The sequence below is a fragment of the Aythya fuligula genome, chromosome 4 (genome assembly GCF_009819795.1).
Source record: "Aythya fuligula isolate bAytFul2 chromosome 4, bAytFul2.pri, whole genome shotgun sequence".
Taxonomy (NCBI): domain Eukaryota; kingdom Metazoa; phylum Chordata; class Aves; order Anseriformes; family Anatidae; genus Aythya; species Aythya fuligula.
The window spans coordinates 57,592,000-57,664,088 of NC_045562.1; the positions used below are offsets into that span (position 1 = coordinate 57,592,000).

The 72,089-nt window shown below is 36.2% G+C and overlaps 2 protein-coding genes across 2 annotated transcripts in view; one reads left to right on the top strand and one right to left on the bottom strand.

Moving 5' to 3' along the window:
• Window positions 1-222: 222 nt before the first annotated feature.
• Window positions 223-46,832, bottom strand: TBC1D19 (TBC1 domain family member 19). The gene is given in 24 exon segments (XM_032186984.1): window positions 223-604; window positions 1,636-1,706; window positions 2,779-2,794; window positions 2,796-2,824; window positions 2,827-2,874; window positions 2,877-2,893; window positions 3,583-3,674; window positions 4,857-4,966; window positions 7,381-7,413; window positions 8,720-8,764; window positions 10,173-10,257; window positions 14,295-14,357; window positions 14,844-14,918; window positions 21,560-21,672; window positions 23,567-23,605; window positions 24,352-24,424; window positions 25,238-25,348; window positions 27,604-27,650; window positions 28,565-28,628; window positions 29,541-29,615; window positions 35,849-35,924; window positions 36,573-36,618; window positions 37,747-37,819; window positions 46,690-46,832. Coding segments are annotated over 24 exon segments (1,575 nt in total). The 5' UTR covers window positions 46,789-46,832; the 3' UTR covers window positions 223-529.
• Window positions 46,833-67,844: 21,012 nt separating this feature from the next.
• The window catches only part of CCKAR (cholecystokinin A receptor), a 6,172-nt gene continuing 1,927 nt past the window's right edge, over window positions 67,845-72,089 (top strand). The window contains exons 1-3 of the mRNA XM_032187355.1: window positions 67,845-67,965; window positions 68,744-68,995; window positions 70,956-71,217. Of these exons, the coding sequence (XP_032043246.1) occupies window positions 67,845-67,965; window positions 68,744-68,995; window positions 70,956-71,217 (635 nt within the window). The remainder of the gene's footprint in view (window positions 67,966-68,743; window positions 68,996-70,955; window positions 71,218-72,089) is intronic.

Sequence of the window (72,089 nt, forward strand, 5' to 3'; positions counted from 1 at the left end):
ATATGAGAAGACAGAGAAAACTTCTGTGGGAAGAATACGTAAAACAGAGATGTGTTGTCCATCTGCATTCTTAGAAAATCAGAAAAAAATACTGTAAGCTAAAGTATCTTTATTTTCTCCACTTACAGTATTCGAGTTGATATCCTCTGAGCTGTGAGTTTGAAAAAGTTATTTAATATGAAAAGTGTTCATAATTCTGAAACATTAACGTCACAACTCAGATGAAGAATCACATTACATTTATTTAATATTACATGCATTTTAGACACCGATTCATGCTTTGTTTTTGCACAAGTAGTCATTCTTAATGTACACGTACTAACCATTGTTACAGGGAAATTCAGTAGCATGCATTACACACATCTGTGCGCAAAGTTCCTGTTTTCAGTTACAAAATTCAATTAAGGTCATGATTTCTAAATGAATATTATACATACAGTTTAATTTTGGTTTTATGCAGACGTTGCATAGTTAATTATTAGCTTCTCATGAAAGACTGGAAGTGTGGTATCAGCATTGTTGAAGCAAATCAAGTGACAGTAGCAAACAAGAAGATTTGAAGAAGAGGCATAACCTTCAGGGTTGAAAGGTCAGCAAGTACAGCCTAGGATAAAAACCCAAAAAGCTTGTTAAACTTGACATTTGAATCAAATTTCTTTAAAGCAGCTAAAGAAGTCAGAAAAAGATTTGGTATTGACTAGTAACAATAGTTAGGTTCAGACCTGAATAGAAACAAATCACTGTTTTATGTTGTTGTGCAAAAGCGTCTCGCCTTTTTTTTTTTTTTTCATTCTAACACTTCAAAGAAAAAGCATATGTTTACATATAGAAAACCAATATATATATAAAATATATAGAAGTAACTTTATTTTAGCCTTTAGACTTACTTCAAATATACATGGCATCATGAGGGTATAAGAGGTCTAACATTTCAACTTGCTTCTAAAAATAATTGGGAATTAAGAATCCTTATCCTGTGGCTTGGCTAGTACTTGTGAAGTGAGTTCAATGTAATGACCGAAACAGTCAATGTCTTCTGATGAAGTATGTTTAAAAAAAAAAAAAGCCATCACAAGGTTTCAGTGTTTGAAAAAAATATGTCACCAGAGCTTTGAAAAAAAAATATACATTTTACACAGTAGTAGAGATAAACAATAATAATCTTCATCGTAAAGATTTTTCTTCATTTCCTACCTGTAAAATGACAATACTTGCAGCAAAATTTCAGATTCAAAAAATGACAAAAGTAACTTTGTAAAATCTTTGTGATATCAAAAAGCACAAAAGCAGCAACATTAAAACATACTGAGAAAAAGGATAAACATCCATAATATTTTAAAAAAACTATATATCCTACAAACGTAATTACATATTAAAATAGGAAAAAAATCTAATTATACAGCATAGTTTGATAACTCTTCATTTTTGTAACGAATATACTCTTTTACATAGTTATACTCCAGAAAAGCAGTATTATCTACTGCATGTTCACAATTAGTCTAGTTTTTATCTAAGGTAAGAATTTGGGCAGAAAGATTTGCACTATGTACCACGTGCCATGTGAAGCTTAAGTTACTGTTGTTGGCAAAGGATCAGAAACTATTTCAATCTCCCCTAACTGAAACATATCCTTACTTCAGCTGCAGCCAGTGATGTCACCTCCATCAGGTTGACTGCTCGGAAAGCAAACACAGCAGCTGCCAGCACTGGAAAGAAAAAAAAAAAAGAAGAAGAAGAAGCCCAGTATTTAAGTTGCTGACTTGTTAATTAGTGATTAGAATTAATCTTGATTTAAAATAGCAATTTTCACTCCCCAGAGTAATTACTTTGATTCTGAATAATAATATACAGTGGATGTCAGTATTTGAATTTCTTGGGCTATTCATTGAACTGATAGGACAAAGGCAACTTTATTTTAGAAAAGTTTGAGTGAAAATGCTTGCATTTAATGTGGCAAGCTTTTAATTACAAGACAAGGTAATTTACAAATAGTTAATTTCTACGCCAAAAATTTGGATTTATTTAAATGGCAACATTTCAATTGTGAGCATTATGTAACATGAAAAAATAATTCGTAGTTATCTCTTATACAGTTATATATATATCTACCTAGCTGTCTTACATGTACAAATAGAACTAAAACCTTTCCTCTTCTGTTCATCTACTTTGCATTTAAAATGTGTTCCAACTGAAGATACTTATCTTCTTTAGAACACCCATCTTGAACCTTGCATAAATCTTTGGACAGAATTTCCTCTGTAAGTACAAAACTTTCAACATCTATTAAACGATGGGGCTTTGAGTAAAGATATACAGCAAACACAGGGTAATTCTCAGTTGTGCTAAGTGTTGAAGAAATACTTCCCATACGTGAATAAGACAAATCTTGTATTTTGTGAAAGGTGATGAACTCAAATCTTAATCATTACCAAATCAAATGGTACCACTGAAGCTGGGAGGACATCCTACGCTCTTTTTCAGAGAGTGCTTATTATCTCTGGAGCACTATCACAGCAAACAATGATAAAGAAGAAATATTGTTAAAAAAAAAAAAAAAAAGTTACTTCACATTTGTGATAGAAATGCAGTGTTTATGCAATTCTATTTTTCTAAAAGTTATTCTCTTTGACTTGTACGCAATCTACTTTCAGCATTCAAATAGCAACTAAGTTATTTAAGTTTTCTAAGTTTCTTCTTGTCACAAATAGACTTGAGCTAACAGGTATTTGCCTTACTACCACATGGACTGAACACAATTTGTAAAAATAATTCAATTACCAGCAAGAATTTCTAGAGGAGTTGTATCCTAGGATTCTGTCCCACGAAGCAAGAGCTGATCTGTAGCTAAATAACCAGAAAATGCTCGGACCATCATTTAAATGAAATTCGTAGCCTGCCAAACAAGCAATAAACAGTAGTAGTTACATTTTTCCTCTCTCCCGTAATGATTACTGCTGATGGTCTATAAATTCTTCTGCATTTCTCCTCCAGGAAGAATGGTCTTTTTCTCTTGCTGCATTAATAATCAATATTTTCCTTTGTAACAGCCATCAGAAAAATATTAAGCATCTTATTTGATAAACCACTAATATCATTACAATAGTCTGAGACCAAACAATTACATTACAGGGATCCTCAGCTTTTATCACCCCAAATGTTTCATCCATTTCTGCTACTATTATGAGTATCAGTTATAATACAGTAAGACTTTCAAGTTCTATTGCACTTGGTGCCATGAATACATTATTGAGAATGACAGTCTCCTGCTCTTTCCCCTTCCTCCAATGGCTCCTGCTGTAATGAACATACCACAGTGAAAAAAAGTCTTCTGTCCCCTAGGAAATAAATCATTTAGTTTCATCAGATCTAACCTGCTGCATTATTCAGCTAAATTTCAGTAATTCTTTTTCTCATATGAACACAAAGAGCAATTCAAAATGAATTTCAAGGAAAACTGGCACATTGGTGGCTGCACTTTGGAATAATTTCTCATAGCTTTTTAATTTAAATACTACAGAATGGCCAGCATTTTCAGAGCAATTAATCCACAATATTTGTAGCAAGTCAGAAAGAAGTACTTACGGCTGCGCCCCAATTTCTCGAAGGTGATAAAAAAGCTGTGGCAGATGAGTTTGTAGAAGAGTCTCAAATAGCAAACACAATGACACAATGCCCTAATGAAACAAGATCATGTCCTGAATACTAACACTCATACTGTCAAATCTGAGAAAACAGCATCGGCATGTAAGTATTCATGAATTTTTAATTCAAGAAATAAAACACCATTAATGATGTAATATACAGCTCAGGTAAGCAGGGCACAAACATCTCTGATGCCTCCAGTTACTACAGCCTTGCTCCTACAATTCTGTGTATGTATTAGCAACATAATACGTTGTAATAGCCCCTTTCACCTCTAAGTTACTTAAAATATTTGCATGTCATGGTCTAAGTACTTAGTGTGTTATTACAGTATGGCCTACTTGAAATATTTCCTCTTCAATGAAACAGACCCAGTTACACGGTATATATACTAAAAAATGGAGGATGTGGGAAATAATCTGTCTGATAACTAGAAACAAACAGCAATAGGGATAACTACAAAGAAGTTAAATGTAAATACTTTTTAAAATTTCTTTTTAAAATTACCATGAAAATGAATAGATTCCTGTCTGACCGGTTTCCCTGCTATTAATGACTGAAAGCACAATGCCCAGCCTTGAAACAGTATATTAAGGAAAGGATTTTTTTTAACCAGGAAATGTTTTCAAGATATAATACAGCTATTCAGCACTTTGTGAGGGAGAAAAGGAAAATATTTGCTATGCTCTGTTCTTCAAAAACCGAAGATAAGCAAAAACGTCTACAATTGTCTTACGCTTGAGACAGCTGGCCATGAACATCACCAAGTTATTTAATTATACCTCCAGCATCTAGTAATGCCAAAAAGCATGTGCTGTCACATAAAGAGTGTCTCTTAATGAAAGAGACATTAACTTGATATCACTGAAAATACAGCTCTATATCTTTGACTATATTATAGTCCCTCTACCCCAGAAAACACTTGTGAGCAATTAGATGTCATCAATTAAAATGAGACTGAGTATGCATTTACATAACTGCTTGAATCAAGAAGCCTACTACATAAATACAAGATTACATAAAGTACATGACATTTTATAGCAGAGACTAATATTGAGGTAGAAAAAAATGTCCGATATCCTTTCCAAGTTTGCTGAAATATTTCATTATATTAAAAGGATGTCTTTCAGTTGTCTCAAAATCATGTCACCATATATTATTGTTTCATAGCAAACAGAGTATTTAGTGAGTGGTATTCATTCCTAATGAACTACAGAGGGATGAGAAGAGATGGAATGGAGTCTGAAGAAAAACGCACATAACATCTCACGGAATATCTGATACAATTTGGAAGGTTCATGGTACAGAAAACAAAGTGGAGCAACTGAAAGGATAAAAGAATTATAATTGACTCAACACTGTAAACTGCTAAAAGAGTTCAATGATTAAGAGCATGAAGTATGGTGAAAAACAAGTAATTTATACTAGCATGATTTACAAAAATTATATTATATTATATAAATTATTCAGAAAGATTTTTATAATAGAATATACCATTAGAAGTAAAAAGTGAAGAAAGGGAGTACAATACATTCTAGCTTGCAGTTCTATACATTTCAAGAACCTAAACTGCTTAGAACCTGCTTTTCACAGTGCTGGCTTCCTAAGAATAAGAAATACACTTTAAAGACAGCTTCTTTGTGAGTTAGGTCAATGATATGCTGCATAGTGCAAGCTTTTGATTTAACCATCTGTAACTTCCAATGTGCTCTTCAGACATCGACCGTCTCCAAATTGGTTCCCCATTTTCAAGACAGGCATAATTTTACTATTTGAAGATAGGTGTTTTGAAAAGTGAAGTATTAAAAATAGCTCTTGGTTGCCATAATAACATCCCATAAGCATGACTGATCAGGAGAGACCTGTTTCTTTCTTGTAAGATCTGAAAAGCATGGCCATTTGGTAGTTTACTGTTTATAGTCCTTTTAATATACCTGATTCAAAATAAGAGTTGGCTACATTTGTAAAGCAGTGATTCTCAAACCTTTTTTTTTTTTTTTTTTTTTCAGTCTGACATTGGTCTGGCATATAGATAGATCTGTTTCATGTATATTGTGCCTCAACATAATCAGATACCCCTGATTATATTATTATATAATTAAATATTATTATATTATATTATTAATACCCTCTATTCATTCAACGCACATTTCACAGACAGTTGTTCTGTATGCATTCGAGTAAAAAGCTTTTCTTTAATTTCTCCACTCACTCATCATCACTCAACTACTACTTCTTTCTGAAGATGCATTCATGCAGCTTGCAGTTGAATGCATTCATAATCTCTACATTCACCCTCCCCTCCACTTCTTTTCTACACAAGTGATACATGTCTGCATAAAAATCTATACATGTACATATATCTATGTGCATATTTATAGATATATGTGGATGTATGTGTGAATTCATTCACATATGTATATGTCTCAGGAAGGTGGCTTTATAGAAAATAATGGCACTTGTGTGTGAGAGGTGGGGCACTAAGGTTGGGCGAGATGTTCACAGAAATGTGTATTTACGTTGGGCTGAGAAAAGCAGAGGGTGTTACCAGTGTCTATGTGTAAGGATTGAAGATGGAGGTGGAAGAGCTGGCAGGGTGCGTATGTACATAAAGGCCAGGGAGATAACAGAACAGTGCCTGACAGCTGGCACTGCATGATCGTATGCATGCGAGCATGCAAAAATATATAGGATTTACATAAGGTCCCAGGTACTTCCTCCTAGAGCAGCACAGCATGCAAGACACAGGATGCTCTGCTTGGATTCTCACTAGTATTTCCACCACCTTGCTTTTCATCCTCCCTCTTTGTCACAGCTGGTCTGTTTTGTGCCCTTTCCAAGCAAAAGGGGAAAGGAGGGAGGGAAGCAGCTCCCACCCAGTTTGACAGCTGCTGTTCTAAAGGGCAGAGTCAAATCCAAACATTTTGAGAAGAATACATTTCACACAGAAATTGAAAGCCTTCTAGTGAACACTTAAGGAAGAGTTTGTAACTAAGCTATTCCTTACTTCAGAAGACTTAGATTCCCTACCTGGGTTCAAATTTCCATTTTACATTCATATTACATTTTATTTCTAAGAATCAGACATTTATTATTAGTAAAACATAGCATTTAAAGTATAATCTTGAAATCTGCTTGCCAAAAAATACACCTTTGATAAATCAAAAGAAAAAATAGGGAAACCTGTAACAAATATTCTTACATTATTTCAGCATCTCTCTGCACTAGCTGCTTTGTTACATCTGAGAACTGGGGAGATTTTTTTTTGCTCTCTTCCTAGAAATCTTGTTGATGTTTAAGCTTTCATCTATGCAAGAGTAGTAGCAACCATTCTATCACTTAATACTCCTTTAACACCCTACTTGAGGATGGATTACAGAAACAGGCTTTTTACATAATTCATGTTTTTAAGATCTACAGCTAACTTGGTCTACCCAAAAGACACAAGAAACAAGCAGGCTGTCAATAAACTTCCTCCCTCTACTCATACACATTAAGATGCAGCCTCTGACCAGACCAGCTGCATGATGATTAGCCTCTCAAAGGGTATATTGATATAAAGTTGTGATGTGAGTAAATAGGAGCAGCTTGGAATTTTAAAAATTGTATAAAACAGCTTTCATGCACACAGAAATAGAACACACAGAAGTTTAAAATTTGCATAGTATATACAGCTTTTAACTACAATACAACAAAAAGAAATCCCAAACTGATAGAGTTTATGAGAGTCATACTTACCATACATAGAAAAGCCATGAAAAGGAATTACACCTACAAAACAAAGATTTAATTTTTTGTCATTTTTCTTTTATATTTATTTCTAGCCATGCAAGAAATGTATTCTTCCCCAAGTTTCTAAATGGAATTCTGCCTGCTACAGGAATAAAATATTTATATTTATTATTTATATATATATATATATATATTTATATGTATATTTGTATATAAATATATTTATATTGTTATAGCACCTGCAGTCTTAGATTTTAAGCTTGTAAATATTTAAGTACAGGAATTATATAATTTACTTCACTATGACCAATGGTGCACCGTAACACGTACTGTAATTCCTAGAAAGCCATGTAAAGCCCTGTTTCCATGAAGTATAAGCTTTGCTGAAATCAGAACCTAATTTCAGATAAATGACAACTGGTAAATGTCATGCACTAACAAGGAGGGAGCAGGAGAAAAAGGAGGCCAAGACCTCCAGTAACTCATGTAGTACTCAGACAAAACATTTAGAGGACTTGGCAGTGGTACCATGACAGTTGTCTCCTCTTTTCCAGCTGATCTCAGCTTCCATTCATTAATTTTCCTATAGGACCAATAAGAAGGAGCTGCTTTGGCAAAAGGTCATAAGGACAATGTTTCACGACTATAAAGCTGCAATAAATGTGGAAGCAAAAATGGGAGAAGGGGAACAAACATATCTGCTATCACTGACACCACTGGAAAGGAGAAGGCACAAAACACAAGTTCAGAGATACAGATTTAAAATTGGTGACATGAGGCCCTGAAAGCAAGAGCAAAGAGCTTGAACTTTAACTAAAAATGGGGGCAAAACAGGGTAAGGATGCAATAGACAGGGATTTAAATGGTCAAAATATGAGCTAAAAAAAAAAAGAATTTTAACAACTGAAGTAACAACAGGAGCGATATTTACTAAAAATTATATAGAATTTTATAACTGAATTTCAAAAATGGACACATTTGAAAGAAACGAGACTGTCAGGTGTGGTTGTAGAGTTCTGAAAAGCTGGGGTCAGATGGTTTCAGCATGTAGCTTTCAGATCCTCTAAGTGGAGCATCCTGTCACTGGAGTAAAAGCTGATGCACCAGAAGTTGTTTTCCCTCTGCTTCCCACACACGTAGACAAACTCCGTATGTGACTATTAACACCAGGCTGAACATGGTTCTGCAGTAGCTTCAATCCATCTTACTCCTTTAAATTAATTATTTTGGCAGAATAACAGTAAAACACAGTTTGTAATAGAAAAAGAGGTTATCATGTATTCAGGAAAAAAAATCCTGTATCTTTCCAATCTACCACTAGAGGAGGCAACAGTATAACTCTTACCATTTGGTGGATAGAAAACAGCATATTCTTCTATTCCAAGTTTTCCTGTGAATCAAACCATAATTAAAATAATTAAACTAATAAAAGTTGTAAAGATAAAGTCTACATTTATAAATTATAAGTGATAATTAGAAAAAGAGTAACTACCAATATTATTGACCATTTAATATTGTCCGAAAGCATGTAAGCAATTCAGATACACTCTAAAATATAAAATAAAAATGCAGCACCAGCAAGGGAGGATGACAAACAGGAAAAAAAAAAAGAAAAAAAAAAGAAAAAAAAAAAAGCATTTCAGCAATGCTATACCAATGAGATTTGATTTGGGTATATATTAGGAGCTCTAAAGGTGTTTGCTGTGTCCTTGAAGACAGTGAAGCTCTCTGACGAGATAAGGTTAAAGGGATAAGTCTGTCATGCTATGGCAGACTGACCTAGGGACAGGAAAGACATTTAAAAGGACAGAAGAACACTGGATAAAAAAAACATCCAAGGCTTCATTAAGCCTGCAACAGAGAGGAAGATGGATGGTACAGCTGTGATATAACAACAAGAGAAATTAAGTAAACTATTGGAAACAAAAGGCTAATTAAGTAAAGACAAACTTTAACAGTATAAACTGAACATATAACTTTTTCTCTTCCTTGCAAACGAATGTTACATTAGTTAACAGTATCTTAACTATAGGACTTTCTCAATTAAAATCTTAACAATATAGCAATAAAAAAAGTTTTTAAGCACAACTATTTAAAAACTTTAAGTATTTCTCTGTCTTAATATGAGAAATTTAACTAGAAATTATAATAAATTATGTGAAAATGTATAGATATGCAGAGATCCTCTAGACCTCTGTGCATTTTGTTTCTCCTATACATGAAAAATTAGCGCACACAGCTTTTGTCAAGTTTGGACTTAAATATTTTCCTGTGATATGAATCAATGGAATTAAATTCAAAGTTACTTTGTGAAGCTCTTGCCCACTACCTTATGAAAATAAAAAGCAGTATTTTTGAATAACAGAAGTCACCTGTTTCATTAAACTAAAGGAATAATTTTACGTTTCCTTTCAATTGTTTGCTTGCCATGCAGCGGGGAGTTGTGATCAGGAAGGACAGTATTTTTAGCATGAAGCATTTCTCTTGGCTAATTAGCCAAAAATAGGACCTACAAGCCTTTCGGATTTACACTGCACAGGTTCAGCAGAGACTTAGATTTCAGCAACTTCATTCCCCAGATTTGTTTCTGAATAAGTGGAATAGTCCTATAGATGTGTTTCTGGGCTGTTATGGCCTGAGGTGAGACCCAGGTCCCTTTCCTGCTCTGTCTTCAGGTGAGACCCTTGCTACTTTCAAACAGTAAGTAAAGAAAACTGCTTAATTCAGGTAAAGAGAGAGAAAAGACCTATGAGGCAATAAAAAAGGAAGAAAGAAAGAAGAAACACAACTCCCTTTACCTCGTATGTATGATTTCGGTGGGGTTGCACTACTGTAAGTGAAGTGATCCAATACCGATGTATCTCGGGAAAAACAGAAGTAATACTGCAAAAGACAAAAATAAGCTGACAATCAACAAAGTAATGTCAACAGAGATTAAGCACCTGCCCTGATTAGCACCTATTAGACTCTCCTAAAGAGAGCTAATATGGTTGAAAGCTATTGACCGACTTAATTCACTTTCCTGTTAAAATTTCCAGGCTCACTTTGAACTTGTTATGATACCGTCTTCACATTCATTTATTGTCAATAAAATATCCACACTCTCCAATCTTCCTCTTTGCCTCTAAGCATGAACCTACATCCTTCTGTCACGTCATATTGCCCTACACCTGAATAATCAGCACATTGGAACATTTTGGAATGTTTGGTAAGTATTCTAAGTTTTTGCTTAGACATCTTAGTTTTAACAACTAAGTCTTTAACAGCTTGCTGTGTGCATGCAAGTCAATAATGTGATGCATATCAGTTCATTTTCCTAATCAGTTACTATGACTTGGGGAAGTCTTACTAAGTGAATAAGCAAATGAAACATTTACATTTTAACATGTGTGCATTTCCAGAAGACCGATCCTCATATTTCTCTCTCATTCTTAAAATCTTTGCAGAATGCTTACACTATGTTCAGTGCTTTCCAAACGAACAGATGAGAACGTTCACCTCATACCCATACTTTCTTAAATACATACTTTATTTTGTGAAATGTATCTGTAGTTTTTGTGCTAACATAAAGAAACAATCTAGAACAACTGAATATAAAATTAAGAGCATTCATAGAAAAAATAATGAAGAAACTCATCCCACATACAGTTGTAAAAAATGTAATAATTATTATACTTGGAAATGTTCATGTTGTGGTGCAATGAAAGGCTGCACTATCAACAATGCACACAAGAGGGCAGAAGTAATACAGTCATCAATTGATGCTGATCTTTGTGTATCTTAAACATTCTCCTCTTACAGGTTTCATAAGTTTTTCTTCAAATTGTAGCCAAGATTTAAAATGTGGAGATGTTTTATATGGTGTTTTACTACATAATTTATTATAAATAAAATAAGTAGATTTTTCCTTCAACTAACTATTCCAAACATTTTCCAGATATCAGTATTTACCGAAAGGAAGCATGCAAAACTGTGACACCTGAACACCACTGCAATTTTTTTGAAAGTAGGTCATATTTTGAGATATTTCCCTCTTCTGAATCTTAAAATTACTTCTCAGATAACAAGCATCTTTTAAAAAATAAATAGTTTCTTTATCTTCAACAGTTGAAGCTAAATATTATTTTTGCGCAATACACAATCATTTTCATAGCTGCCAAAATACAGCTGACAATAACAATACACAGGCAAATGTAATTCTGTGTATATGTTAACTGAGGTGACAGAAGATGAACTAATCTGAAAAGGACATAAATTGTGTTCTCTCATAGGGGAAAGAATGTAACCTTAATTTGAGGCCTCCGACACCCACCACCTTTTTTCTTTCCTTTTTTTTTTTTTTCTTTTTTTTTTTTTTTTGAACACAGCATCCAGTATCAGTATCTGGAAGTCTTTAAGACTGTGTGTCTTCAGATGAGGTAGACTCTCAAACCCAAGTTCTGACTACACCTGAAAGCTGCTGGGTGAGGTTCTTTGCATGTATTCATTATGCAGGATGTATAACTACAGTATTAAAATTAAACATCTGACATTAAATCATGAATTTTGTTTTATGTATTATTCTTCTCATTCACAAAAATGATACTGCTAAAGGAAAATAATACAAACCCTTTTAAAGTACAGAAATGTTTGATAAACCACTGGATATTTTTAGCAGCAATACAATCACAATCAGAAAACCATTGAATTCAAAGGAGTAAAAAAAAAAAAAAAAAAAAAAACAAAAAAACCACAAAGCTTTAATTAAAAAAAAAGACTATACTGAATGTAACTGTACTCCATTTCAATAGTTATAAAGAATTAATAAACAAATGTTAACTTGGGATAAAGAAAGCACAGTAAAGCAAATACATTACATCATTTCGCAATGTTCTTTCTAGGAAGGAATGCATGCTATTAAAGAGGTACCAGCAATGCAACTGAACATCCTCGTTATTATTTTATGCCCAGATGTTCTGGTTTTGATTGATACTTTTTCTGTTAAGCAATTCACAGACAAATGTCACACTATGCTCAAAGACTTGAAAAATTTCAAGGCGGTAATGAGCTACGAGAAAGCTAAAAGAGCAAGGCAAAAAATAAAAAATTAAAAATTAAAAATTAAAAAAAATCAAACAAACAACAATGCAAACATAGAAGTAATTTAACTGGTTTAAACTAAAGTTTTCATTATCTCCTTTACCTAGCCAATATTTAATTCCAGTTATCATATGAAATCAGTAAATAATATTCCATATCAGACAGATGCCAATACTGGAAAGTTTTTAGGTCCCACCGAATAAAATCATCTGACAGTAATGCATTTGCAAATTCATGATGCATTTGCAAAGCAGGTCGGAAGAGAAAATGATCAAGGAGAAAGGGTAACCTTCTACTAGAAAAAAACACTTAAGGAATGCCACAATATACCAAAGAAAATGAACAACTAATAACTAGATGCTTAAGGTATTCTTTGCCTAAAAGCCTGGAAGTAAAATTAGCCTCTTAATTTTTCAAAGATTTTTGGTCGACTCTCCCTTCAAATTACTAAGGTTAGGTTGGGCTTTTTCATGATTTCCATTCTGTAATAATTCCTTTAGTCAATAGAGATATATACAAAAATAAAATTTTCAGTTGTGCTTTATGTTGAGAACAATGAAAAAAAAAAACAAAACACCTGTCTCTGAGAGTCTTAAAACAAAAGATTATACTGTATACTTGCTTAAATTCATTTACAGATTTGAATTCTGTGTCCATTGGAACTGTCAGCTAATGACTAGTTGTTGTGCCTTAGTTGCCTATACAATGAATGAAACGGAAAAAAGTGAGATTTTTACATCCCATGAAGTTTCCAGTATAACAACAAGAGGATTCTTTTCTAGATTTAAGTGTCAAAGAAAAATCTACATGCAAACATTGCACTGAAAAAACACACTGTTGCTTGAGTTGTCATCATGTAGCCACTTTACAAATTTTAGTTTAGAAACAAATTCAGATACAGATCTTAATATCGTAAGTGTTTTAAGTTAAAAACAGGGTATATTTCCTTAAAGTTATCATTTTAAGTGTTAATGAAATCCTTACTATGCTAAAAATATAATGACATAATTGAATAGTATGTTTAAATACTAACACATTCTTAAACTTCTATGGGCTAAACAATGTTAAGGACAGCTCCTTCCTTTGTTTATTCTCCAGACTACTAGCAGTTTTATCATCAAGGAAAAACTTATTTCATTTCACATAGCTCTAAAACAAAAACTTAAGCCAGTCTAACCTAACAGGTGTGACTAATGAAATTGAAAGAACTGTGGGAATGGTAAGTTTGCTGCGTGTCATTTATGTTGACACTGCAATCAATCACAAATTAGGAAATTCATAAATGTAATCTCCTTCTATTTAAGGGCATCTGACAGGCAGCAATGAAGATAATTCTTTACAAATTAGATGGGTTCTCCATTGCTAGAAGCAGCTTTGGAATGGGAGCAATCTGAAAAGTAACCATACATATAGAGAATCAATGTCTTCAGTTTGAAAACACATCAATAAAATATCTTGATACTTATTTTAGTAGGTCACTGAAATAGCTCTAAAGCAATATTTTTGTTCTTAAACTGGAAATCCGAATACTGGTCCTATCTTAATTTCTCTGCACTCCATAGCTCCTGTTTATCATTTCAATACTCCAAAGCTAGAAAGAGGAAGAAAATGGCAGACTTCATATTTTCTGTATTGGAGAGACAATTTGTAGGGTCCTTGAGGAGTTTTTAAGAAGCCTGTCATGCTTCATCTATCTAAACGTACAAGATTAACTTAGAGTATTGATATTCCAAATGGACAATATATGTAATGCAGCACATGCATCTGGCTAGAGTCTCACTGCATTCTGTATCAGCAATATACTTTGCTAACTTTTCAAAGAAAAAAGAGTAGTTACATACCTGATATAAATAATCCTCAAATACGAAATAGTAGTCATCATTGCTTGCTGTTAGCTTTACATCCTGAAATCAAAAAATATAGCACTTTGAAGCTGGAAGACATCTTTTCAGACTCCCTACAGAAGCTAAGCTTAACAGAGTAGTAAGACACCATTTCACCATTTAATCATGAAAGAGTTGTAGTTAAGCACATATTCCATATTTTAAAATGCAAAAACATAATATTAACTTGATTATTAAAGTATTTAGAATTGAAACTTGGACTACTTGGATGCCAGTGCTTCCTTTCCTTCCAAAACCAGTTATTCCTTCAAATGAAGTTACCATTTCTTTACAACTGTTTAACATGTCAACTCAAACAAATATCTTACGCAAGAGCCAACACAGGCACAAAGAGATGGTTTACAATAATGAATCGACCCTAATTATTCTGACACTCCTTAAAATCAAACCATCTAACATTTTGTTTGTTAAAAAAAAAATAAGAAATAAAGATATTGGTGTGATGAGTATATAAATCACTTAATCACTGGTTAATGAATTACTTACTTTGTAAATCAGGCTGTCCACTAAAAGGTCGTACTGAATCACATTTGATTTGAGTTGTTCATAATACAAGATATCCTAAAATTAAAAAATATTATCACCATCAGTATGAGACAAAATTCAATCTATATTGTAATTACAGAAGCTAATTTTTAATAATAATAATAATAATAAAAAAGCGTTTATTAAACTCAAACACCCACTGCATAATTTAGGAAGTATTCCATCACTGCTTATTCTTTCTCAGAAATTAGGTAGATACTCAAGACTTTATAAAAATAAAAAAATAAAAAAAAAATAAATAAAATAAAAAATAAAAACATCATACGATGGGTGAGCAATTGGCTAACGGGCAGGGCCCAAAGGGTTATGGTAAATGGAGCTGCGTCAGGCTGGCGGGCGGTCACCAGTGGGGTCCCTCAAGGCTCCATTTAGGGCCGGTACTTTTCAATATTTTTATAAATGATCTGGATGTAGGAATAGAGGGTATTTTGAGCAAGTTTGCTGATGACACCAAACTTGGAGGAGTTGTGGACTCAAATGAGGGCGTAAAGGCCTTGCAGAGGGATCTGGACAGGTTGGAGAGCTGGGCGATCACCAACCGCATGAAGTTCAATAAGAGCAAGTGCCGGGTCCTGCACCTGGGACGGGGAAAACCCTGGCTGCACGTACAGACTGGGCGATGAGACGCTGGAGAGCAGCCTAGAAGAGAGGGATCTGGGGGTCGTGATAGACAGCAAGTTGAATATGAGCCAGCAGTGTGCCCTGGCAGCCAGGAGGGCCAATCGTATCCTGGGGTGCATCAAGAACGGCATCGCTAGTAGGTCAAGGGAGGTGATTGTCCCGCTCTACTCTGCGCTGTGCGGCCTCACCTCGAGTACTGTGTGCAGTTCTGGGCACCACAGTATAAAAAGGACATGAAACTGTTGGAAAGTGTCCAGAGGAGGGCTACGAAGATGGTGAAAGGCCTTGAGGGGAAGACGTACGAGGAACGGCTGAGGTCACTGGGCCTGTTCAGCCTGGAGAAGAGGAGGCTGAGGGGAGACCTCATCGCAGTCTACAACTTCCTCGTAAGGGGTTGTCAAGAGGCAGGAGACCTTTCTCCATTAACACTAGTGACAGGACCCGCGGAACGGGGTTAAGCTGAGGCAGGGGAAATTTAGGCTGGACGTCAGGAGGGGGTTCTTCACAGAGAGGGTGGTTGCACACTGGAACAGGCTCCCAGGGAAGTGGTCACTGCACCGAGCCTGTCTGAATTTAAGAAGAGATTGGACTGTGCACTTAGGCACATGGTCTGAACTTTTGGGTAGACCTGTGCGGTGTCGAGAGTTGGACTTGATGATCCTTAAGGGTCCCTTCCAACTCAGGATATTCTATGATTCTATGATTCTATGATACCTCCCCTTTATATTTATTCATATATCAGGTAATTAATACAAGTGAGAATAAAGGAACTAATTCAAACCAAAGATTCTTATCTTCCAACCTTTGGGTTGGAAGTTTTTCCAGTCAAAAGTTTTTCAGTGCTCAAAATCATTACGACTTTCTTCTTTGTTATCCTCTACTTCCATGATCCTTTTCAGTAATGAGTTCTGACTTCTAGCATTAGTGAGCTGCTGCAAATATTTAATGTTAATACAATACAAACCTAAAAAAATGTTGAAAAGATGAAATGATATCAAAATGATGAAAAGATATCAAAAATCTGGTGGGGAATACAAAGAACTCAGACTTTTTTTTTTTTTTTAAACTTCAGTTACTTCCTGAGTGTCTAAAAAAGATACACAAAGGGGAAACAACTGGAAAGTAGCAGAACAAATGCTATTTTACTTTATTTTATGCCTTTCTTCTAAGAAAGACCTTGCAAAGGAATAAAAAAAATTACATGTTTCACTATCATCATGTAATTCCTAAATCCCCAAATACCTCTCTGCCATTATGCCTGCAATTGAATATTACTGTTTCAACTGTTTTAGATTGAATTGTTGTAATGTATACACTAAATCGTCAGTCCCAAGGCTCCCTCTCACTTTACTTTTTTTTTTTTTATATTATTATTATTTCAGCATCTTTCCATACACCACACAAATGCTTGTATATTGCAAGCTTTACATAATATGTACTGCTGATTTCTCTGCAACAGATGTATACTTGGAGTAAAGATTTGACAAAATAATGGGAAAAAAGATGAAATTTCAAAAGAGCATTTTAAAGGGAGAGAATTGAAGTAAAAAAGACTAGGGAACACTGCAACTGTTCTTTGCATTGATCAAAAACTGAAAAGAAGTGAATAGCATACACTTAGAAATCTATTAGAACTAACAGATTATTAGACTTAATTTGAAAAGAGGACAAATGCAGAATTCCTTAAGTAACGCTAAGTACCACAGGGAAAATATTTTTCTTTCTGAAAAAAAAAAAAAAAAAAAAAAAAAAAAGGAGGTATAACTAATCCACTAACACTTTACAAAGGTTGAGACAAAAATTTACTAAATAAAAACTAATAGCAGTCTGGATGGAGAACTGTTCTTAAAATCTACAGAAAATTACCTTAATATTCAAGTGAGAATTCTGAAGTATCAATACTGCAGTATTGTCCAGCACTGTCAAATGAATAATCTACAAAGGTGTTTGGTTGGTTTTTTTCCTATCTCAAATAACTGTACCTATTATGACAGGAACTAGCAAAACAAACAAACAAACAAACAAAAAAACTTCTTTTTTATGCTAGCCATATTGCATGATTAACTGTTTCTGTTGTATATGCATGCAAGATGCCTTAAAGGTATTGCCAATTCCACAAGTTCTAATACGGTTGATACATTACTTGACAGAGTCTACAATCAAGGCAGTGTGGGAATCCTTTGCCAAACAACTAGCCAATTCCTCACATATGCATAGCAAGATAAGAAAGACATTTTTAACTATGAGAAAATAGTAAGACAGAATGGGAAGAGGATGACAAGGTTTTCTGTGAGTGACAACTTTCCTTTAAAATTCAGCAAGATTCCAAAATACAGGTCCTCAGGGCAGCAACCTGGTGAGCTCTGGAACTCCTAAGGATCAGTTCCAACACTGCCACATTAGAACAAAGTCTTCTGTCACATTACATAAGCTACTAATTTGTAAAACAGGGATAATGATGTTTTTCTACTATGCATAGATCTGTGAAGCTTCATGAATTTATGCTCATACATCAATCTGAGCTCTTAATTATTTTTTTAAGGTAAGTCAAATACAGTACCAAATCTCTGCATTTTACGTTGCTACCACAACTCCCAATGCCAAAACAAAAGTCAATTGTTTAGAAAACCAAAGCAGCAGAAAACATTAAGGACTCATTTTAAAAGGCGTTTGTATAGAACTAGGCTGCATTTTTTTTTTGGTGCTTTTATTCTGTTAATGAAGAAAACAATGTTAAACCTTTCACTGAATGCATTGAAAAGAGTTAATTTAGCAATACCAGATGGATGGGTCAGTTTCTCAGGAAATAATAAACACGCAGCAGTAAGTGCAGACATCAAAACAAATGTAATGTTAAATCCACCTGAACTAGACTCTGCACAAGTGAAGGTGAGAGGTAATTTCATTCATAAGCAGAGCTTACACGGATGTCAAGAAAACACCAGAATAAATGTACACGTTGGCATTCAAATATGACTACAAGTAGCAATCACTGTATTCACTTTTGCATCAAAATCGAAGAATCAAATCATTCAACCCTTTTAGAAAAGAACAAAAATATTTCTAAACTGAAAATTATGTATCTCACAAGATATTTATATATACAAACACTGTAGGCTTTGCTTACAGCATTTTAAAGAATGCTCTCAGCCTTCTATTTTATAATTAAGATATATTAAACTATCTATATTACTCTATAAAGTATGTTTAGAAAAATAAACAAAATAAAATCCAACCAAAAGCTAAATAAAAGAATGATACAGACACAATTTATTTGACTGAATTTGACTAGCTAATTTACTTCATGGTAACATTTGAACTGCAGAATAATATAGAGACAACATAATGCCCCAAATATAGCTGTTATCAGTGAAAAGTATATCAAAATCCATCTTATGTTATGTGCTAATTTATCTGCTACATTTCTAAAGAAAAATTTAAATTAATAATATAGATGATGCTGGTGAATATCCACATGAACAGGTTTTAACTGGAGCATGTGTTTTGTTAAACTTTCAGTGAGAAGTGTCCCCACTCATTGATGAAAATATTTATCTTCCATTTCTAGGTATTCTCTGTTCATAAAAAAGCAAGGAGCATGAAGGGCACAAAACTCTATGCCTGAGAACAAATGTACTTTAGAAAGTGTTTTTCTAGCTATTCTGCTCAATGGAGGCAATCACAACCAAGCTCTGTAACAGATATGCTGTCCTTCAGCACTTCATACTGTGGGATGCAACCCAAATTGATGACAAAGGTAGGAGTTGTCCTTCATTACTGTTAGCAGTTTGTAACTAACCCATGAAAGTTGTCAGATGCCACTGAACTTGGATGGAAAAGATTCAGAATAGTCACATGCTTTTTCATGAAGCACACTCTTTCTGTTCTTTGGCGTGTTGGTGTTTTTTGTTTGTTTGTTTGTTTTTTGTTTTTTGTTTTAACTGTTTTCCAGTCCTTTATTTCAATAATCTCAAACTGTTGACAAATTTGCAATTCAACATTATTTCATCCATCCTTACTTTTCTTTCAGGTTGTTGTTACCATTCTCTAGCCACTTACCTTTCTAGAGTTTTTTCATCTTCACCACAAAATACTGTCTCACTAATAATTTCCTGCATGCAGCCTAACAGTCTCCATCTCAAGGCTCTGAACCCCATGCAATATTTCCTAAAGCAGAAGGTCTACTGCACTGAATCAAAGAATACTTTATGTGTATGAAGTTGTTTTTTTTCTACCTCCTCTATAGTTCATGAGCATCGTTTGCTAAGTGTGTGGAAAGTTAACACAAGGTAAATATTACGTCAGGGAGGGCACATTAGCTGTCCACATAAATGTCCACATGCATAAGTTGGAGATGCCTTACTAATTACTACAAAGTGAAAACACATCCATGAGTAGATGTAATCAAATACACTGCTCTCTAGCTTACCTAATGGTAGATCGAGTTAATACACTCAGAGCAGAAGCTAACCTTTGGACAATGTCTAAAATATTCATACTTCATGCATAATAGAAACACACATTAAAAACTACTAAAAACTAGAGTTAACTTTTAGAGGATGTAACAGTATGGCCAACAAATATATTAATAGACAGACACAGCTTGTGTTCCTCTTTAAAAAAGAAGTAGAAAAGATGTCCATGCCAATTTCAGAAACTGAATTTTAGGAAATCTATTTCCATAATAGCTCATGCTTCACATAAAAGTAAAATGAAATATTTTATTATTTTTCTCATTTTCTTGACTTTCTGTCATCAAAACAAAATCCCTGGCTTCTTTATTCAACGTTTTCATTTTCTACATCAAGATAAAAATGCTGTTAGAGATGTAGCATTTAACAGAATATAAGCAGACGCAGTGTAACCAACAACATTGATTTCATATCTATTAAACTCCCGGTCTCATAAAGAGCAAGACTTCTAAAGGTCAAGCTGGCCTAGTAATTTAAAAGAACTTAAATCTTGTGTTGAGCATCTTGATTAAGATTTACAATATTTCATTATTATTTCAACAGCTCTTTCTTCTACAGAGAGTTTCATCTTTTACTTATGAGAAACAAAAGCCTGCTCTATTTCTCAAAAAAATAAAAAGAATAAACTAAGTAATTCTAATTCCAGACCAAATAACTTATTAAAAATTTGTTTTAGTATGAGTACTCCTTAGGTAAGCTGCCAATGAACAAGATTCACACTTATTTTTATGGATAAAGATCTTATCATCCTACTATATAGTCACCAATAAATGCTGCAGTGTTATGAGAAAATGACTACATCCTCAAAGGACATGAAATACAGTAAAATCTATACAAGGCTTTTATTGAAATAAAAATAGCCTTCATACATGTAAATTCGGTCATAAATGTAACAAAGTACTGACAATTCTCCAAAGACTTACCTATGGATTTTAATTGCTATGGTATGAATATATTAGATATATTGACAGTTATATGTCTTCTGATACTGCAGAAGAGTTCATTGTTGATGACTTGAGTAAAATAGTAAAAGTGTTTGTACACATGCCTTTGTATTTTCATAGAATGACTCAGGTTTGAAGGGACCTTAAAGATCCTCTAGGTCCAACCCCCTGGTCATAGGTAGGGACACTACCCACTAGATCAGGTTGCTCAGGGCCTCATCCAACCTGGTCTTGAACACCTCCAGGGATGGGGCATCCACAACCTCTCTGGGCAGCCCGATCCAGCACCTCACCACCCTCTGAGTGAAGAATTTCCTCCTAATCTCTAACCTAAATCTCCCCTCTTTAAGTTTAAAATCATTCCCCCTGATCCTGTCATTATCTGACTCAGCAAAAAGTCGCTCTCCATCTTTTTTATAAGCCCCCTTTAAGTACTGAAAAGCTGCAATAAGGACACCCTGGAGCCTTCTCTTCTAATGCCTAAAGGCTGAACGGCCTCAGCTATCTCAGCCTTTCTTAATAGAAGAGGTGCTCCAGCCCTCTGATCAACTTCCTCTGGACCTGTTCTAACATATTAACATCCTACTTGTGCTGATTTTACTCTCACTTTGCTCCTTACCTCTGGCTGATTAGAAATATTCAGAATGAGGGCCCACAGATCAGCTCGGAGTGCCGTTGGGCATCCCTGACGGACATACTGTTGAGCAGCAGCACTATCTTGCTCTGCTAAAACTGCAAGAAAAAAAGCAAGTAATAAACTGATGTAGTTTAAGATGTCCAAAGTTTACCAAACTTCAAGTACTTCAATTTTTTATTTTTTTTTTCTGAGTAGTGAAAATTGAGACACACTACACAGCCTATGACAGTAAAAGAGTTCTGCAATATTTGCATATATTTGAAGTGGATATTAGTCTGTTAGACCAATAAAAAAAAGTAATAAAAGACCGTATTACCAAGAAATTTTGTATTACACTGGAATTTGATGCACTTCTTTACTCTTCTATTGAGCTTATTACAGTTTTGTGTGCAAGCAATGGTTCTGAAAGATTTATTTTCAGTGCTGTTTGTTATACAGAGAGAATTCAAGCATTTATTTTGGCAAATAAAACACATGTGCAGGCAACAAAGAAAGCAAGAGAATGAGGTTAGTCCGTTACCTATCTGACTGATAGCCGGAGTGTTGCTTAGCTTTACGTGCTCGTAATATGAAGATTCAGGAACAGGGCTTACAATCTGCTTTACCAGCAAGCATTAGCTAAAGGGAAAATATCTAAAAGGTTTGGAAGGATGAGGTTTGGAATTATAAACCTACTGAATTATCTTTTTCTCTCACTTCTGAAGTACTGAATAACTGGTCTACAAATTTTCTGTTTAACGAGCAGAGCTCTTAACACAGATGGCGTGTCATCTTTTTTCCCCCCCCTTAAAGAACGGGGTAAAAAGAAAAAAAACCTGTTTACCTTTCTGTTTCTTACTGAGACACAAAGTATGAAAAAGTAGTTTTGCTACATACAAGATTAAGTTTTACAATACAATAAAGGAATTACAAATTAGATTATAATAAAATGTAGCTCCTCAGACGAGGTAGTATGTATTGCATAAAAGAAAATCAATGCACCCATGGCAACCAAGGACATAAAGAACACTTTATGTTCTAAAATCCAATAGAGTATGCAAAAGAAATCCCACTGAATGAACTTAAATATTCATGGTCAACACTCTAGCTTACACTTTTACAAGTTTCCGTGTCTTTGCACATACAAAAAGTTAAGACCAACTGTGTAATAGAGGCTGCTCTAAAGAGACGAGATGAGGACTAAAAGTTACATTGTGGATTTAAATGAATGGCTCAGTAAGTTTGGGTGGAGAATTGATTTGGAGAAAAAAGAAAAGAACAGGGAGATGGACAGACCACAAAAGGAGAAGACAAAGAAAGGTCATTGTTTTGTTACTACAACAACAAAAAAGGGATGGAGGACTTTTGAGATGGTATCCACCCCACTTTTTTCCTTTGATAATATTTTGCACAAATCACAAGAAACTGTAAGTTGCGTATATTTCAAACATTCCCTGCATGTACACTCCTATAAGTGAACTGGAACTAATAAATGGTTTTTTTTCCTTTCTGGATCAAGTCTCAGCCATCATGGAAACTCCTAACCTTTTTCAGAAAAAGCTGTATACCTGGTAACTAAGTATTGCAATATTTAGCAAGTTCTGCAACTGCAAATTAAAAAGACGTTGTTCTGACGCACTGGCGTAAAACCCATTTCATTAATGAGAACTGTGTGTGCAGGGAAGGGAGTCCAGAGTCTCGTGATTTTAAAATGAAATTCAGTAGCAGCATAAGTTAAGTCATCACCAGAAAGTTATGTGTCTATGCTTCCTATTTCATTTTAATGAAATATTTGTGGAGTTTTTTATCTGATAGCTACTGGTAGACTGCAATGCTTGCTTTTCTGCCCTTGTCTAAATTACAATGGTATTACTGCCTATGTTTTGTTCGTCTGCCCAGCTTGTTAAAATTCTAAAGGAATATGAGATATGAAAGTACAAGCTGTATTCATAATACTCATAGGTTTCTGTTGTTGGTGTTTTTTTTAAACAAATGAAAACATATCCATACCTTTTTGTCCAACACGTACATGTTCATTTTCAAAGAACTCTAGGAAATAAAGAAATACAAATGAACTACAAAAAACAAATTAGAAAAAATGACACTCAACCCAGTAGAGTATTCTGTATTTTTACTACACATCACTAGCAGTAAAAATTAGCTGAATGCAAAGTCACTAAAAACTAACCTGCATCAGCATCAATGTCTTTTTCCAAGAAATATGAAGAAATAATACCAAAGAATTTCTTCTCATATGAAGGACACAAATACAAAAGTAGCACTACACTGCAAAAGCCAAGACTTCGAATAGGTAAGTTTCCATTTAAAAAGCAAAATAACTTCAGTGTTTTCCATTTTTACATGGAGAGGCCATTTTAAGACCTGTTCACATAGGAATAATTGTATACCAGAAAAAATAACAGAAGATGTTTCTGTTATATGTATCCATTAGTGGTGTCACACTGCAGGGTTGACTTAAGATTTATCAGTATTTTCTGCAGTTTTGGAGACAGAAAAGTTTGTCCTCCAGACTTCATCCTGAAGTGTTCAAACACCTGAAATTAACATATTTTCAAGCTGTAAATATGCTAATTTTAAATCTTCAAATCCGACCCTTTGTATTTTTGATGTTGCTTATTATTAGCTGTATTTTACCAATAAAATCATTAAATTCATAGGTGCAGAATAAATATTTATGGTTCATTATGGAAAAAATACACAAGCTGCTTGATATTTGCACTGTATTCTATGCATTAGTTCTCTAAGTAAATGACTAAAACACAGCATTTGCTAACCAGGAGGCACTTGTGCTGAATCATCAATACCCAGCTGTCCTGTATTTAAGCCTAGTTCACTGAAATCTTCTTTCTGAAAACAAACAAACAAACAAAACAAAACCATAACAAAGTAATTAGTAGTGTTTAATTCTCTAAATCATGAGATTTCTTCTGAAAGGTTTAATGCAAATATTTTCTAAACCAAACACAGTTCTTTTAAATCCATATATATGAAACACAATCCCAGGTTTTTAAAAGAGAAAAATCTCACATCAATACTTAGTCTAGTGTCATTTTTCATGTTGACTATGAAATATGCCTGTATGTAATAAAGTGGGAAATGAGAGATCAGGTTAAGGATAGCATAAACTCCTCAGGAACCTTCTCAGTGGAGCCTTAAGAAAAGCTCTCTTATCCTCCAATGATAACAGTTGTATTCAAGCACTTCCTTCCATTTACTGTCTGACAGTATAACAAGATTTAAAATTACTTTAAGAGAATATCAGACACTGATTGTCATCTTACTTGATCATGTGCAAGCTCAAATAAAACAACAGAATAAATGCGTCTTACAATAAAATGCGTCTTTAGAGTTTATTTTCACACCAAAAAAAATGAAGAAAATATACATATTTTTGTCACAAATCAACAGCGGTGTGGCACAAAATGGAAATTTCCCAAGTGACAATTTATTTTTTATATTTCATTTTCCATTAAAAACTACTTTTAAAAAGACTTTTCTATGCTGTGTTTTAATTGTTGACCCACTACATGTTCATACTGATTTTCAGTTTCAAAAGGAGAAATTTAACTCAATTTTAATGTTATTATTGTTTAGAATCTTGTTCATTAGCAAGGCAAACTAATTTTTATAGAAACCTCTTGTAAGAAAGACTATACTTACCAATTCTGGAATATCTTTAACTTTTAGAGGAACCTGAATTAGCCCCAGATGATTTCTGAAACTAGGTTGTTCTCCATTTTCATAATTTGGGTTTCGAAGGTTCATCAGTACCTTAAAAATGGTAGTTCTGTCATTCCTTGCACATTTTCAGAAATTCACATTCAGAAATTTTCTCAAAATCATCAGTATTGTAAACAGTACATTTGGCATAAGACCATTTCCTGAAACTATCATATGTACAGGCCCAAATTACATCAGACCATATATCAGCTTTTCAAAACCACAAAGGAGCCAAATTTTTCAGGATGCAAACATATTCTACTTTGAAAACTAAGTCCGAATTATGAAATAAAAAAACAGAAATCATTTTTCATATGAGATTAAGTGCTGGTTACATAGTGAAGTCTTAAAAAAAAAAAATCAGCTTCTTCATCAAAGCTATTTGAACACTTAAGAATATCCTCCTGATGGCTAAAATATCTAGAATATTCTATAACACTACTTTTTTTTTTTTCTGAAAGAATTTTTATTCGTGTTCTTACATTGGCAACCCTATGTAGCATTCAAAGCACTATACAATTTGCTACTACAATCATTTCTTACTAAATAACAATAACTCTAAGCACTTCCTTCTATTTGACTTTTTTTTTTTTTTTTAAACAAATTTAAAAATCTAAAGTAAGGGTAAAATTTAAGAGACAAGGACTCAATGTCAAGATAAATAACTGGACTATATAAAAGAATTTCGTCTGTTACATACTCTAATTCCATGGGTATATATTTTGATATTATAATGTTAAGCTGACAAGGTTACTTTCTAAGATAAGTTTCTTGCTCTTATAAAATTCTACAACCATCTATCTCTGTAATTCTCAGTCTTCTAAGTATTCTAATATCACATAAACTCATCATCAGACTTGTAAATTAAAAGATTAACGTAATAAACTGCATACTCTGGAAAGAAAATATTTTTTAAAAAATGGTCACTGGATAAGTCCAAAATGAAAATGGATTCATCTGCAAACATCTGTAAGCTCAAGATTAAATACATAACTTGATTGTTAGGACAATGATGGAAAACGAAAATTAAAATTTGTTTAATTAAAAATTTCAGATATTCCTAATTGGACAAGAAGCACTCTAGAAATGTAACACAATGGACAGAAAGTTTATTGTTGGATTCAGAAATGTACTGGCAATTCATAACCATGAAACATTTCATACGTAAATCAGAAATATGATACATTTTCTCTACCACTACAAAAGACATTCCATTAGACTTGTACTAAATCACATCAAACATTAAAATACATTGACTCTGACTGATGATTCACTATTAGACATCTACATTTTATTCTGCAAATGAGGAGGCCATCTTAACTCTATAAATCTATACTGTTATGTTCTTGATGATTTGGTTCCTGTATAACTGACAAAATATACAGATGCAGTTTTTTTAAATTTTATTTTCAATCTCATTTTAACCCCAAACCTCCTACTGCGTCATCATTAAGTTCACTGTCATCAACAAGGCTTATTACTCCATTGTTAGTTCCTATTCTAAGCATAGCTGGTAAAGCAAGTTCTGTTTTATTAAGACATTTCGTGCTTGAACCATGCAAAATGATGAGTAATACTGTCATTTTAGACTTTAAAGATTCAGCAATCACATAATCTCATTTTTGTAATGATATCATTTGGTTATAGATAAAAGAGTTCAAATTCCACAGAGTTCTGTTACGTTTGATTTTTCACATTCGTCATACATGACCTAAAATTTCAACCAACCTTTAGACTGATTGAAATCAGTCTATCAGCTTCACACATTGCAATTTATTTTATTTATTGCTTAATGTATTGCCGTTTAAAATCTAAAATGAATTAAGAAATAAGATGGAGCTACTCTTATAGAAGATATTAACCTTAACTAATGATCCAATCAGACACTGGTGCTCTTAAAAAGAGAAAAGACCCTGAATAAGCTGCAAAAGCTAACGTGAATGAAAGAAGGACCCTTTAGTAGCAAAAGGTTTGCAAACTAACACAGTAGGGCAATTGTATGGGTAGGTCTCACACTTCGTTCTAGGAGTACTAGGAAGTACTATTACTAGTTTTTGTCTCAGTGTAAATATGCATATGGACAATTGCCAAAAAAAAAAAAAAAGATACTGCAAATCCTTTTTATGAGCTTTCTATTATATCATTCAATGTACAATCATCCCCATCATACCAATCGTGCTTTTTTGGAATAATAGCAAATTGTATTGCTTACCAGTCTCCTTGAGACTTAAAAATTACCTTTCCCACCTCACATAAAAGACTATAATGGATGCAATTCAATCACTGAGTTTTTTCATGATACTTACTTCAAGAAAATCTTTAGGTGCATAAACAGGCCGGAAAAGACTTAGATCTGAAATAAGATTTCAATGATTACATGTTAAAACCGAAAGAGATTAAAAATGCATGCAATTTTCCCATAGCTGTAACACAATTTAGCAATTTCAATAACGCATTACAGCAAAGATTAAAATAACATCATGACAAATATCAGAGTAACAACTACAACACACTCTCCAAGATTATGCTACTATTAGTCAGTGCCTTGGTTTTCCTTGGTATTTAAGTGAAGAGCCCTAGAAAGCCTTTTATCGATTCCATGCAAGTTTTTAGATTGAACCACTTTCAGACACGGGAGTGATATAATATTCAAAATAGGTGTTTTTTTGTTTTTTTTTTTTTTTTTTAAATAGTGAAGATTGCTGAATGAAATATGCTATAGTCAAATAAAAAATAGGGACTTGTCATCAGCAATCCATGAAAGGTATTGGTCACTGTGTAGGTGGTACTCCGTGGGATACAAACTATTACTCTAGAAAAATCATTTCTTTTGAGAACTTGGGAATTAACTAACTGTATTTAGCTTTGCTCTCCCAGCCGATATGATCGATTATTCTGTGCAAGTGTTATTTTTATATTTTGTTAATAAAATGTCTGAGCTTAATCATCCATACTTCTGAACATTTTCTTTCTATTAGCTTGAGTTTACACTAGAAGGGGTACTCCTTTGCTGTATAAATCTCTACAGCATCATAATGAGTATTATGCCATAACCTTTAAGTGCTGACTCAGAGTTAGCTCAGTAACTTGAAACAAAATCACAATGAAGTGAATGTTTATGCATAATAAAACATAACAAATCAGAAAAAAAAGACTGAAATCAGTTTACTTTGCATTTATTACATTAATCTTTGACCGATAAATAAGATACATATGGCATTTTTCTATGTACAAATATTTAATGCATGTAATTTTAGTTGATCTTACCTGGTTCATCAGTTCCCATTTCATTCCATTTATTAAGCAGTTCTTTCTGCTCACTTGCAGGCCTCTGAAAGACACAAGAAAGTAACTCTTCTTTTTTAAGAGAATGAGTAAAAAAATATGTAAATTAATGTAACACTTTTAAAAACAGATTGCACTGGCAGCACAAACTTACTTTGCTAAAATCCAGTTCCAAGCCTGAAGTTACCTTTTTCTGCAGAAAGTCCCAGGTTCCAATTAAAGGTTGAAAAGGTGGCAATTTAATAGTTTTATGAGTATGCTAATGAATTTGAGGCTATTTGATAGTCGGTTTCAGGATTTACCTCCTTTACTGAGGATTTACTGCTTATTCGCTAGAGCTGCTAGACTTTGTCCTCAAATTCCCATCCATGAAAAGTAAAACCAGCTGCACCCTGTATCTCTTATAATGAACTATAGAGGTTTTGCTACATACTGTAGAGAAAAATTGTACATATTGCAACAGGAGCAAAGAACAAAACATTCTGACATTACAATCCAGTTCTGTAATATTTAAATTTAAAGCTTCTAAATGAAGAAATGCAGAATGCAGACAAATAAAACCAATAATGATGTGTCGGTACTAGCAGTTTGCTGCTTTGCTGGCCAGTAAACAAAGTATATCCATATTGCACACAGGCTATGCAGCTCTAAGTTATACAGCTGAGCCTGCACACAGGAATGCTCTGCTAAAAGCCAATTAGCTCTCCAACATGCTGCTCCCTCAAGAGGCTAATTTGTGCAACAGCAGAGGAAGATCTGACTATAGACTTCTCTCAAGTTCAGCTCAAGCAAACACTGCCACAATCTCTGAAATTTATTCTGTACTAAAATAACTTGGATACCAGTCTTGCAGCTCTTGATAACCGTGTGCAAAATGAACAATGAACACAAGCTTACAAGACCAGGTTTAACTTCCAGAAAAACACCGTTTGACAACAGAAAGTTGGGAATACATTACCTTCTGTGCTAGTGGGATACTGAGTTCAGTGCACATGCTATTTAGACTTTTTAGAATTCGCTTCTCCCAGCTTCCCTGAAATTCATAAAAAAAAAAAAAAATAAAAAAAATACATAAGATTTCTTTTTTTCCCCCTCCAATTTTACCATGACTGACAATATGCAGTTTTATAAAGTCATATATAAGAAAGGATGGCAAGAGTCACTGATTCATGTTAGCAAAAACATTTACATGGTTGTTTAAATGGAAACAACAGAGCAAACAGATTTTATCATCTACATCACAATATAGAACCAGTTAAGTGAGTTATTCAAATTTCAAAACTCAAAAAGCACACATTCCACAATTACTGATTTTTGACATATGCCTAATGTTCAAGCTTCCTTCCACATCTAACAAATTCCTCAAGAATAAAAAATGATTATGAGCAGGACAATGAACTACGCATGAAGTACGCCTCCTCCACTTTGTGACCTGAACAGAAAGCAAGTCTTTCTCTACAAAAGATATTTGAGATGATAATGATTCTCAGAAGTTTAAAAAGTTAGAAATTTGGTGTTCTGTAATGGTGAAAGAGTAGTAGTTCTACAATAACGCTCAGGAAATAGTTCACATATCAAAGAGAAAAACAGAAGTAGAAAATACTTCAGTAACAAGTGGACAGCTTAAAGAGCAATCAGATTCTTCTGACTACTGCATTAGACTTTGAGCCTACCATATGGTGCCTGATCTGTGGATAATTCCTCTGAAGTTAATGCCAGCTAGTACTGACTTCCTAGTCAGCTGACTTAAGATTTTGCTTCTGTGACTACAACAGCACTGGTGGGGTTTATATTTAATTTAGTTTTCTGTGGATGATGAGTCAAGCCCCAACCAAGCGAATGCAAAGACTCCTGTTAATTTCATTTAACTCTATTTATTATTTGTAATTATCTCTAGACACAAATTCTACAACAGTTAGATACCATCTAACCACATGCTCCTCAAGCTTAAAGTTCTCTCCAAAATGGGCTGCAGTTTATTAGACAGGAAGCAAACGAAGGGAAGGGCAGATGTTCAAATGTTCTGGTTTTTGTTTAAAAAAAAGAAAGAAAGAAAAGATTACATCTTATCTATAATTGCTTTGCTTTAGCTTCCGTTTACATGATCCTCTTATGACATTTTCCATCAAATGCAATAGCTATCTATTACCAGTGATTTTTTTCTCACAATCAAGTAATCCTTTTACCTTCTCTTGCATAAACAAAACAGACCAAGTATTGACTGTAACAAATGTTTTCCAGATCACCATAAATTTTATAATATTCTATATCATATTTTTATTTCACTGCATTACTGTACTTAAATGCCTTCCAAATGCTACAATTACACAACAGCACGACACAAACTGTTTATTCTCTCATGGATGGAATGAAGCATTTATGGAACCCTGCTTTGCTGCAGAGCATTGACATGCCAAATTATAAAAAATACAAAAGAAGCACAGAGGTGGATGATAGCAGCTTTGCAAGACTGAGCACCAGCTCACACCAAGGAGGAATGGAGGCTGATACCCTCGGTATGACTGACCAGAGATTAGTTGGGTTATTGCATCAAACATGTAACACGTTAGTAATAAATATTATCTGGATACTTCAAGCCTTCAGGATTCTGCCCAGTAAAAGATATTCAAACAAAAGCGACCAAATCCAAATAAAAGTGAGGGTCACACAACCCCTCCAGAAAAGACCTCCTCCTCTCTCCCAAGTGCCACAGGCCAGTGGAATTTCCTGCACTGAGTAGAAACAAAATGCAGTATGCCAAGGGGCTAAAGTAAAAGCCAGAGATCATCAATTCATTTCACTGATAGGGAATTACATATATATTTTAAAGATGATTCCTATAATTTTATAAATAAATTTAACACCAAGAAAACACATTGCTGGAATCGGTATGGCTACAAACGATGTATCTTAATACTATAGTAAGGTCATTTATGAACTAAGTTAAATGAAACTGGGTAGACAACAAATAAACTAAAAAGAAATACATCTGAACTGCATGAACTAACTAGTATTGCTTACATTTTTTTCCCTACTATTATGAATCCCAAAATTCTTTCTTCTAGAAGACTAGATAGCAATGTAATTCTTTCAGAGTACCCAACAAGAACTAGAAGCAAGTAGAATTCAAGGTATCTGGCCACAGATATCATTGGCTACATTTTCTCTAATCCAAACCTGAAGATTTCTAAAAGAGGAGATATGCTAGCAAATATCTTAGTATTGCTCTAGTTCTGATGCTCATGAACTCTACTTTCTCAAAGAGATTTAGAAACTAAGGAAGATGTATTGATTACTGAAGGAAAATGTTTTAAGTGGATCTTTAGCAGTCACAACATTAAAATTTAATACATAGTATTGTCATTTAAAAATTTTTCAGAGTCAGTCAGTCTGTTTCAAGAAAGAAAATACCCTATGGATTTCTTATCTCTTCTGGGAGAAATCAGAATATGGATGGTTGCATCTTTATCAGACTTTAGAAAGTTCCTGGTACCCATGCTTTTATTGAAATCAATGGTAGTATTACTCACATTTTAAACAAGGCTGGAGAGTGCTCTATATTGTAACTCTAAACATACAGGTCAGAAAGCTTTTTTGAAAGTATTTCTGCATAGCATGTACAACATGGGGAATCTGGTCTTAGTCAGGCAAAAAACCTACCAGAATATCAATACTGAATATAGTAATGGACTCCAAGGTAATTTTCTAATCAAGTTTATTGTTTATATATTGACTTTCTTCAACATACAAGACCTGAAAATGAGCAAAGAGTGACAGAGGCAAATGCGAGCAGCAGTAGGGGAGGATTTATTTTAGCAAGGCTCAGTAAGGTCTTCACAGATTTGGCTAGAAGCGTGGAGGTAAAGAATCCATTGGAGCAAGGAACAAACTGGTTAGCATATAAGCAATTATAGTCTTCTGTTTTCCTCGAAGTCCAAAGTGCAGGCCACTGGAAGACAACTTATCCTTTCAGTTCCCTGTATTTTTAGCTACGTAGCTGATGCTACTCAAGTGGAAAACACTGAGTTACCCTTAAGATTTCCTTACGTAGTTCATTAGAATTCTTGTTTTTGTGAATGCACTCCAATACCCTAGGTTTAAGAACTGCCACACCTTCAGGAAGGAACACTGTACTGCAAAAGATCCCCCAGAGTTACGTTTCTTGCTGCACAAATGTCAGACAAAAAATATCATTTTTTTCACTAGAGATAGATTTTGAAATAACAGAAGAAAACCTCGAGGAATGGTGAACAAAAATAAGCACCTAACAACATGGGCTCTCCAGAGCCAGTACAGTATCTCAGCTTCCTTTGAGGATGGCTAGTTGATTTAATGTTGCCTTAATCTGGAAAGCAACACCTTTCAAGCAACAGGGTAGGAAGACCTACTCCAACACAGAATAGGCTTCTCCTTTCCTGTTTTCTTGCTCTTTATTCTCTGTTACTGGATGCTGGGACATCATTTATTATCTAGCAATCTATCTCCTCTTCACATTTACTTGATTTACTTTTCTGTCAGAACACAACCTGAACATCAAGCTCCTGGCTTACAGCTAAAAAAACAGGAAAAAGGAACTGTATGGATTAAAACACAGTATTGCAAATTTATGAGTTATGTATTTATGGGACTTTCATGATAAGAGTTCCTGTTGAGATTTATAGTGTTTGGCTCATTGTGAACTTTGTAAGATCTATATACGACACAATTAGAACATAGCTGCATGGGAGGTGTTAGACTCGAAACACTTCCTAACATTTCTTTGCACTCAGCTTCTTATTCTTTAGCTCTGTTTATTCTTATCTTTACGTTGTCCACTTCATTTCTATGTTGTTGTTTGCAGCAGTTTTCCTAAATCAATCAAAGGCTTTCCTAGTGATCCCCAAGAGTGAAACAAATACCTGATAAGGCTTGCAATCATTTCACCTCATCAAAATACAGATAAAAAACAGTAAATATAGGAGTCTAATGGATTTGAGAACTTTTCAACTCACACCAGTCTCTGCTGGGCAGATAAAGCAAGTTAGCCAAGTCCATATTTTTTAATCCTAGAATTTAGTGCTAACACCTAGTATGCATTAAGATGTCTAAGTTTTAAGAAATAATTCTGCTGTTTAACAAGGTGGGAAGAGGTTTGTTTAATGTTCTATCATTTTCAGGAAAGCTGTTTTTCTTTTGATATAATGAAAAGAATACAGTATATAAACTTCAGGTTACCGGAAAAGAATCAGAAAACCAATCAGATAACCAATTTGAAAAGCAGAAGGGTTAATTATGAACATTTTAATATCTACTGTTAAAAAAAAAAAAAAAGTAAATAGTTTTAATTACTGATTCATTCAAAATAATTTCAATAAATTACATCAAAATAAGATGCTTTTCAGCCAGTATTACCCTTCTTTCCAGAATACTGAGGTAGGCCAAAATTAATTAAGATAGAAAAGGATAAAGAAAATGCCAGCAAACTGATAACAATAGAAATAGCACTTTAAACAGTGCCTGTGAATAACAAAAATCAAATATGACGTACATGGAAAACATTTTTCTGCTAGGACAAGTTTTGTGGATAGCATCAAAATATTCAACTGTTGGGATGCTAACAGACAAGTAAAATGAACAAAATCTACCTACAAATAAAACAAAACCAGTCTTCTACCTTCAAAACATTAATTAGATTTCTGATACCTAGTGGAAATAAATGAGTAAATTTCTATTTTTAGTTTACCCCCAGAGGTATCAGCAATCTGTATAATTGCATTTTTGCTACTTCCAAATATTTTAAGTAAACAAAAACAAAGTCAAGGAAATTGACTTCAAAAACATTTTATATTGTTCGCTGTTCTTTATTCAAACAAGTTACAAAATAAAATTTAGTTATGATTCTACTGCTCTGATCATCCTTGGTTTTTTATAGGCCTACTACTTACAGTGATAAATGAGTGCATCTTGAAAATCAAATTCTCACATATAAATTGGTATTCTTAGAAAACATCATGTAAATTCCCTAACCATGTATTTATGCAACTTTGCAACTGTTACCATTTATCAGTATTCTCCTATGAAAAGGATTTGTATGTTTTTATTGAAGAGTTGTATTTCAGGAAAGGGTTTAGAAGCAGATAGGGATGCCTAATACTCTGAAATAGATCTATGAAACTTTGAAACAAGTAAACAAAGGACTTCTTTTCATTCCTAAATTATCAGAAGAACTGCTGTTTCCACACAGTGCTAAAAATATTGTGCAATTTAAGTATTACATACACCTTATAAAATAATAACCAACAAAACTTGCTCAGACAAACATATAAATATATAAACACATATATAAACACTACTGTGCTTTTTGCATTAGTAAATTGATACGAATGATTATTTTGGGGAAGTAAATTGTGGCATCGCATTCCACATCACAGAAGAAAATTTGTTTAATACAATCTTTGTCCCCAAATGCTACAGACTGAAAACCCAGGGCAGCAAGATAAGACTTACTGGAATAAGCAACAAGATGATTGAAAAAAGTAACACAATTTGTTGAATAACTTATAAGAGAATACTGCTATATATTTCTAGGCACGGCTGAGTTAAATACAATTTTATCCTCACCACAAATATTCTGGTTAGATCGTACTCTTGAATATGGAAAGAAAAAAAAGCTTTATGTGGAATTTTTATTTATTTGAAATGGCATGTAAAAAAAAATCCAATGAAGTAAAAATATTATTTTCCTGACATCCAATATCTTTGCTCAATCTTTTACAGTCTTGTTTCTCTTATTTTCCTTCAACAGTTCTTAACCTCCTTATCTCTATAGTTTTCACCTTCCTTTCACATTTCTAAGTACTGAAGGTATCTCTTCCTGAAGATCTCATGATCTGCACAGCCTGTTGACTTTCATTGCAAAACTGCCTACCTGTATCTTTTCAAAATAGTATTTTTGTAAGTCTAAGTAAAATGACCAATATCTACACTTCTTTTTCTCAACAGAATCAAACTCTCCTTGTTACGTTTTACATGGTCTCTATTCTGTAACATTCAGCTACCTGCCAATATATCCTACTTCGTTCATGGTTGGAGAATTACTTGAGCATTTTTGCTATGTATATAAAATATCAAATATACAATGTCATTATTAACTTTAACACACATACAATTACATATTTTTTGTAAGGTACAAATGCTAGAAATTGTACAATAATGTTAGAATTGAAATAAATGTCAAATAGCCTAACCAAAGATCTAGTAAGAACCGTAAAATTGGTAACAACCAACCTGTGCTTTCCTCATATAAGCTAATGGTTCTTTCATATGCTCAGGAGGTGCTGCAGGATGACAGGGTGAAGGAAACCTTGAAGAAAGCATAGTACATTTTAAATGTTCAGATCTTTATTTTGCTTAATTAATTACTTGTAAACTTAAACATATATTTTTTTTATAAGAACACTAGTAAAAACACTGTGTATGGTGATCAAAACTAAAAATAAGCATTATGTTAAAAATTATTTCTTCAGAATTTCCTATGGACACAGAGAATGTAATACTATTAGTAACATTACAACATGAGTTCTTCTGGTACTAAAACCAGTGACTTGTTGCCAAACATTTCCTCTGGCTTACTTTTAACTATCTCAAACAACTTTCAGGAAATAAAATTTACCAAAAGCATTTGTCATAGCCTGAATTTTCATTTATTTAAATGCATTCAATCAGTCCCCATCATAAGATTTTGGGAAAGCCTCCCAAAGTGTCCCCCAAGTTTTAGCTGGTAAGGTCACTCTTGCACTTGCAGTATAAATAACAAAAAAATAATTGTACATTTGAGTCCAGTATTTTCACTAGGATGAATAAGAAAATAATGGTCCTTTAAAATAGAAATGAGGTTGGCACCCTTAGTATGACAGATCTTGCAGATAATAACAACATATCAGCGTAACAACATAAAGGAATTAAATCACATAAATGGAACTTATTAAATAAAAACACTAAATAAACTCACACGTTGAGTTCACTATAAACAGCATTCTGAAGCTTCTTTTCCCAACCTGTTAAAATGAAATAAAAAACACGAAGACAACTTTATGAATTAATACTAATGGAACATGAATCAGAGGTTGCTTTAGAATCATTAGAGTTTTCTGTCCTGTCTCAATTCACGTCTACCTACCAGACAGACAGGAAGAGATGAAGACAGGAAGAGATGAACCTAATTAAGGTAGGAACAACTACAAGTTCAAGTCTGTATAAAGGTTGAATATCTTTTATTTTCATCTGCTATTCAAATAATTATAATACAGCTTTGGTTAAATAACTATTTTGTAGTTTTTCAAAAACATATTGTTAAAACAACTATAAATATTAATAGACACAGCATTCCTGGTGATTACAGATCTTGTATCACTTACCAAATCTTCACATTATAGTTACATAGCCTACAGCTTCCAAAGGAAGTTGGAAATTTACCTAGGGGTAAACTTTTCAAGAGTACCTCCATGAATGCTGTTTTCATTTTTATAAAGTGACTGAACTCTTGTATCATTCATAACTTAAAAAAAATTACCAGTATCTTGTAAAATGATAAAATTACTTCTTAGCATGGCTCATTCAAAATGTTGCTGTAATCCAAGAAATTCTTCCCTCTTGATTTGCTCTATCCTGTTTAATAATCTGATAAAAGTTCTCACAAATCCTGTTGCATTTGTCTATATTTTAGCAATGCCTCACACAATCCAGAATTAACACAATCTCCATGTTGAAGTGCTAACAACTTCAAAGACAACTTCAAATTTTAAACTACATGTATCACAACACACCTAAAGTAAAAACAACTATTTTTTGTTAGAGTTCCATACACAAAGATGTGTCTTGCTGAAATAAGGGCTAGGTCTCAGTCATGCTTAAACCTACTGTAAATTTTAATTATTTCATTCCATTGGATTTACTGAACACTGCAACCTACAATCTTTCTTCTATTGACAACGTCTTATTTATAAAAACACAGCTAACAATTAATTGACACATAAGCTAATTCAGGCAGAAAATTATAAAAAGTTCAACAGTCTTACAAGACTCCATCTTCTTCCTTTTCATAGAATCATGGAATGGTTTGGGTTGGAAGGGACCTTAAAGGTCATCTAGTTGAATGTTAGTAAAAAGAATGAAGTATTACAAACCTGATGTCTTCAGAAAATCTTTAATATCTTCTTTCAGTGATTCCAATTTAATTTCAGGTTTGTGTAGGCTAATCTAATGTGAAAAAATCATAAAGGAATAAATTAATAAGCATCAAACATTCAACTAAAAGAATCTGTGTATTTTAAGTTATGAATTAAGAAATATGCATGCTTAGTGTTACACAGCAAACTGCCTCCTACTAACTTGAAGGTGGTAGCTACAGTCAAAAATGTCAGCCAACTTTTTCCTAAATCAATCTTTGTTTTTACATCAGTGATAAAAGCTGTACATTGGTAAAAGGAGAGGGACTACCAGTGGCACACAGGCTTGACATTCTGAGGAATCACCCTACATAGCACAAATGCCAGTTTCTACACAGTAAAGGATTGGTCACTGACATGAAAGGATCAAACTGAGAATGTTCCACAACTTCTCGCTTATCTTGGCATATAACAAGTGCCATCTTCAAACTTCAGCTAAAAGCTGTGGACCAAACATTCTCCTCTGCAGCTCTGATTATAAGGTATATACAGTCCCTTGTAACGAAATGCACTTGACACAAGCCAACAACCAGCTCCACAGCCCTACCATGAAGATGTTGCTGCAGATTTTTCAGCAGCAGCAGGAACAGCTGCTATAGCATCTCTTCCTGTAGACAGACCAAGAAGAGAAGAAAAACAGACCAAAAAGCTCCAAAAGGACATCAGTCAGAAACCCAGGAATTTCTTGAAGCGACTGTAACGCATAGTTTCCTAAACATGAAGTGCAGCCATAACCAACTGGCACTGAAGGATAAATCTAGAGGGTTGGAAAAGAAGATCAAGCCTGTCTGCAGACTTGAAAATATCACTGGGAGCTCCGTGTGAAACTTACATGCCTTGCTCTGGTAGTGCTGGGGAGTTCAAAGCATATGGCCACATCAGCTACCTAGAAATCTGAGATACCGCTTACCAAAAGCTACTCAGCCGTGTTGCAGCCATATCAGCTGCTGATTCTATTATGATAAATCATGCTGCTTATAAACACTGCCAGCTCCTCAGCAGTTTGCCAGCACTAACAGCACTGCTGACAGCACGACAAGCTTTCGCTCCTTCATACAGCCAGCTGAAAAGGGGAAGGGATTAAAACACAGAGACTGAGCATCAACATTTTGCCTTTTTAGGTCACCCTGCTATTATAGGTAATGAAGGTTTTTGGATTGGGTGCATTGACTGCAACAGCAAAGAGGCTGCAAGCATGCTTTTGGAGATGGAAAGGTCATTGTAAGGACAAACCATAAGATGCAGGGAGTTGCTTGATTCTCACATCAAATGACAAACATGTTCTGTTCAGCACCACAGCAAATGCTGGCAAAGGACCATCACTAAAAGCAGGCTTGGTGCCTCCCCTGTATGGATTCGAAATATAATAACATACTTCAACCCAGGCACCTTGTGCCTTACTTCAGAGTTCTTTCTGAATATTTTGGTAAATTTTGTCTCCTGGGCTAAGTATTGCCAATTTTAATGCCACAGTCCACAGGGCATTTATCTGTGGGTCCTGTAGTATACACACGCTTCAATAATCACTTCCAGATATGCAAAAACCCCCTCAGAAATTCATTGACAGACGATGAATCACAACGAGAAAGCTGTACAATGTACTAACAAGTTTGTTGATTGCCCTGAAAGTGTAACAGTGCACCAAGTGACGAATGTGCAGACAAGAGAACAATATTTCAATTCCCTGTTGTACATGAAGCTGCAAAATTGGGGCTTTTGGCTCATTAAGGAGATTGTCAGTATCAATGTCAGACCCCTTTTGTGTGTGTGTGTGTGTGTGGATTCCTGGAAATTGACACGGGATATTGTGAGAGGGGAAAAGGGAGCTCAGTCTCTATGGAAAGCTTCCCATTTTCCCTGTCAGGCCACACAGTATCACCGAGGTACACTGCAGATCCAGAGCAGTAGAAGAGGTAAAACCAAAGCAGGGAACCCTTCACGTGCTGCAGGGCGGCAGTGAGAAAGAAGCAGGACAGTTCTTTGGGGAAAACCTCCATGGTTTATGCCAGCAATTCACATCCACCTGTTACCTTCGCTGCTTCATGCCCCTTTGTTCAGTCAATTCCTATTTCACAACTAGCTCTGCTGCTGCAGCAAACATGCTGCAGAGAATATTTATTACAACTTTTATATTTTAGTCCATTTCTTGTGTCCTTTTCTTTCTCTTGAATGCAAAACACCCTACTGAGCCAAATTTTTGTATAAGAAACATGAAAATTTCCCCCCAAATTATGTTCATTTCCGCAGAGGGCACTTCTGTCCCACTCTTCTCATTTCAGGCTGTGATCCCTTGAGCCTCTTCCCATTTCCCAAGCCCCCTTTCTACCTTTCCTCTTGTTCCTTCTGATTACAATCAATGGACCCCTACAGTGCCAGACGGAGCCACAGAGCCATGCCAGCTGCTGCTGCTATGGGCTCGTTGCGTACTGCATTGCTGATCGATGTGATACCCGAAATGTGAGTACCTGGCAGCCAGGCCAGCTCGGGACTGCGACAGCTGTAACACAGAAGAACACATCCCAGGTCTGCGTAACATAGCCAAATGCAAAAATACTGGAATTAGACGGTCTTTTTAATGTCCCTTCCAACCTGAGCCATTCCATGATTTCAACTTATTCCTATTAGTTAATTTTCCTAATAGTTGTCAGTATTATGTTGCAAACACCATTTTAGTATTTTGGTAGGTTTTGTTTGCTTGTAAACTGCTCATTACAATGTACTGCTGAGATACTGTTTGCATTTTCACCCACTATGGCTTTTTGGTAGCATGAAAAACACATTAACAAAATTTTCTTCTATAGAAAACATTACTGTGATTTATGCTGATAAAAATGCCTGCCTACAGTTTATTGGGGGAAAAAACACCTTGAGGTGATGTACTGATGAATTGAATTAATTTCCTGCATGACCAAAATGCAGGGTACACACAAGCAGAGTCTCCAATTTCAATACACACATCTTGATAAAAGATTAAAAAAAAAAAAAAAAAAGAAAAGATAATCTTTCAGGAGTCTATCAAAGGCAGGGTAAAGGAGCCGGAGCAATAGAAGTCAAAAACCTGTGAGGGCAAAAAACAACAGCCAGACCAGGGAAGAAGTGATGCTATCCAGTGACTCAACCAGGCCAAGACAGAGTTCTAAAAGGAGAAAGAGATGCGTGGAGCACATTTGAGCAAACAGTAACAAAGTATTTCTAAAAAAGGTTAATGTCTACTGCTTTTCTTTCCAGTCTAAGGCCGTATAGGATTTGGCACTGTACATATTCTTATGGTTTGGACACCACAGTTCAAGGGTTGGGTGTCCACCTTCATCCGCAGTCTTGGTCCAGACCTTACAAATCAAGGAGCAACTGGCTGTTGGGCATTTCTTCCTAAGCCATCCTTATGACATTTCTTGGCACTCTCATCCTTCAGCTGTACAGCAGAGAAAGTAGTTTTGAACTTCAGCAATTTGCCAAAAGTTCTTCAAAGTGGATAAGGTGCCACTAGCAATCCTTTGCATTTACATTCTGCACACAGCTCTGATTTTGGTAAGGTATCCTGTTGAAATCCAGGCAGTCACCATCATAAGTGATACTCTAAATGCATTACAGATTCTGCACTTGCATGTCAGCAAGGAAGAAAATCCAGAGACTCAACACTGAAACAAAAGGATAGCATTTCCTAGTTGGAAAATGGTGTAGAAAATTGATTTGTAGAGCAAGCAAACACAAAGGGACAAATTGAGTTGCAAATTAACATCTAAACTTGGAAATAGAATTCAGCCATCAGGATCGAAGCAGCATTGATCATGCAAGAAGACAGATGAGCCCCTAAGGCACAGCACTCAAAGCAGCATAGGAAAGTGGCCAGAGGACCAACAACACACTACATAGAGGAAGTTCAACACAATAAAGCACCACAGCATAACACCAGTGCTAAGCTATTTTTCTTCCCCAAAAATAATCACTACAGAAAATTGGTCCAAGTATACTGAATTGTGGAATTGTATCAGGTGAACGTTTTTTTTTTTTGTTTTTCCCTGATGCAACCAGTTCTGCAACTAACTTTACACACTAAATATTTCTACTGGCTGTCCACCATCATCCCTTTTCAACACCTTTCTGTTTTAGACAAGTATGCACACCAACAGTGCAATTATTAGTCTTCACTATGACTTTGCACAAGCGATCAATGTTTTTAGCTTTCATAGCTATTATTTCCCAAATTACAATAATGCACACTATCCCACGTGAAGTCCAACTTTAACAGACTGAAATCAAATGAAGGCTAAAAAAATAATTCCCTTTTCCATATACTCAATTTGGCCATAACTAGATTTTATCAGAATCAAGCTGACTTGTTCAAAACCACTTCAAGTATTACGACAATTTCAGTGTAAACACTCTAAACACCTAAAAATCCTAGAAATTTAAGGGAGCGATTTTATTTATTTTATATATTTCTGTATGCAAAAGACAAATACTTCTGAGCATAACTAGACCTTCAGGAAGTAGAGAACCCTGAACACACTGACATTTTTCCACTACTTGCACATTCCTACAGTAATTACACTAAGGGTGAAAGTGTTGTGAACTCTCCCATACAAGTAGAAACAAGTTTAAAAAAATCTAGTAGTTGAAACAGAGTTTCGAATAGCCTCATACATAATCAACAGCTTCAAACGTTAAGTTCTCCTGCAAGATGTACAGGATGCATTTTTAATAATGCAATTTTGATGTTTTAATTAATTTTCTAGGTTTTATTTAAATACAAGATTAGCGCTGCAAACAAAATGCAAGGAGAAACGTATACAATCCACATTACTAAGAAAAATAAATCTGCAAATCAAGCTTGCATTGTTTGTGAACTCCATAATCTGTTCAAAGTATTCATAATTGCATTCAATTTAAAATTCATTACACTGCAGATGTAACTGCTGAGCCATTTGGACCAGAGCACGAGCTCTATCAGAAGGGGATAGCAAGCTCTTTGTTAAATGCGATGCACGAAAAGGAATCATTAATTATCTCTGATGACTCATGAGCCTGTGTTTACTTGCTAAGTTTTATTAAATAAATGCTACATTTCACAGAAACATTCTCTTTCTTAATTTGATCTTTTACTTAAGTAGAAATCTGTATCAACTTTTTTTTTTGTAACTGTTGGGAAAAAGTGCCATGAAAACCATACCTGCAGGTATCTCGCAGATCATTCACTCGATGTGAAGCTCCCTGAAATGTTCACCTGCACTCCCTCTAGAAGCACACACAGAGGCAGCTTCAACAAGCATCATTCCTGGTGCTCCTCTCTTTCTTTGCCCCAGCTGAAGTCTTATGAAGTCCCTTACCTCTCACTTGGGTTGATAATTTAGGTCTTTAGACCTCACATTTCCACTTTTAGCCTCCTCAGCCAGCCATTACCTTGTTCTGCTATGGCTTCTCCTTAAAGCACTCCTGCCACAAGCATCTTACGAGAAACACAGATCTGAAAGTGTCCACGCACAAAACACCCGGAGGGATTCCTTGTACTGACTGTGGCTATTTCTTGCTTGATTTAAAATATAATTTAGAACCTTTACCCTTCATTTTATTCTCACCTCCTGTTTTAGGGAAGTTCTTTAGGCTTTTTTATTACTATTTTTTTCATTTTATTTTTCTTTAAAACCTTAACTTGTTATTTGCCCCTGGCCATTAGAAGTTCCAGGCAACTCGGGCAGATTCCTATTCGGGCTCTGGAGAGAGCAAAGATTTTTTATGTTCTGTTAAATATCTCTGTTAAAAGGTGACACTTTTTTCAGTTCTCTGAATGGTTCCATTTTTATTCTCACTTCACTGATGAAGTTACTGCCCTCCCCCCAACAATAAAAGCAAGGTTTTACACAAAATTTTGATTTCAAACTCCATTTTCTGTCTGAAGATTTCACATTTCCCTAACCACCTCTAATTTTTACCTTAAAACATTTCAGAAAGGGAAGAATGAAGACAAAACCAAACAAATTTGGTTACAGTCTCACACTGAAAGTTGTTCCTGAGAAATTGCAATCAGTTTTCAGAAACTCCAATGGCCCCAGCAGCACTCCTACCCGTTGAAAAGCTATTAGCTAATAGTTCTGTACTTTATCACTGTTATTATTTCCTTTCAAACACGACCCAAAATAAAAACTATACTCACTCTTTCCTGCATTAATCTCTTGGTATTAAGTGCAGGCACATCATCAATATATTGAAACTCAACCTAAGAAATCAACCTAGCATTTCTTTTCCCAATCTCCTCTAGCTAGCATATGACCCTACCTCTATTTCACTCCTTGGGACAAAAATGTGATTATCTGATACCCACAGAGCCAGAGCTGTGACAGCAAATCATTTGGTGCCCACACCAAACTAATTTTAAAGAGATTGCACATCACAGTCCTTGACACAGGTGCGGGCTCCCAGTGTCAGTCCAACGCAGCGCTGGTGCGATCAGTTCATAACCGCAGGACTACTCCATCATCTCTCACAAATTATGTCAGGAAGTTGTGTTTTCCCACAGATTCTATTAACTGGTGAAAGAAACTGTTCATTCTCAGCTCTCCTTCCTAGACTTTAAAGAAGAGATAAGTTTACAAAACAGTTGTTGCTGAAAGTTAAAATAACATTGGCGAGACTACACGACACCTTAAAAGTATCAGGCAATATTATACCAGATTTTATGATGCATTCCAACTCTCATGTTTCTACACTGACATATAAACATCAATTACTGTAAAGGTAAAATATAACTGTAGCAATAATATCCAAAACAGTAAGTTTTATTCTGACACACTGCCTCGATGCATTTCTCAAAATACAGCATGGCTTTCAAAAAGTAACTTAATTTTAACTAAAAAAGGGACCAGCGATAGCTCAGCACTGTAAGCAGTGGAGACTAAGCATTGTTCAGAAACTGAAAGGTAACCAGCCAACAAAGAAATCCTCCATGCCCTACTGACCAACTGGAGTTCGGGCGCGATGCACAGCAACGGTGAAGATTTTGAATTTGATAATGCAACTTCAGAAGCACTCCAATGGGAGGCAATGGGAGAGAAATCAAGCATTAATTTAATACGGAGAGTGGCAAAAGTCAGAAACCTTCAAAATTCCATATAGCTAAATAGGGATGGAGCAAAGATAAGGAACGCGCAGATAGGGCCTTTGCAATTGCACAGCACAGAGATAATACGATGAGCAATATAGATAGAACAAGTCTATATTGTACAAGAAAAAACATAAATGCATGCAAGGTCTATAAAAAATGAAGATCAAGCAGAACATAGAGATTCCTGACAAAGGGGATACTTTTGGCCCTATTAACTTAAAGTGCAGGCTCTGAAAGATGACTTTTAACGTTGCAAAATTGTTTATTGGTATATCTAAAGACCTTCCAGTCTTTCAGATGACTATGCTGAGTTATAGCTCTTACTTAATCTTCTACTACAAATTCTTCAAACACCTACTATAAGAATCAGCCTGAACATTTGCCTCCTCCTCTTTGCCCTTCATCCACACGTGCACCAAGTTCTTCTCTTCTGTTCTGTGAAGCTATCAGGACAGATTTAACAGTGACCATTACACTGGGATTTATTTACTCCACAGGTTACCCTCATGCTGTTAGATTACGCAGTTTCAGCTTGTATCGAGTCAGTGCCAACCTGCTATAGAATCAGGGAGGGATGCAGATATTTAAGGGCCATTTCAGACATCAGATCGCAGAGGGGCACTGCTAAGGTCCTCAGACTGCCCACCTGGTGCTCAGAAAAATAGCCATCCACCAGCGGTACATAAATACCTCCCTGTGTATTAAAAAAAACATGCTAGGTACCAGACAGCTGTGAAATGAGGCCTTGTGGCAGACAGAGAAGAGAGAATAAAAGCAGAGATGGGCACAAACATTACATTATAATCAGTAAGGGAGTTGTTAAACAAGAGCTCTGTTCTGAAAACCCATCGCTGCCTTTACCAAGGACAAGGTCTTGAATTTAACTCTCCACACATCACGACAGGCCATCTATTTGGGATGCTGAATTCCCCAGAACGTAGCAGGAACCCAACACCTAGGTTGTTTTATAAATCTAGCCTCCTTAAAGTCATGCATGTTTGCTTACTCGCGTTTTTTTGAGAGCAGTCAGTCAACAAGAGCCAGGCAGATAGACATATATTTAAAAAAGCATTTGGAGAGCCAACCAGCAGGTGTTTCAAACAAAAAGAAACCCCCCAAAAAAGACACACAGCAATGCCTCTTGCTAGGGAAGCCTTTAGGGATGCCGAGAGAAGAAAATCTCATTTCATTTAAAAACCCAGCAGAACTAAGGCAGATAATGGGCATCCTATCCTAAAACAAATCTGCACAACTTTAAGCACTGTTTGCAAAATGTTAAATAAACCCCAAGATTATATAAAATGAAACCCAAAGGATTTCAGTGCATGCATTGATAGCTATAGCAGCACTACTGTGTTGTCATGGTCATGAAATCTAAAATAAAATATATCTGAAAGGGAGTTCACCTGAAATATAAAAATATGGTTTCAAACGCAGACAAGTTACCACATACAAACTGCTTTCCCAGCTACCATAACGCACTTTCAGTGAGTTTTTCGCTTATTTTTAGCTCTTTACAGCAACCCCTCATTTCCCAGGGGGCTCTCTATGGCAAGGGGGCACTTCAAGCCTTGAAAATCTCAGACAAAAGCCAAACCCGGTCACTTTCGGACCGGCCGAGGTTTGAAGGGGGCAGCCCCAAGATTCGCCCCGAAACCCTTCAGCCTCACAGGGACAAAGCGAGCCCCGGGAGCGGCCGGGGAAGGGGAGGGAGGGGAGGGCAGGGCAGGCCCCGGGCCGCGCCCCACAAAGCGCCGGGCCGGGGGGCAGGGAGCCGGGCCTGGGGCCGGGCCGGGGCTCACCCGGGCCTGTCGCTCGAGCTGGGAGTGGAGGCTGGAGCCCTGCAGGCGCTGCACGATCCGCGCTATGGTGAGGGACAGCCCGCTGTCCGGGTCCAGCATCGCGCCGGGGGCCGGCCCGGAGCGCTTTGGCCGCCGCACCGCCGCCCGTGGGGACGTTACCAGGCAACGCAGGGAGCGGGGCGCGCCGCCGCCGCGGGGGCCGGGTGGAAAATGGTTCCCGGCTGAAGAGTTCCGCGGTGCCAAAGTTTTTTTTATTTTTTTATTTTATTATTTTATTTTTATTATTTTTTTTTATGCCCCCCAGCACGGATAGGCAGTGCCCTGTCCATGGGCTGCAGCTGGACAGGCTGTCCTGGGGGCTGCCAGCTCTCCACGGGGCACTGGCAGCCTCCTTCCAGCCCGTGGGCGGCGGTTCGAACATAACTCTGGTGAAAAAAAAACACACTGCTCCCGTTTCCTGAATGATTTTGTCCAATAAATCCCGCATAAAAACTGCAAGTGGATCCAGGGATGTGGCAGCACCTCCTGAGTTTAGGCATAGATACCAGTAACATGTCCCAGCCACCTTGTGTTGGGTCCTGTACAGAGAATCATAAGATGGCCTGGGTTGGAAGGGACCTCAAAGATCCTCTAGTTCCAACCCCCTGCCATAGGCAGGGACACCTCCCACTAGATCAGGTTGCTCAGGGCATCCTCCAACCTGGCCTTGAATACCTCCAGGGATGGGGCATCCATAATCTCTCTGGGCAACCCATTCCAGTGCCTCACCACCCTCTGAGTGAAGAATTTCCTCCTACACATGGCCTGCTCTTTGCTTGGGCTGAGCTGACAGACAAAATGTCCTCGTCCCAGTGGGCAGGGTGAATGTGTCAGCCTTACCTGCATGCCTGAACGCTCATCTAGTGGAGGCAGGCTCCCGGCAGGAGCCTCAGGCGGTGTTTGTAGATGCTGTGGCTCACTAGTCACTGCCCTCCGGACCCCATGGATTAACTGGCTATTAGCATTTCACATTTATCTCAATAACTATTAAAACAGTATTTTACATCATCATTAATTATGGCTTAATTAACATGTCTGTCTTTGCATTATAAAGGACTAAGGTTTCTCATACAGTCAGCAATTCCATCGCAGCTGAGCTGCTGCAATCAACAGCTACAAGGCAGCATCCTTTTGAATTGCTTCTCAGCTGGAACTGACAGGGCTTCAAACCCATTTCAGAGCAGTCAGAAAGAGAAGCTTAAAAAAATCTTTAGCTGTGGTTTAAGTCGCTTTACACTAGTGTGAGGTAGCTGGATTCACATCATTAAAGCTTGAGAGTTTAAAACACTGCTGTCTAGGGCCTGAGGTATCACATCCAGATGGAGTGAAAAGAGCCTTTAGCTACACAGCCTTTCTGTGTGCTTCAAGGGATATACTTGTAGACCTGCACTCCAGTAAAGTTTTATTGCACTCTTGAAATTTTGTGTACACAGCATGGTAAGTCATTAATTCAAGCTCATTACGAGGAGCCAATACAGTTCTCACTTAAACAGGACAGCTGTGTGGCACTAGGTACATCTCACTGGGTGGTATGAAGCAAGGAGCTTCAGCATACTAATCACTTCTGGGGAAATCTGTTCCTATCTACATAAGTAACAGCACTATGTAATCAAATTCTCACTTAGTAAGCTAATTTACTAAGTCCAAATATTAATTTTATAAAGCACAGAATTATTATTAAATAAGAGACTTCAAGGAGTTATCATGGAAAAACTGATCGTTGGCGTCCAAAGTCAAGCATTAATATTCATTTTCAGCTCCGAGGATGACCATACCTCTCTAAAATAAAGAATGTTGTAACATTCTGAAATATCAGGTTGTAACTTTTTCATTGCTGTGAACTCTGCATGCAAGTAAATCAGAAGTGAGGAAATGAAGATAGATATCATCACCTATCTTGTTACAAATATATATATATATATATATATTAAAAAAAAACAAACAGTAGATGTAACAAGTATAAATATGCACCTGAATTCGTCTCTCTGCAACCTCTTGACTTTTCATCAAGCTTTTCTGGATAAAATGAAGTTTAAAGGAAAACAGTAAAAGAAGGCCAGAATTAAAATTCCTTAATCAACTGTAGAAGAAGCTTTAAAAATATCTTACATGAAATCGAAAGACTGAAGACATCTCTCCTCTGAATTAGTGGAGAGAACAGAGAAATCAAATGCCCAGTTGTCTACCAATGCCTTAAACACCTCTTCTGGTTTACATCAAGTTGTCTGTCAGTTCTGTGCTTGCATGCATTTATGAAGTTAGTGGCAACAGTGAGCACATTTGCTTTTCTTCTTGTATTGGGAGATAATTAAATGTTTGCCTACATTCCCAACTGGACAGGTATACAAAGTGTAATAGCTTTATGTACTAGATCATATTAAAATTCTGCAGAGTTTTCATGGAGGCTGTGCATCTCATTGTTTGTTTGTTTGTTTGCTTGCTTTTGTTTGTTTGTTTTTGTTTTTGAGGAGGATCATATTTGTAGGAACTCTATCTGTTAGAGAGGCACATGCAGAAAACCATGGTATGCCACCAAGCTCCATAGCTCAGTGTCTAGCAGTCCAGGGTTTTACATTGCAGCTGCCAGTACGAGAGGAAGCCCTACTCCCTTCCCTGGCACAGTCCTTGGCATTATTTTCTTTTCCAGATTTTAGGAGAACTTGTGGTCTGCCACATGTGAGAAGACATACTTGGAACTCAGAGGGAGAAAATGGAGGAGGGACTGTAAACACCATTGAGTTTGGCAAGTGTGTTGCTTATCAGGACCACGTGGTACATGAGGACTCCGAGATTTGGTACTTGTGTACCTGTAACACAGCACCATGTCTGGCTGTTTTCTGTGCTGTGATCCTGCAGGCACCACATCCAACTAGATGGCAGAGTTGTGGGACAGGACAGAAGCCATGATATTCTGCTGGTTAGAAGTGTAAGTTCTCCTGCCCCTGGGGGAAGCATACATGGGAACATGCATGGGGAGCATACTACAGATGAATATCATGTGCAAAGCATAAGATTTCTCAGGTCTCCAAAAGCCATCTTTATGTTCTATGGATTAACAAAACAGGCAAAAAAGCTAATGTCAGCTGTAGATGAGCGATTTCCTGCAGCTGACAACCTCCACTCCAAATTTACCTCTGTTACCTTCTTCACATGAACATCTGTCATTCTTCATTCCCTGATTTTTCAGGCTATTTCCAGTCTGTTTTCCTTCCTCCTATGTGGTGTTTTTCCTTTCCTTTCCTCTCCTCTCCTTTCCTTTCCTTTCCTTTCCTTTCCTTTCCTTTCCTTTCCTTTCCTTTCCTTTCCTTTCCTTTCCTTTCCTTTCCTTTCCTTTCCTTTCCTTTCCTTTCCTTTCCTTTCCTTTCCTTTCCTTTCCTTTCCTTTCCTTTCCTTTCCTTTCCTTTCCTTTCCTTTCCTTTCCTTTCCTTTCCTTTCCTTTCCTTTCCTTTTCTCCTGCTGTCAGTTATGTCTCCAAGATGGGTAGGAAAATTTGCTTCTTGTAAATGCCAATCAAAGCTAAAAAGAAAGGAGATATAAAGAGGTCATCTTTACAGCATCTCACTGAGTGCTCTTAACTGCTTCTTGTGTATCCTTACCATATCCAGTTAAGAAATCTCATGCTTAAGTGTGTGCTTCTTTTTTGTTTCCTTACAAGGAGCTTACAGCATAGCAGCTTGAGAAAAAATAGGGTCACTGTTAAAAAATATCACTTGAATAACAAGCATTGGCAGAAATCCCAATGTGAATGGCATTCTCTTTAGCCCACCCCCATTGGATCCCATGACAAGTTTAACTTTGTTGATGTGATGTGTTTGACAGTTCCTGCTTTTTCATTGTGATTTACTTTTAAATTGCAAGTAAGCAACTGCAGTACAGGCAGCATAGAATGGTTTTATGATGTCCAGTGCCACATACCAGAGGTAGTTTTATGGTTTTGGCAGAACATCTGGTGTAGGTGTCTTTGTTTTCATGATCTTTTTTTGTTTGGTTGTTTTGTTGTTTGGTTTGGGTTGGTTTGTGGTTTTTTTTTGTTTGTTTGTTTGGTTGGTTGGTTGGTTTTTGTTGTTTTTTCTTTTTTTTTTTCTTTCCTTTTCTTCATTGCTGACCTACAGCCTGAATACCAACTCTCTTCCCTATCATTTCTCACCTCCACATACAGCTGCGGTGATCTACAATGTAATATCCTTCTTTACTGTGTTTTGTGTTGACTTACTGCAGTTTGCTATAACTGATACTGGTATCCCAACTGTCTTATATTTATCTGCCACTGCAGGTCTGGAAAGCATCGAGAATTTGGCAAGGGAAAGTAAAAATTGCAAAGCCGGTAACTGAAATATTTCTCCCTGTTTCCCTGGTGGGTTTTAGGTTGAAAAGAGCAGAGGACCTGAAGCAACAGATCATAAATTGCATACTGTCATTTTTAAGGCCACATGAGACAAAATGTATTTTAATGCTTCCTCATAATTCTGAAGACCATTTTATTTCTTGGAATATAAAGCAGATAGTAAAAAGGAAAAGCATCCAAAGGAAACATTTAGTACCTGGAAACTTGTCTTTTTTTTTCCCCACAACTGTGCTAGTCAACCTAAAGGAATCCAGGGCTGTCTGTAAGCAGTACCAAAGGAGGCAGGTGCTTTGTACAACAGAGTAATGGGTGAGGGAGGTCAACAAAATCCCAGCAGTCCTAATCCCCAGATCCCAGCAGTGAACAAAAACCTGTCTCCTTTGGTCAGCCGCTCCCAAACTGCTCCTTCCTGAGCAATTCACAGCACTGAATACTCCTCCCCTAAGCTGTTCATCTGGGGAACTGTATAACTCCTGCTGCCCTGATTCCACCTACCGCTCATTCTCTTGCTGCTGGAAATAACAAGTCATAAAATTTCATCCTAGGGCTGCTTTCTTTGCTGGGTGAAGGGTCTTGGGGTGGTCAGGGGCACTGTCCCCTTACCTTAGCTCTGCTGAGGGGGTGCATTCAGTGCTGGCAGTGTAAGGGAAAGAGGTATACTGATTTATAAACACACAGTACTGAGTAGTCTTATAGTTTTGACAAACTGTAACTTGTCTAACTGCATATTTTTACTGGAGATACCACAGAGGGTAAGATATATGAGAGTAAAATAATATACACTGCCTTCATGCATTTCTATTTTCTGTCTCTTTAATCTAAAATAATTTTTAATAGATAGCTAAAATGGTACAGGTCTTCTCTTCTGTGATCGCTAACCTAAGGGGTACAGGAGGTTTGCCACTATTGTCAAGTGGCTCAGAACTTTTTTGTGGCATTAGATGTCTCATTTCTTTTGAAGTGTTAACATGCCTCCGCTGTTAGCAGAAATTCTGCCGTGAACTAAAGCGTGAAGTCCAAATAGCTACTCTCTAGGTTTCTCATCCAGGCAGGTTCTTTCGGAGAAGAAATATATAGTCAGTCCTTCACTCAGTGTGTTCACTCCTTATATTAGACTAATGCAAATTAAACTTTAATCTCAGTTATGGGCCAACACCTGCTGCTTTTCGTATGCAATCAGAACCAGGATATATTATTTGTAGCTGATAACAGAGAGATGTAACAAAAACTACAAATGCAAGAAAAAGGAAATTTCTGTCAATGACTCACCCTCATCAATTTTAAATTTTCTTCAAATTGCTGCCCAAAAAGCAACACTATATTTTGACAAGTTTCAATACTTTTAAAAAATAATTGCTTCCCATAGAGTAATGAGATTTTTTGTCGATATACCACTGATGCAATCTGAAGAAAGTAGGAAGCTTAGATGATGTATCTTCACTTATAAGGACAGAAAACATCTCTTATTGCAGACTATTGTTCATGAAAAGTAATATATTTTATCTAACACATGGCTGAACTCGAGAGCCAGGCTTGACTACCAATGACATCAAGGATTATCAGTCTAGTTTTAGGTGTTTCACATTGCTTCAGCTCTTGATTTTAGGTAATTTCCTACCAAACCTTGGCTTTGTATAGGTATAATCCTCCCTGGAGAGGTTCATGATCTCAGGTCATGATATCTATTGCTGGTACTTTTTAATGGCATTGCTGAGTCATAGTAGCAACATTCAGTTAGCAGGCATGTAAAACACAGAATATGCACAAAGTCTCTCATTTTTCTAGTATTATTAGTTTTAGTCCACTTTTCATGTGTTTTATTATTAATTAAGCAACGTGGGCTTGAGCAGTAGCACCCTGCATTTTCTGGTTCCTAAACTCCTGCGTGCACATTTACCAAGACTATTAATACATAATTATGCAGAGGCAGGTTTTCTTAGGCTTGCAAAAGAAGCAGAGCCTATTGGTCTAGATCAATTTTGAAGAAAAACACATCCTGAACCACAGATACAGCTTATTTTCAGAGTAGTGTATGCACTTCATGCATGGCATATATATCTTAATTTTAAATTATATATTCACCTATCAGCAAGTTTATCTGGAAATTTACACAATTATTGCACATAGCCAAACCTTTTAGAAGACATTCTTCAACATTATCCAAGCAGGCATGTGAGTTTAGTTTACTTTAGCCACTTCTTTTATGGTTCTTTAAACAGTCGGTCAGTAAGCAACTGAAAAGAAAACTCAGGAGATTCTCAGTTGACATCTTCAGGCCACAGTTTATTAGTATATAAGTATTCTAGGGTGAGATTCTGGGTTGGCTTTTCAAGCCTATTGATTTCAGTGAGCCTGTGTGGTATAACCACAATCAGAACTTGAATTTTGCTTCTGACAAGAGGTATTCTTTTTTTGACAGTACCTAAAAAAAATGTATGTAGGAAAGTTCTTTATGTATTATTTTAAAATATCTAAAAATCCAATTTTCTATTTATTATGCAATGTTGCATATTGCTCCACTGAAATAGCTTCTTGACACCATATCCTACTGACTGCATTAGGGGAATTTTTCTTCTGTGAAAAGTATAATCAATGTTTTAAGGTTGCCTGTCATGTTTTTGTTCACTACCTGGAATACATACAACTTGTTATGGAGTCATGTCCATATGTGTCACCAGTCACATATGACCCAACCAGTGGGTCATTTTGAATGCATTACTTGGTGTCTAAATTGTAGTCTTCCTCCCCTTAATCATTAAGAAGCAAACCCATAAACTTCAATGGCAGAACAAGGATATCTCCTTTGGTACCAATTCTAGGCATTTTTTATTCCTCTGATTAAGACTTGATGGTGATTAAAGTGAATTTATCCTCTTTCTAAATGTTTTTATTGTCATTAGGATTAGTAGGCTTATTAGTTTCCTTGTTTGTTATATTTCCAAATAGAAAATTCAGAAGTAAAGAATAAGCCAGGAAGATAGAGAAGAATTCCTGTAGGGTTTTTGTAATTCTTTTCTGATGGTTAGGATTGGAAAATAACCAGATACAGTAACTCTTGAAAGCAGCACATTAGGTTGGGTCACACAGGGATCCTCACTTCCATTACTAGGAGTGTTCAGACTTCACCTTGACTTCTGCTTCCTTAACTTGACATCTATGCTGTTGAAAAGACAGCTGGAAGTGCTAGTAAGATAAACTACCCGGGGAAACACTGAATGGACTGAACATAGCAAGCAGAAACCTTCATAAGCTTCTCATAGTTCCGTCACCACTGATGATGCTTTTCTGTCCTTGTATGGACAAATGCTTTCTTCTATCAAAAGGGAGCAAAGGGGATTGAATAAATATCTTAGCCAACTATGGAATAGTCTCCTCTGATAGATCTCAGGCTGTGGCAGGGGCCTAAAGTATCCTATGCCAAAATACTTAGAATTGTCCTGTATTAGTCCAGAAGAGGTTAAGTCAAAATGTAAAACTGAGCCCTAACTTCTATATATGTCTGCTCAATTTATATATAGGAATAGATTTTAGCAGAAAATGGTCTGAGAAGGTTGAATACTAGAGCTGCCTGTTACAGGAATTGTTGGGCATGCACAAAACAGAAGTAAATGAACAGTTTTTACTGTGGAAATAAATGTGTGATAAGAATGTGCACAAGAATTCAAAGCAACAACTTGAAAAGACTGGAACAAGGAGGTGGAAGAGCAAGTGCATGTAAAATGCAGCTCTGAATGCATTTTACAGCATTCAGCACAAACAAAACCAGGCAACTTGGTTTCAGATGAAGCTCTGCACATTGAAGGCAAAATGTTTTTAACATGCAAATGCAGTTTGGTTTTCTGTTTTGCATCATTTGTTAGAGCTCAGTAAAGAAATCTTTCCAATGCACAATGGATTTGCTAAATTAAAAATAAATAAATAAAGAAAGAAAATATAAAAGAAAAAAGAAACAGAGGCACTATGTTGAAAAAAAAAAAAAAAAAGTTATTTTGTTAATTAGTGGGATACAAGACTGAATCTTGCAATCTATATTTCAACATATTCCCAGAAGCACTGGGAAGGAAAATAGAAGGCAGCCCTCCATAATGCTGAAGGAAAGTTGGAATTATTTGTATTCATAAGAAGGAGAGGAAGGAAGGAAGGAAGGAAGGAAGGAAGGAAGGAAGGAAGGAAGGAAGGAAGGAAGGAAGGAGGGATGGAAAGAGAGAGAGAGAGAGAGAAAGAAAGAGAGAAAGAGAGAAAGAGAGAAAGAAAGAGAGAAAGAGAGAAAGAAAGAGAAAGAGAGAAAGAGAGAAAGAGAGAGAGAGAGAGAGAAAGAGAGAGAGAGAGAGAGAGAAAGAAAGAAAGAAAGAAAGAAAGAAAGAAAGAAAGAAAGAAAGAAAGAAAGAAAGAAAGAGAAAGAAAGAAAGAAAGAAAGAAAGAAAGAAAGAAAGAAAGAAAGAAAGAAAGAAAGAAAGAAAGAAAGAAAGAAAGAAAGAAAGAAAGAAAGAAAGAAAGAAAGAAAGAAAGAAAGAAAGAAAAAGAGAGAAAGAAAAAGAAGGAAGGAAGGAAGGAAGGAAGGAAGGAAGGAAGGAAGGAAGGAAGGAAGGAAGGAAGGAAGGAAGGAAGGAAGGAAGGAAGGAAGGAAGGAAGGAAGAGCGAGCAAAGATACAAGATATGAAACCGGTAAAACAATTCAGCAAAACCGTAAAGATTTGCCCTAGCTGAGCTTCTCAATTATTGCTGTGAGTAAGTAATCGTAGAGCAGTGTAAGAGCAGGAATATCTACTGTCAGAAGGATAACTATGGTACATTAGATAGCTAAGGCAGAGAGTATTTTACAGACACATTTTCCCTGATCCAGCTCCAGGAGTCCACACCACTGATTGTCAAGAGCTTACAATAGTCCATCCTCCTCAGTGGGATATCTCCCTACTCTCCCTAATTATTTTTATCATTAATTGCTTTTCTTCTTCATCAGAAGGATCCCTGCAGCCAACTTTCCTACCCACTGTTTACCAAAAGACATATTTTCCAGAGCAGATGGGACAAAAGGTGCTCCCCAGTTTGAATAAATATGTGGATACACACTAGTGGCCAGTGTGTATAATAATTTCTGGTCTTTGTCTGAAACTGCATGCAGGCTTGCACCCACAGGGAACTGCAGCAGGGTAAATTTCTGCTGGATAGTGTGTAGTATCAACCTAAAATATAGCAGAAAAAATCCTCATTGGGATTGCTGAACAGCAGAAGGACCCACTCACGTATGAAGCTTTTCATTTAAGTTTAATTAGATGAATAATAAAGGCAGCATAACAAGGATTTAGATGAATGAGATGCCTCTCTCCCTACATATGTAGTGACATGCAGAGAAATTATACCAGGAGAGGACACCAAATCTTTGAAGGAAGCTACTTTCAAAACATAGTTAATATGCTCCTGAGCACCTTCAGTACATTGACGACATCCTCGTGTGGGGCAACACAGCAGAAGAAGTTTTTGAGAAAGGGAAGAAAATAATCCAAATTCTCCTGAAAGCTGGTTTTGCCATTAAAAAGAGCAAGGTCAAGGGGCCTACACAGGAAATCCAGTTCTTGGGGGTAAAATGGCAGGATGGACGTCGCCATATTCCAATGGATGTGATCAATAAAATAACAGCAATGTCTCCGCCAACTAGCAAAAAGGAAACACAAGCTTTCCTAGGCCTCATGGGATTCTGGAGAATGCATATGCCAGGCTATAGTCAGCTTGTGAGTCCTCTATATCGAGTGACTCGAAAGAGAAACTATTTTGAGTGGGGCCCTGAGCAACAACAGGCATTTGAACAAATCAAACAAGTTAATATGTTTCCCCATGTATATCTGTGAGGGTTTACAACAAGAATATGAACAGGACAAAGACTTAAAATAGCTTACAGAGCAGGTATGGTAAGGGATTTGGAGAAGAAAATGGCCCAGACATATATACTACATCCCAAATCTGCTCTATATAAATTTACATATTTGTATATATTTTATAACCATATGCTCACTTAGAAAAACACTGGCACTGTTACACAGTGGTTTAGGGCACCAAAATCCCTAAACCATGCAACGTTGCATAACCATGCAACGGCTTTAAGTTTCCATGAGCTTTAACTGTAACATGAGTTAATATATATATATATGAAGTAGTACTTTATGCTGTAAGGTGCTACTAGCTTTCATAACTTTATACAAGCAGCACAAATCTTGGAGGCCTAACTGTTTGTTTCCTTGAGAGAAGTGAAAGTAATATTTGTACCTGTTGAAGGTACTGATTGCAGCTCAGTTGCATGGCCCAAGGGATAAACACTCAGGACTTTAGGTGCCATTTGCAAATTCAGAGTTTTGGTCAAGTTCATTTAAAGGAGAAGAAGGTGCACACAGATAAAAAGGGCAATAGCTAAAGAATCACCCATGAGGATGCATGAAAGAGGAAACAGAGGAGAAGTCATCACCATGTCACTAACTAGAGCAGCCACCGCATAATGAACAGGGTGATGGGGAAAAGAAGCAAGGAAAAATCTTGTTTTGTTTCTCACTCCCTTCTGGTATTTGGGGAAATGAAATTTTTGGACTTCTTGATGAGTGTGCAGGTTTTGATCAAAGAAATATCAATTCATATTGCCAGTTTCTTCTCAAATGGCATTAAATCTGGCAGGCCTTGAATATTTAGTAACAGACCAGAGGTACAAAAGCTTCTAATCATTTTAGTTTGGATAATGTTGTATACGGCCTACGACCTGCTCCTACTTAAAATAGAAAATCAAAATATCTTCGGCAATTTGTATTATGGTCTGATTTTATTATTTATTTTTTTATAAGAATTGATTTGAACATTTCCTGCAGAATCCAATATGAAATTTCCAGTATTCTCTATATAAGGTCTTTGTGAACAAGATTTTCCAGCACGAAACGTTTCATTTTAACAGCTAATGAAATAAATGGTGCTTTCCTCTTTATTTTGCCACAGCATCCCCATTTGACTTCTAACAACTTTTATGAGCAAACATTAAGAATTAAGTGAGGACTGTGGGGAGGTCTGACTTTACAAGGTATAAACTTACAGCTGACATTTCTGGCTTTCCTCACTGAACTGCAAACAAAATTTAAAGAGATAAGATCGCTGTAAGATTATGGTTTGAGCAAGACTATACTTCTGTTACCATCAGGTTTAAAAACAGGGTGAGTGAGACTAGAATCAGGGAACATTTTACTAGCATATCACTTTATATGAATATTTTCATATAAATATTTTAAAATCCTTTGCTTGTTTCCAGAAACTTCAGTAAACAAAGCTTATAAAAATAACATACAAACTGTCACAGATCTTTTTGTAATGGTTTCATTAGAAATAACCTTTCATGTTCTTTTTTTTTTTTTTTTCATCTTCCTCATATTGCAGGATTGTAAAATGAATACTTTAAAATAAAGGCAGAATACCGAGGAGAAATTAGGTATCCAAGAAACAATGCAGTATCCACAATTCAAACTGTGACTGTTCTACATTGCTTTGTCTATACAAAGCACACTTAACACCAATGAAGGTGATTACAGGAAGGATGAAACCAGTATGCATGCAATTGCATATGTAAAATAATTACTTCAGACACACAAAAAAGCATTAAAAGAAATCATCCACATTAGCTTGAAGTACTCAAATGTTTGTAAAAGTAAAATTGACAGTACATCAAGTAGTGTAAATTTTCCATATATAAGAATTACATCCCAAAGGTCCAACTTCCAATATATTTGTCTGATTTATAAGTTACTGGATATTTGGGGAATACCTAAGCATCCCAACTAACTGAGGCTGGCTGTAGCAAAAAGTGAGTATAGAGGATTCTGGGCAGAATTTGTCCTTGGGCTTTTGTTTCTCTCCTCTTTTGAGAGTTGAATGTTCTCCTTGGCAGCTTTAAAGCAGTTTTGTAATGTAAGCAAAGGCTGAACGATGAAAATGAATTTAAAACTTACATGCTTTCAGTCACATTAACTCCCTGCACAATGTAATATTGTATAAACATGGGAAAATAGTCCAAACTAACTACGGCAATTGTTCCTTGGAGTGTGTTTTCTTAAGAATTATATAGACAAAAGCATGGCAAGACCAATAATTCTCTCCTGTAACAGCCCATCTGTGATGCAACTCTGGAAATTACTATTTATTTTCAGTGTTTGAATTATATTTTGAAGTGACTCTCTATGGAAATACTATCAAATACACCCAGAAAAACTTAGTACAATGGTTGAAATAAATGCAAGTATTTGGCATCACTATCACCTGCCTCTCTCGCAGTTTCTCAAAAAAATGTAACTGACGGCTTTCTACATCCAGTTGTTGGACAGTGTTATATCTAACAATGAAGTCCAAAATGCAAAGATAAGTTGGCTAATTTGCAAATAGATATACAAATTCCAGAAATTAACACCAACAGCAGAACTTCAGCTGGTGCAAGCTGCCTTCCCTCTTGAAGGTCTTCCAGTACCCCCTCTTACTTGGTTCAGTAATTAGTGCTAATTGTCAGCTAGCAGAGTTTCAGTTATCTGAATTAAACAAACAAACAAGCAAACAACAACAAAACCAAAAACAATGGCCATGAGATTGTCACAGTAAAAGAACAAAAGCCAAAATATAAAATTGTATACAACAAAATACTTAAGAGTACTATCAGCCTAACATGACACCTTACTGTTATCCTAGGAGTCCAAGAACCTGAATGAGACCATTATCTCACAGTCTAAGCAAGTACCTTCCAACCCTGCCATGCAAAATCAAGACTATGGAAAAACAGCAAAATTCTAGCAATCACATAATCTTTTGTTTTTCTTTTTGTTAGATCAAAATTCTACTTGGGTTAAGATCTTTCAAGGATGTTGCATTGTTTCTTCGCAGGGGTTGCTGGTAGGGGTTTATAGATGAGTTGGTATGTTGCAACCAGTGGTAATGGTAGAAAGGCCTTCTAAAAGAAATATTTTGCAGTATATCCTAAAATTTTCAGAGGATTGCTACTCACAGGAACTTTATGATTCTTGCAAAAAATGAAGCTTTCAAAAACTGCTGTAGTTGATTAATGAATTCTTCTTCTTTAAGTGTGTTTTTCAATATTTTTTTCCAATAGAAACAATATTTCTCTTGCTTAAATTCCCTTTAGCCAAGGATTATGTGATTTGTTGGGAATTCAGATGGCAATGAACAAATTCAAATAGTATTATCTTAAAGGTATTCTGTGATTCTGTATTTATCATCTGTTACAGAAACTGTTGGTCCTCCAAAATGTACATGTAGATGTCATATCAAGTGTCATGAAACACAAAGTAACTTCTCTCCTTAGATAGTAAGACACACAACCTTTGTATTCTTAAATTAGACCTCTGGCTTCAGACATAGTGGTACCAATTCACTTAATAACACATCACCTGACTTTCTCTATTTCCATTTTCATTTCATGACATCTCTGCTTTTCCCTACTAACTGTACAACCAATCATTAAATAATTTAGTCAGTGTTGTGAACCTAACATTTCTTTATCTAATTCTGCAGAAACATAGAAACCTATTTGATCTTAACATCGTGAGTATAGCATGGTTTCTGCTTAGAAGCACTTTCCTGTGCTTCATTTTTTTCATCTCTAAATTGAAACTCATTGTGTCTGCGGATAACATAAGTAAATTCTTTCATATACTTCTTTGAGGTCTGCTAATGAAAAGGACCAGGAGCAGAATAGTAGTGACTATTATGGACTTCATTTGAGCCCTAAAAAGACTGTAGTTCTTTATTGTTACATATAGGGGTTTATTCAGCAGTCTATTCAGAACAGTTATACAATTATCTTGCAGATATCATGACCCGTGGGTTTCACCCTTACATTGTTGCATTTGGATAAGTATTATATAAACTTGTCTTAATTGCAGTTATTCTGAAACCCTAGTGAGACTCAAGGGCAGATCACTTTTGAAAAAAACAACTGAATGAAATACACTTAAAATAAATGTAATACACTTAAAATAGATGTGTTCCTGAGAATTTCACGTGTTCCTGAAAAGTGTGGCCTCATTCCAGTCTTCTTGTAGTTTATATCTGTATGAGTAATTCCGCAGAATCAGTGGCCTTATGCCAGAATAACCCCGGCAACTGAGGACAGAAGTAAACCATGACTTTCCATATATATTTCTTTTAATTCATTTATTTTATTTCATTTGCCAGGACAAAAAGGACCTGGCAACAAACACAAAACTGTCTGTAGATATGAGACAAGACAAAGGATAAGCTTTTCCAAATTCATTATATTACAACTATTTCACAACTATTTTTTGTTTACATTTGTAATATTATTTACAGCTATTTTAAATAGAAACTGGAGTTTCTATTTAAATTAAATAAAGATCTTTGGCAAATTAGTTACAAAAACAGAACAGGTGCTTATTCTTCAAGAAGAAGTATGAGGCAACTGTAAAATGATGTGGCTTGACTGTGGATGAGAAAAGTATTATACATGTAGCATGAGAGAGCACGGTAACTTTTTTGACCAGTAAACTAGTGTATTCATTTTTTGACATAACAGGGAAAAAAAAAAGACTAGGACTAGAATTAAAAAAAAAAAAAAAAAAAAAAAAAAAAGTAGATCCTTTTGCTATCATGAATTTCCAAGCCCCCTCTTCTTTGAATACAGGAAAAAATATTTTTCTATGTTTCTCTAAACTATCTTCAAAGGTACACTATGGTAGATACATTTTTTATTAATGATCAAAGCCAATTTTATTAATAAATCAGTGTAGTAATAAGGCAACCTACTCAAAGGAAATTCTTTCCTAAAACTTCCAACATCCCAAATAATGGCATGATTAAGTTCAAGCAGGACAGCCATTAATTTTTGTTTCTCCTAAATAATAAAATGACATCTATGATTAAGCAAGCATTCCATTAAAACAGTCTCCTTTTTTCTTTATCATAAAGCTTGCAGGGAGACAATGAGAATGATAATGATCAGCATGAGAGGGAGTGATCTATCATCCAATTATCCAAAGGTAGTAGAGAGAAATGATGTTAAAAAGGCAACTCAGAACTGCCTAAACATTAAGATTATTGGCTGTATATTTGAGTTAATCTATGTGAAAAATGCCTAGAAAAACAAAACTCTTTGATCTTAGTTTGTCTCATGCAGAAATCCACTCCAAAAGGGAAGTCAAGAGTTCATAGCAAATTCTTACTCATTTAGCCTGGCAATTTAACCAGCAGATACTGAATCCAGCTCAGCTCAGGACCAGATGGTATTCATCCAGAAGTTCTAAAGGAAATAGTAAAATTATTAAACATGATATGTAACCTCTTGCTTACAACTACATTGTCGCCAGAGAAAAAATTTTTGCAAATGTGATGCCAATGTTTAAACAGGGCTCCAGTGGAAATCCTTGTGATTAAGAGCCAGTCTGTAAAACTGGCATCCACAGGAGGAAAACTGGTGGGTACTGTAGAAACAGATAAAAATCTCTGGACATTTGGTCTATGTTTTTGTAGAAGAAAGCCACACCTTGCAGATTTAGAGATCTGAAGTTGTGAACAAGATGATCCAGTTTGTTTAAATTGTAACTACGTAGTTGTCGGGATTTGCTTGAGACAGCACTCCCTCATTTGTTCCACACTTGCTTTTGGCTGAAATTAATACCTCTGGAGTGAATCATGGCTCACTAGTTAGCCTACAACCTTTCATGTCTCTGCCCTATATGGTGCCTCTCACCACACCACCCTCCATTCATTTGCTCCCTTCACACTTTGCTGCTCTGCCAAGAGGCTCCACAAAGCAGACTGCATCCAAAGCAGTATGGTCCATTTAGCATTCCTGGTGACAACATGGAGCCTCCTGGCATGGCTTTAGGCCTTGTTGGCTTTAGGCCTCTTGGATGTACTTAGGAAGCATGCCTTGACACTGTTAACGGGCCCATTAAGGCCCAACCCCTGGGCAGCTGGGGCTCATGCTCTGGGTTTACAGAGCTTCTTGTACTGAGCTGCAGCCCAGGCCATGCTCAACCACCTGAGAGCGCAGTGGTTAGTACTGCTACTACTATTACTACTACTACTACTACTGCTGCTACTACTACTGGGGGGACTACGTAGTGATATGGACCACTGATAACCATCGGTGAGGAGCAGTGTGCTGAGTCCTATGCTAGGGGAAATTCTCTGACACTTCATCTTTTTCTTCCTTTGCCATATGGCACTTTGTGGCAGGCTTTTTGTGCAGAGCCTGGCACTGCCACCACCAGTGGGCTTGCATTGGCAGAGAAGGGATGAAGCCGTCTGCTCACACTGTAGTTCAGGACAATAAACCTGAAAGATGTCACCTAAACTTGCACATTCAGGAAAAAGAATTTGCAATTCAAACATGGATCTGGACCTCCTGAGTCCAGGAGTTGTAGGTCCCTTCCAACTCAGGATATTCTATGATTCTCCGCAAAAGGCACTCTTTCCTTAGGCTGGCAATCAGAAGAAATTCCTTGGCAGCCAAGTTCCTGACTCCCATGATCATCCCGTTGGACACACAGCCAGTAAGCCATGAGTAAATGGTGATTCAGTGGTGGCTGTGCTGATGAAGATATTAATAACGCTGTAGGATACATCCATGTCAGTCCAAGCTTGTATGCATGCTTCGGGCTTCTTGTTTTCTTTCCTCAGCATAGAACATTGTTCTCTTGTGCTATGAGCATAACCCACAGTACTGAGCTACTGTACAACTTCTTGGTTTGTGTCTTCATTGCTTCTCCAGCAGGAGCTTCCAAAGGGTTGGGATGGTTTAGCACATTCACCAATCATTGTTCACAAACAGTCCTGGAAGACTTCTTTGGGATGAGGGAGGAAAGTTGGCATGGATTTGCATGCCAGAATTATGAGAGATTTAGGAGAATTATGGAAGTGGGAGTTCAGCAGCAATTAAAGAACGTGGACAAATAGGAGACCATTGGTCTGAAATGAAACAGAGAACAACATCATTAAAAGATTAGAAATAAAAAGTAGGAATGAAAAGTAGGTGTGAAAAGCAATTATGAACGGAGCTTCACAGAAAGCTTTGCTACAGCTGTTCATCACTTTCATAAATGCAACACAACATGGGAAAAGGGGTGAGATGAAAGAATCTGCTGATGCTAAATCATTCAAGGAGGGGAGAAGAAAAAGAGGACTTTGAAGAGTTGCAGAAAGCTCTTTCTGATAAAACAGGGTGAATAAAAATCACTGCCAAGTAGAAAACAATTATAATTTTTCATGAACAGAGTGGAGCTCTGAAATAGCTATCACTATGCAGAAAAGAGACTACTGAACTTACAGTAGATTCTTCCTTGAAAACGTCAGTTCAATTCTCAGTAGTCATAAGAACGGCAAATAGGATTACAGGAATTATTAGGAAAGGAACAGAGGGAAAAACAAAAACAAAACAAAACAAAACAAAAACCACTAAAAGTCAATATGACATTATTTAAATCCTTGGTTCATCGTTATGTGACAACGTCTGTTAAAGACTGTACATGAATTAGAAAAGGTTTAGACCTGGGTGACAGTGCTCATGTAAGGTGTGAAACAGCTCATTTACAAGGAATGAATAACTAATCTGGTGTTCTTCAGACATGACAAAGTCATGACAGGTATGAAGAAGCTGCCTTCAGAACGATAATTCATTGTCTGTCTTGGTAGAGCACGGGACAATAACCTCAGTGCCATCTCCTTGATATCATTTCATTTCTGGAAGAGCCCCCAGTGGTTCCCCTAAGTTAGTTTTCCCTCCTGATCACTAACTGCGTCTCCCACAGTGTCTCTGTAATTTCTCCCTTGTCTCCATTCACTCTGTTTCTTACTTTCTTTTCAACTGGGTCCTGGAGCCCAGCAGATGATAAGTGCACAGTCTATGTCTAACAATAAATAAAAATTAATCTTTTTCTGTAGTATGATATTGCTTCCTCACGGTACAGGAATAACTGATCTACAACTCGTCAGAACACCAGCAATTAACCCCCTACCCCAAAAGTACAGTGGTATAACCAGTGTAAAAGCTGTAGCTGAAAAATTAATTGAGAGAGAATCCAACCCCAAGCAGCAACACGTCTGGTAAAAAGTAATAAAGGTAATACTGCTAATACCAGTCAATACAAATGAAACTGAAAACACATCCAATCATTTCTCTAATGCAGATCTAATAGAAGGTGCCAGGAATACGGAAAGATCTCTCCCACATTAAGAATATGCCCAGAACAACAGTTTGACATCTTGCTTACAGAAGGACTCTAACTGCATTAGAGGTTATTTAATTCAGTAAAGGAATTGGTAAACACAATTACCAGCCTGTGGTTTGCAGCAGGTCAGACCATTATAATAATTGAAAATAATTATAATAGTTTCTTTTGACATGCAAAAGTCTCAAACCAAAAATGTAAAGGTCAAAATCATTTTGATTGAATGCTCCTTTATGCCAGCGCTAAAATGTGAAGACTGTAATGAACTGACTGGCATACAGATGCGGAAAGCAAGGTCAGTACCTCAAGTGCAAAGCACACCTTAGAAAAGCAGACATACCTACAAAATTTGGGCTGAGACTGGCTTGTTGTTGATTTTTCTTCAACAGGAAGCAATTTTCAAAAAAAGAGAAGTTGTTAACAGGAAGTTTTGGCAGCTCAGATTAGACTTTCTGCATCTCACTCTTGCCTCTGAAGAAGAGTGAAAAAGCAATCTAAATTCTGCAGTTTTTTTCCAAAAAGCATCCATGACTTTTCCTGTAGATTATCACCACTAAATCAGCACCTGCCTTGGCTGCCACTTCAGATGTTGGGGATGTTAAAATAATTTGAAATCGACAGAGAAGATGTCCAGGAAGTATAGGAACAATTCAAAATAAATACAAAACTAGAACTGAAAAAACAAACAAACAAACAAACAAACAAACAAACAAACAAAAACCCAACTGTTTAATTAAATGGGCAACATTTGTCATTTAATAGAGTGGTTGATTATTAAAATCCATCAAGTTAGTCTTATAAAGCATAAAAAAACATAAAGCCAAATTAGGCAGCAAAGAGAAAATCATTTTTTTTCAGCGACATTGGTATCAAACATTCAAGCTTAATGGTCAATCATTGTAAAAATGGAAACAGATTTCAATTTTTATTTCTTCAGTATAATTTTTTGAGATTCACAAGTAGAAAAATAAAACATGACATGTCATTCTGGATTAATTTCCTACCAGTATAATATACATTCGAAACTAGAATTGAATTCTGCTGGATTGAATGTTTCTTTCTGATGAGACAGCTACACATCGTATACACTGATTGCCAGCTCAGGTCTGTTTTATCTAGGTTAAAAAGAGAAAAAAAAAAAAAAAAAAAAAGAAAGAAAAAAAAAAAAAAAGAAGAGAGGGGGATCTCAAGAATAATATGTAAAATAAAAGGAAACATTATAATTAAGTTGCTAAAGAAAAGGGAACTTAGAAATTGGAACTTTCCAATCTATTCTCCCAGTCATGGCACTATAATTCAAGGCTGCAGAGACTGGAAAAGAAATCCAGGACTTCCAGTCTTTGTGAGTCTTTGTGTTACCAACTTTAAGGGGTCTGTGCCTGTTATTAAGGACCTGTTATTGCTCTGCTTATTAGAAGAGACTTTAAATGTGAAATTTGTTTTCAATTGAGTAGTAGCAGGGATTCATTTATAGTATTAATTTACCTGGTTTTTGTTTGTTTGTTTGTTTGTTTGTTTTCCCCATAAACAAGCTGTATACTGGAAGTCAACAGCCCAGGACTTTGTGCAAGACCAAAGAGGATCGTGTTTATGTATTCACAAAGCAGAACCCAGAAGAAAGGGCTTCTTTTAAGCAGTCAAGATTGGTCAAGATTGCTGCATTCTTGATAACACATAACTAATGTGCAGTACTTTATCAGTTCATCAGGTTTACAAGTCATATACAAGTCCTTGCACTGAAAAATTGTCTAGGCTTCTGCTTATATGACCCAACAATCCTAATGGCATACTTTCACAGGGCTTGATCCACGAACACTGGAATTTGTGAAGCATTCTATGGCCTTACTGGGTTTTGGATCAGACACATACAGAGCTTTGGTATGAAGTTAGCTCTTCATTAAATGAGCTAGAAGTAGCAGCTCTTGTTTTCCTGAGTCAATTACAGACTCAGTCTTCAGTTTGCTCTGAAAAAATGTGAAGAAAGCTTCACATTTCACTTTCATGTAAGGCGTGCAAAATCTTCTTGATGATTTTCCCTTCTGAGCCTTTTTATTCAGCTCCTCTGGCCATTTCAAATGTTGTTGGTTGAGAGACAGATTTATCACTCTCATCTCTCACTGGTTGTGATTTATTGGCTGTGGAACAGCAGCATCCCTCTGAGAAATATTGCAGAGATGTGAGCAGAAGCAACCTTGCAAGGGGTTAACGCTGTAATCTTTTTCTGGTCTGTTTATAATCCCAACAGTAGGCCAGTAGCAGAAGAGGGTGGATCTAAAAAAGTACAGGAGGGGATGTGTGCTTGTGTGCATATGTGTGAATTGTGTCTGTGTGCATGCCCTGCTTTGCTGAACTGCCTCGCATGCCACTGACATAAATCTGTTTTCAGCCTGACCAGGGTGTTCCTGACGGATGGTTAAAGAGCTTACTTCTGCCACTGCCTCTCTGGTATTCCTCCTGAAGACTTCATTCAGAAAGATATTGTTTACTGGAAGAATGGGCAGATAGTTACAAGCCAACCCTCTTCTTCCTAGGAGCTAACCTGTGGATCCCGAAGGATGGAAATAGTTGAAGCGAGCTTACTTGAGAATGGCACCAACATCACTGATATCCTGTGTGATTACCTCTTGCAAAATTACACTTTTTTCTGTGTGGATGATCCACCTTATTCTTCTAGAGGTATGTATAGAAAGTAAATCTTTTGGGCAGTTTTAATTCTAGCTGGAAGACAGAGAAACAGCCACATGAGGTTTTGGGGGAAAGAGGGGAGGGGTGTAAAATCAACTAACTGCTGGTAAGTTAGGGTGAGAAACAGGCAGGAAAGAATATACTGTGGTTTTGGTATGGTTTAGTATAGTTTTCCAAGGTAAACCTCCAACCGGAACAAATTTCAGAGAAAATGGAAATCTGACAGTAGCAATATTGGGCACAAAATGTAAACGGCTCTTGTAAGGATGTGGAGAAACATGATTTTTTGACTCTTTGAGCAGTTCCATAGCAATGGAGTTATCTGATCTGATACTGTGTATGAAAGTGATTAAATACGAAATTATAACACCGTGAGGCTGGAAAAAAAATCATCCATGTATTAAAATGTTTTTGATTGCTGTATCATTTCTTACTTTTGCATAAAGGAGGGATTTCCATGGTGATTGAGCAGGGCACATTAAGTACGTTGAGCAAAACGTGCTTTTCAGAAGTTGTATTTAATTCTCCAGGAGTACACTGTATTGCGTGTATCCAATTTTAATGTTACGCAACTCAGGTAGATCAAAATAAATTTAAGAGTTTCAGAACTTCTGCAGTTTTTATATTGATATAAAGACATAAACCTCTGCAAAACTAGAAGCTGACAGGCTTTTGAAAGGCTTTACTTTCTGATTAAAGAATGAATCATATAATAGCCATCTATGGTCTGTACACTTCATACCTGACTTTTCACTGTGACAATTTCCAGATTTGCACCAGATAATCCGGATTCTGCTGTACTGTTTGATATTTCTGCTCAGTGTTTTGGGGAACATTCTGGTAATCACAGTGCTGATACGAAACAAACGGATGAGAACAGTCACTAACACGTTTCTGCTGTCACTGGCTGTCAGCGACCTGATGCTCTGCCTCTTCTGCATGCCATTCACTCTCATTCCCAACCTGCTGAAAGATTTTATTTTCGGGAGTGCTGTTTGCAAAACTGCCACTTATTTCATGGGTAAGTCTTGGAAATTTATACTTATTTTGAAGATAAACTAGTTGAGATATGTGTGAGAAGGTCATTAAAGACCAGCAAATAGCCAGGTGTTTCCATCTGCCATTGAACATTTACCAAAATCACCAAGAAATGACTGTGTAGGGCAAATCTTCATGGTTCTGCTTCCCTCAGCATAATCCAGCAAAGCACAGATGTACCCACTGAACTTTAACTACACAGAGAAGTGTTTTACAGGACCAGGTTAGGTGAGAAGTGTTTTGCAAGCTGTAATGAGGAACCTGGCACATCTGCTTGCTTACCCATCACTGACAGAGCTATTTGCAGTGTCCGGATCTGCCATCAGAAATGACAGGGCTGTACAATCTCACTGAAGGCATGTTTTGCCCACAGATTTTTTGTAGCAGCTATACATGAAAAGAAAAAAAAAAAAAAAAGTCCAAAGCAGGTACCCTCTGCAGAGCTGGAAGTTAGAGCAAGGGCTTTTTAAGAGCAGAGCAGGTCTGATCAGAGCTCAACAGGCAACCACAAAATGCAAACTGTGCAGATGCAGGTCTTGCAGACTGACTTTAGGAAGTAACACTTCTGTACGCCTGGCTGTGCCCCCCCCGGTTGTGAAGGTCAAGCCAGGAGTTTCAAAATGTTTGTACTATGTATGTCTGTGTAAATGATTTTGTCACACTTCCAACACTTCTTGTGGCTTCCCCTTTTTCTTAAAAAAAAAAAAAAAAAAAAAAAAAAAGAGAGAGAGAGAGAGAACATTATACAAAGTTTTTGCTACCTTAGAAGACCCTCAGCTACAGAAAGCCAGGTTTGCCTTTACCCTGCGCCCTTGAGAACTTTGATGTAATGTGAAAGTACACACCTAAAGTGGGAATGGGAAACCAACATCTTTTTGTAGATAAAACCAGTAAAGCTAAAGGCCATGTTTAAACAACTGTAATGAATTGCTGCCATAAATGCCATAAAAATTACCAAAGCATTGTTCTCTTTCTTTTATTTCACATCGTGTAAATTTATATATATATAAAAAACAAAAACAAAAACAGTGAAATATTTCTGAACAATCACATTTCAGTTATGAAGGTGTTTTATTTTAAGAATCAGTGTGGATGTTTTCCATTAACAATTCAGATTAAGAGGTTTCTATTGACAGATAGACACTGATATTGATTCTACCACCTATGTTCTATTTTTTTTTTGTTTTAAGATGTAGGATGACTAGTTTTGAATTACAGATAATTTGTGTAAACTAAATTAATATTAAGATATTGCCCCTTAATATTTTGGCTGACATTGAAGCATTCCTAAAGATCATTAAACCAAAGCTCATTCAATGAAAGAAAAAATTGTGACAAAGTTAAGCAAAAATGTTTATAATTTTTAAGTGATAAACTGGGACAGTTCAGTGACAGAAATACAGATCACTGCATTGTATTTTATAACAAATGAACAGGAGAAATTAAGGCTCTTTGAGGACAAAGATTCAGCTTTATGACTTCATTTCTTCTGCTTTTTTAACTCTATTAGCATCTATTTTTAAAATAAAATTGGTAACATTTAATTCTGTTAAATGAGGAAATCAGATCACCGATCAAGCTGAACACATAAAAAAAATAAAATAGACTAGTGATTATGAACTATGCTAAAAGAGTAACTAACAGCATAATCCCAGTTTCAGACACTTGTTTGAAGTGAAGTGCTATTACTGTAGTGTATAAATCACAGTAGTAAAGAGAAGGGTTAGAAAGAAAAGTGTCTTCTTTCCCCGTTATCAGAATTTTTTGGTGTTGTCTTTTTTTTTTTTTTTCAAATTATTCTTTTCTCTTGGACCTGTAGAGTCAGAGAAGTGTCTATTTATATATTTTTTTCTCCGTGCATACAGAAAGTTGCAAGATTATTTGAAAATAACAAGATTGTTTAAAAGAAGAAAATAACCTTTTTCTTTATTTCATACGCATAGGTATCTCTGTAAGTGTATCTACATTCAACCTGGTTGCCATCTCTCTGGAGAGATACAGTGCCATTTGCAAACCTCTACAGTCCAGGGTCTGGCAGACCAAATCTCACGCCTTGAAAGTGATTGCTGCTACCTGGTGTGTTTCCTTTACTATCATGTCACCATACCCAATTTACAGCAAACTGGTACCTTTTACCAAGTATAACAACAGCACAGCAAACATGTGTCGGCTCCTTTGGCCAAGTGATGTCATTCAGCAGTCCTGGTAAGATATAACTGACTGTTTGCAAATGCATAATTATCTAGTGGAAAACGGGATTTCATGGTAGCATTAAGCTTATTGAAAATCAAGTATTAACCTTCAGCAAATATTTACACCTCTATCATGCTCATTTAAAAAGTTTTTTAAAAAATCTCATTTTTAAGCTGCTTACCTTTCGGCTCTTGTATGACTTTTGCTTTCACTCATTTAAGTGTAAACTTAATTAAACAGTATTTTCAGAGAAATCCATGATTAATCTTAGAAAAAAACACATACAAGCGCCCTTCAGTGTGCTGCCTTGGGCATTATTTTGTTTGTCTGAGGGTCCTCTGAAGCAGAGAGGTAGAGCATGAAAACTTGGAGAGTCTGCAAACACCCTTCTTGAGAACTCAGCCTTTTGGTCACTTGTAGGGAACAGGGACAGAAAAGTGAGGGGGGAGACAGTGCCCCAGCTCCTACCTCTCCAGGCAGAGAGAGTAAATAGTAGCACTATCAAGCAGTGGTATTATTTAGACATTGTGTCCTTGCACGATGACTGAACTCTTTAACTGGCACTGAGAAGTAAGATTTATTTATTTTTTCTTGGCTCCTGACGGTCAGTTGGAACTGCGAACAAGATTACAGTACGCACCACTTCAGCATGGTGTACCCCAAACACAGTAAAGCTGCATTTAAGTTTTTGGTAGTCTCAGGAATTTGCCAGTGTGAGCGCAGGTGGGGAGAAAGTTTGCCAGGCAAAATTCTCTTCTGCACAGCACCCTTGCAGACTCTCAGGTGCATGAATGAGTTCACACCATAGCCTCAGCAAGCAGGATAGATGCTGACTCTTGAGATATTTAAACAGAATGATTTCCCGAACCAGCACTCACATTACA